Below are 70,586 nucleotides of genomic sequence, written 5' to 3' on the forward strand. Positions count from 1 at the left end.
GCCGCAGTATGGGAACCCCTGAACCCCTGTGCTATATAGCCTGCCTCCCAGCCTCTCCCAGGGCAGAGGAGCTAGTATGTAGGTCAGGACTGACTGCTTCCTGGGGTCTCGGGGGCACTGGCTATGTCCTTTGTCCCCCACCCACCCCTATGCCTTTTGCAAAGGTGGCCAACTCTGGCTGGGAGGTGGAGATCTGGGTCCAGCCAACTGAGCCACCATCACCCTGGAAGATTCTAGTGTGTGCCTCAGTTTTCTCTCTGGAAACTACAGTGCTGGCATTAGTCTGGCAGTGTTGCTGGCCCATCGTGGGCATTTGGTAGTGGTGGACAGACTCCTGCCCTCCTCTGGCTTCTGGTCCTGCAGTTTCGACCCTGGGCTCTTCTGTAGTTAGCCAGCCCCCGACTAGCGGCCTGTCTCTAGGACTTCCCAATGGTCTTGGGGGGTCGGAGGGAAGGGGGAGCCGGCCTCCTGCCTTCTAATTTAGATTCCTGGGTTTATGGCAGGAAGCATGGAGGCTGACGCTGTAATTAAGGCGATTCCTGAGGCGGCAGGGAGGAGGCAGGGAGAGGAGCCCGCTAGGAGACCGAGTCCCCCACTTCTCCCTCCCCTCTGCCAAAAGTCCAAACCTCCTCAGGCTCTGACACTCCATTTTGCAAGCCAGGAATCCAGAGACAGACAGCTGCCCACCAAAGGTCACACAGCACAAGGGAGCACATGCCTGTGATGCCATGGTGTCTCTCCCCTCTGCCAATTATGGACCAGCCTAGGGGTACAGGGGATGTCCAGCCAGACACGTAGCTCTTAGACCCCAGGCCCCATGTTCATTGAGTGCCTCTCTCCCTGCATTCCTGAGGCATCCGGGAGCGTGGCCAGGGTGCAGAAGGAGGGGCAGATCCCTTCAAGGGTAAAGAACAGAGCAGTGGCCTGGGGCTGAGCATCTCTTGCCAGCTGAGGCCTAGGGCCATGCTGGGCCTGGACTGGAGACCTGACAACTCAACATCCCTCATGGCCACTGCCATCTATGGCCCAGAGCTGGAGATTAGATTCTCCACTGGTTACCGGGCTCTGGGATCTCTCTTGTTCTTCCGTGTTAAGATTCATGCACGGGGACAGTGGTCACCAGGAAAGCTATTCCCCTCCAGCAGAGATCCCACCAGAACACATGGGCAGCCTGCACCTACCCCACATTCCTTTTTTGTCCTACTAGGAATTTGCAGCCTTCAACAGCCCTTCCCTTTTCTGGGGCTCTACATTCTTCAAGATAAAAACAGTGGATCTGGGCCTGGCCAGTGGCTTAGGCCTGCAATCCCAGTCACCTGGAAGGCTGAGGCAGGAAGATTAAAAAGTTCAAGGCTGGGGCTGGAGAGATACCTCATCAGTTAAGGCACTTGCCTGCCAAGTCTAATGAGCCAAGTTCGATTCCCCAGTACTATGTAGAACTAGATGATGCACAAAGTGGCACATGCATCTGTAGTTTGTTTGCAGGGCCGGGAGGTCCTGGTGCACCCATTCTCTCTCTCGCGCTCGCTCGCTTGCTTTCCCCCAGGCATGGTGGCACACACCTTTAATCCCAGCATTCCGGAAGCAGAGGTAGTAGGATCGCCGAGAGTCGGAGGCCAGCCTGAGACTATATAGTGAATTCCAGGTCAGCCAGGGCTAGAGTGAGACCCTACCTCAAAGAAAAAAAAAAAAGAGAGAGAGAGAAAGTTGGGGTTGTAGCCTAGCCTAGAGCCCTTGTTTAGTATGTGTGTATGAGGCCCTGGGTTCAATCCTCAGAACTGAAAAAAACAAGAATGGGGAGTCTTGGACAGAGTCAGGGTCTCCAACCTTGGAATTTCACAAGCTGATACCATTTCCAAAACACAGGGTGAGCTGTAACATTTTGCTTTGCCAATTTGGGACATTTTAAAAAACACTGTCAAGCACACAGTCACGGGAACAGGAGGCAGGGTGCTATGCACGTGGCTTGGTGGCCCTGCTCCATTCCCAGCTATATCCTAGGCTGCTTCTCCCTGATTCTGGATAGGGCTTAGGGCTCTGGTGTGAGGGAATGGGCTGCTGGGTGGGCGGTGTCCAAGCGGGCTTTGGAGGAACATGAGGAGCCAGGCCACCTCACAGGCTGAACCCCATGGAGTGAAAGCTGGGGTGTGGGTCCCAGTGGCAGATAGGGATGGAGGCAGGGGCAGGAAGGGGTGCTGGGCATTCCAGGATCTGGGGAGAAAAGGGGCTTTGTTGCCTGAAACTGAGCTGCCCCTGGCCTCCATGAATGCCAGGGCACTTTGCCAAGGACAGAGAAGCCCACACAGCAGCAGGGGATGCTGAGGCCTCTGCCAGAGCCACAGCCTCCCCAACCTGGTGTCTTCTTCCCAGCTAAGGCCTAGACAGGTGCCAACTAGGACTGGGGGCAGGGTTGGCGGGAGGCACTCCCCCTGTATGTGGAGAGATGGAGGTTGGTGTCATGGTACCTGGGACTATACAAATGTCCTCTGCAAACTAGGAGTGGAATAAGGGGTGACCAGCATTGGGGTGTTCCTCCTACCTCCTCCAGTCCCATACCAACCCTAGGAGTGTCCCACTTTACAGACAATAAACCAAGGCTCAAAGAAGTTGCAAAGAACAGACTACAAAGACCTCGGAGGCTGTCCTCTGACCTCCAAGCTTGAACCTCTGGGGCTCAGTTCTCTAGTCCCAATGGCAATAGGGAGACTCAGAGATGTCTGGAGAAGACAGGACAACTTAGTCCTCTTTCACCTGCCTGTCAGAGTGACCAGGTCTATGGTTAGTGCCTGCTAGCACCTTCCAGGCCTTTGAGGATAGCTCACTAGGTGTTTAATAAATGTCCATTGACATGCAAGGTAACAAGTCCCTGTCCTGCCTCCCTCAGGCCTACAAGGGACTTTGCCTTCTCTGACTTCCACTGGCTCTTCCCTTTCCCTGACCCAGGGACCTGGAGTCCCCAGGGCTCCCCTCTCCATCCCACAGGCAGAATGTTGAGAATCACGAGAATCAGGTGCCTGAGGACTCTCCTTAGTAAACTATAGCTTTGTGAGTGACTTGGATGGGAGGCTTGCTTGGGGCCTTGTCTCTGTTGTCCCTTTCTCTGGGGACATAAGACAGCCCCGTGGTGATGGCAGCTGGGCCACATTCTGACCTGCAGACCCAGCTGGAGGGGGCAGGCTCTGGAATGCACAACCTCTGCCCACCCCTTCCTCAGACACAGTTAAAACACAAAGCGCTGTCCTTTGTCCAAAGCCCAGCTGAATAGGATTGGGGGCGGGGTTGAGAGCAGGGCCTCTGGTGGGGGGCACTCCCCTCGCACAGTCACAATGTGGGCCCTGTGACATCATGCTGTCCCCCGCTGTGATGTCAGGGGCTGCCACAATAGCCCTACCCAGACACCCAGCCTAGGGGCGGGACAGATGGCTCGGGACAAGGTTGTGGGGTTGTGGGGGTGGAGCAGGACACCTGCACCTTGCAGTTAGACCCAGGAGGGGCTCGGGAAGGCCTGCTCAAGGGCCAGGCCAGTGGGTGGCAGCCTTGCAGAAGACCAGGGAATAAACCCAGTTTTATTTACATCGTCCGGTGGGGGGGGGGGGGGGAGGTGGCTGACATCTCCCTGTCATTTCTCAACAGGAACGGGGAATCTGTCCTTTGGAGGACAGCACATTTGAGCGGGGCTTGGATGGGGGGGGACAGTTTCCACAGGCAGTCATATGGGGATGGTAAGGGGGCCTGGAGAAGGAGGCAAGGGCGGGCCCGGGGTGTGGGGATGATTGAGGGGACTGTAACTGTGCCCAGATGCTAGGATTGGCCTGCGGCCCCTGGACCTGGTCCTTGAGGGAAAGGTCTGTCTGCCCAGCAGGAGACCGGGTTCTGGATTGCCAGGCTCTGCCTGACCGGTGTGGAAACTGCATTGGTTGGCCTGGACTGCTAAAGCGTGGGGAATGCGATGAGGCTGCTGAAACTGGGCCTGGGCCCAGCGGGAGATCAGGGGCCCCATCCTCGGTGTGTGTGAGGGGAATGTGGCTTGCAGTTTCCCAGAAGCTGGGCCGGGTTCCCTGGCCAACAGGGTTGGGTTGGAACGCCAGAACCAGAGAGGGCCCTGTTGCAGGGGCTAGAGCAGTGGGCTATGCATCCTTGAGCTAGGACCCACAGACACCAAAGATGGAGACTGTCCAGGTCCCCTCAGCCAGGGAGGCTCAAGAGGAGATACAGACCTGTCTTCCAGAACAAGCCTGTTCCCACAGCACCCCAAGGGCACCCCCATCCCTGGTCCTCCAAATATCAAACAGGAGGCAACAGGGTTGTGAGCTGGCTTTTCTTTCAGTCACATTCTGATCACTTCATAGCCATGGCATTTAGTCCTGACTCAGTGTTCTCATCTGTAACATGGAATAACCCATGATCCTCCAGTAGAACAGGATGGGTCTGGGGTACAGCCCAGTGACTGGCACATAGTAGGTGCTTAGAAACACATGACTGCACATAGTGGGTGTTCAGGGACATGTGACTGCTTTTCTTCACTGGTTTTGTGATTCCAGCCAACCAATGGGAGCCTAGACCATCCACATAGCACTTGCTATCACACTCCCAAACCCACATCTTGGGATACTGAGTGATGTCAAAAAGCCCTTGGGCCCCTAAAACCCAGTTGCTTTCTCTTTTCTTCTCTCTCTCCCTTTGTTTTTTGTTTGCTTTGGTTTTGGTTTTGTTTTTTTCTAGGCAGAATTTCTAGGTAGGTGACCTGGAATTCGCCATGTTACCTCAGACTGGTCTCAAACTCACAGCGATCCTCCTATCTCTGCCTCCCAAGTACTGGGACTAAATGCATGTGCCACCATACCCAGCTTCATTTTGTTGCTTGTTGACAAAATATATACTGGGGGCCTAGTGGGGGCTGATCAGGGACACTGTTCTGGGAGGTGCATTGTGCATTGCATGGGAGCAGGTCAGAGCTGCAACACCGCTCCCCATCACCCCATTACACATTTAGCTGGCTTCTGGCATCCTCTGTCCAAAGCCCAGGTTGCAGCCAGAGCTGAGTGAGTGTGAGTGGGGGAGGGACAGTTTGTCCATTCCCCTAGGATTTACTAATTAATTAGGAAACCTAAGGTCCGTGCCTGGCAAAAACTGTTTTAACTTGCTACCTAGGAGGAGGCGGCTCCCCACCCAGCACGCTCTAATTGCAGCCTTTGCTTCCTCTGGGCGTTGTTGCGTTCATCAGAGCGCTGTCATGGCCCCTGCAGCTCAGAACCCACGGCAGATAGCCATCTCTGTGCCCATTGCCCAGCTGATAAGACTGAGGCTGGACATGGGCTTCTGCTCAGGGTTGGTGGTGAGCAGGGCTGGTTCACAGCAGGACTCCCAAGTTCTGGGATGTGGACAGTGTAGCCTTGGGAGATCTTGAGCTGGTCCTGGGGCCCCAGTTTCCCTAGAATTGGTCTCTCTATTACAGGCTCATGCCATCACACCCAGCTGCTCTCAGACCTTCCCTAGGGAGGTAGTTATGATGACAGCGGGGGCAATGTCCCGTCTTGGTGGTTGCACAAAGCTGGGCTTGGCTCTGCTACTGCCTCCAGGACCTGGGTGGCTCTGGCAGGTTCTGTAACGCCTCTGGCCTCGGTGTTCAAATCTGTGAGATGGGTAGTCAATAGCGCCCACCTGGAAAGGCTGCTGGAAGGATTCAACAGCACCAACCAGGCACTTGGGGAGTGGTGGCCAACAGCTTGTTGGGTTTGTTGCTGCTCTGCTCTTCACCCACAGCACCCTGCTCCGGCCTGTTGGTTTGCTTTTCACTCCTGGTGTTAACTTTGATCGCTTGGTCACGGTGAAGCCTGCCAGGTTTCTCCACTGGAAAGTTACTTTTTCTTTCCTCCCTGTTTTATTTTAACCCTTTCTATACTTCCGCACCTCCTTTCTTTGGAAGAGAATCCAGTCCCACACTCCCAGGGGTAAAAAAGAGAGTCCTACCTTCTGGCACAAGGGAAGAGGGAGGATCTACATAAGTTATTTGGAATTCTGTGAGAAATATTTATCTTCCTGATTACTTATTTGGTCAGTTCATGTTCTTTTATTTACTTTTTATTTTTTGGCTTATGCATGGGTCGTATGTCTGGTGTGGTATTATAGTGTGTGTGTGTGCGTGTGTGTGTGTGTGGTATGGTGGCCCATGCCTATAATCTCAGCACTTTGGAAGTAGAGATGAGAGGATCAAGAGTTCAAGGTCATCCTGGGCTACATGTTGAGTTTAAGGCCAACTTGGGTTACATGAGACTTTGTCTTTAAAAAAAAAAAAAAAGAGAGAAAAATAAATTTATAAATAAAATTGTTTTCTGAAAAAATGAAATTTCTGAGCTGGAGAGATGGCTTAGCAGTTAAGGCACTGCAAAGCCAAAGGATACAGGTTCAATTCCCTAATACCCACATAAGCCAGATACACAAGATAGTGCGTACATCTGGAGTTCATTTGCAGCTGCTGAAGGCCCTGGCGTGCTCCTTCTTTCTCTCTGCCTCTTCCCCCCACCCCTTTCTCATAAATAAATAAATAATGGGATTTCCAAGCTGGGCATGGTGGCACATGTCATTAACCTCAGTACCTGGGAGGCTACCTCATGAGTTCCAGGTTAGTCTGGGCTATGGTGAGACCTTACCTTGAAAAAATAATGATAAATTTCTAGCTAGGCATAGTGGTGTATACTTTTAACCCCAGCACTTAGGAGACTGAAACAGGAGGGAGGCAGCAAGTCCCAGGCCAGCCTGGGCTACATAGTGAGTGCCTACTTCAACATAAATGCATTAATTCTCTTAATTAAAATGAGGAGGCTGAGGAGATGGCTCAGCAGTTAAAGGCACTTTCCTGCAAAGCCTGCTGCCTGGGCTCAATCCCCCACTGCCCAAGAAAAGCCATCTACAAAAACCGCATATGAGCCAGATGTGGTGGAGCACGCCTTTAATCCCAGCACTCGGGAGGCAGGGGTAGGAGGATTGCCATGAGTTCGAGGCCACCTTGTGACTACATAGTGAATTCCAGGTCAGCCTGAGCTAGAGCAAGACCCTACCTCAGGGAAAAAAAAAATGCACATGCATCAGATATTCATTTGCACACACATACATGCACATAAACAAAATGTTTTAAAACCTAAAAAGGGACTGGAGAGATTGCTCAGTGGTTAAGGCACTTGCCTGAAAAGTCTAAGGACCCAGGTTTGATTCCCCAGTACCATGTAAAGCCAGATGCACAAGATGGCACATGCATCTGGAGTTCATTTGCAGTGGCTAGAGGCCCTGGCACATGCCCATTCTCATTTTCTCTATCTGCCTCTCTTCCAAATAAATAAATGATTTAAAAGAACATCGTGTGCTGGTGCATGCCTTTAACCCCAATAATCTAGAGACTAGAGGAAAAGAATCACTTTTGAAGCTGGGTGTGGTTGTGCATGCCTTTAATCCTAGCACTCAGAAGACAGAGGTAGGAGGATCACCATGAGTTCAAGGCTACCCTGACACAACATAGTGAATTCCAGGTCAGCCTGGGCTAAAGTGAGACCCTACCTTGAAAAACTAAAAAGAGGGCTGGAGAGATGGCTTAAAAAAAAAGCCAGATGCACAAGGTGGCACATGCATCTGAAGTCTGTTTGCAGTGGCTGGAGGCCCTGGCACACCCATTTCCTCCCTCTGAATTTGCTTCCTTTTCTCGCTCTGTCTCAAATTAATTTAAAGGGGGGGGGTGCTGGAGAGATGGCTTAGCGGCTGATCCTCTCCAGGACCCATGTACGCCAGATGCACAAGGGGTCGCATGCATCTGGAGTTCATTTGCAGTGGCTAGAGGCCCTGGCGCGCCCATTCTCTCTCTCTCAAATAAATAAAGAAATGAAAATAAAATGAACCATCTTCCTACACAGAGCCATCCCATGTCCACAGTGGCTCTCCAGATGGGACAGCAGACATCCCCTGCAGGCTGCACTCTCAAGGACCCTGATTGTCAGGGGTGGCCTTGGCGACTACAGTGACTACCTAGGCACAGATGGCCTGACTCAGCCACTGTGCCCAACATACCAGGTGGTCCGGCCCTAACAGAAGGATGCCACCTGCTGAGTGCCTACCACACCTGACACAGGCAGGCAAGTCTCACCAACACTCAGCCAGCTATGACCCAGAGGGACACTAGCTCTCCCACAGGGAGTCGGGGTTAAGCCATCCAGCCCCAATACCCCAGGGCAAGCTGAATGTCTCCCTACAAGTCCAGAATCAGGAGGTCTGAGCTCTGGGCCTGCCAGCCCCAATGACTACACTCATGTCACACCTTGCTTAAAACCTTCAATGGGAGCCGGGTGTGGTGGCGCACACCTTTAATTCCCAGTACTCGGGAGGCAGAGGTAGGAGGATCACTGTGAGTTCGAGGCCACCCTGAGACTACATAGTGAATTCCAGGTCAGCCTGGGTTAGAGTGAGACCCTACCTATTGCCTTACAAGGCCCTAGAGACCTCTCTGGCATTTTGTGTCATTCTTGATGACATCCAGTGCTTGTGGTTCCTTTGTATAATCACGACTTCACATCCTGTACCCTATCTGCTATGCCACCCCCTCCCACGGGTTACGTCCTCCAAGTACCTGAGGCCACAGCTCAGGTCTCCTCTTCCAGGAAGCCTTCCTTCTGGCCTTGGTTATCTGTGTCAAGCCCTATTATGAATACCTCTGACTGGTAAATCTTATAGGGGGAAAACGCTTGGGGCTTGAGATTGGGATCCTGACATTTCTTGAGGTCTTTGCTGTGTGACTTTAGGCAAGTCGCTGTCCATTTCTGAGCTTCAGTCTCTTTAGGAGATTCCCCGGGCCCTGCTTTGAATTCTGGTCGTCTGCTCCAAACTTGGCTGTGCAGCTTTGGGCAACTCCATCTGTCAAATGGGACTGCCCATAAAACTCGCAAATGTTCTGAGACTCCCAACAAGCCAAAACCTGTGAAAAGCTTGTGTAACTCACATGGGCGCTGGAAGAATTGATTTCAGCACCTTCAGGGAGGGAAAGAGCGGGAGGGAGGAGGACAGCTGCCCACAGCTCACTTGCCCCTAGCTCTGCAGAAGCCTCCCAGATCAAAGGTGACGGGGCCTGCTGGTGTGGAGGCTGGGGCATGCTCCCTGGAACCCTGGCCACTCTCACCCACCCTCTCTCCCAGGGCTTCCTTGCGCAAGCAGTTCTGTTTAAACAGTCAAGTGTTGGGGGTGACCTCTGCCCCGCCACAGGAAGCAGCTCAGACCCCACTGAGCACCCAGGACCGGACAGGAGCCAAGATGAGTTTGAACCATCTGCAACTTTATTCCAGAGCAGAAATAAGTCATTTTCTAACAATAAATATAAAAAAAATAATAAATTAAGGTTTGAAAAAAAATACCCAACAAAACAAATCCGTAACACTGACATCATGGTGACAGTCGTCTAAAGGGGCAAGAGGCGTTGCTGCTGGGTGGCGGCAGAGCCTCCTCTGCAAGCCTGAAGCCCCCCCCCCCCCCAGCCAAGGAATGTCTGCCGCAGAAAGTCCTGGGCCCTCAGCCCTGGCAGGGTCCCTGCCGTGCATTCATTCTCTCCACAAGTACAAAATATATATTTTAAAAAAACCTCAACACAACCAAGCGTCCTGAGAGGGCCCCAGGAAAGCAAGAGACTGGCTCGCAAGGGCTGAGGGGAGGGCCCGGGGGTCTGTAGAAGGCACAGAAGTTTGAAGGATGGCTGTGGTTCCCTCCCAGCCAAGTTCATGATCTGTCCTCTCACAGAGTATGGGGCTTGAGGTGCCCTGGTCATGTGGTCCTGGCCTGACTACTCCAAGCTTCCAAAGGTGGCTTCTTGGGGAAGACAAAGGGGAGGTCCATTTGGAAATGTCCCATGTAGATGCCGAAGTTGGCAATACTCCAGCCCCAGGGGATGCTGGGAATGCAATGGCACATGCTAAGTGCTTGGCTGGGTCCTTTGCAAGGGAAGATGCCCAGCATCCCCGAGCATCCCACAGTAGAGACCTCAGGCCGCACCGATGAGGAGGGACTGGAAATAAATAAGATTCCTGGTGGCCCAGTGCAGAGCTGGCAGGGAGCCACCGTGTTTCTTCAAGTATTGTTGGCCGACGGGGGTGGGGGGTCATGAGGCCCTGTCAGGGCTCAGATGGGGATCCCCACTGTGTTCACCTGGTCCTTGAGCCCCAGTAGACTATAGGCGATGCGTTTCTGGTGGCCAGGCAGCCGTACCCCGATCCTCTTGATGTCGCTGTGGGCGGGGAGGGAGAGAGGGAGAGAGGGAGAGTTAAGGGACGGGAGCGGGATGGGGCAGGGCTCAGTGGGCAGCTGAGGGAGGGAGGCAGAGACAGAAAGGAAAGGGGGATGGGGAAGGGGCCTAGAGGACCTGTGGGTGAGAGAGGTCCAGTTAGGGAAGCCCAAGAGGATCCGCAGTCTAAAAGCTTGCTGGGCTGGAGAGATGGCTTAGCAGTTAAGGCACTCGACTGCAAAGCTGAAGGACCCTGGTTCAATTCCCCAGTACCCACATAAGCCAGATAGACGCTTGGGTCAGGAGTTCCTTTGCAGTGTCTAAAGACTCTGGCACACCCAGTTCTCTCTGTCTCCATTTCTCTCTCTAGTAAATAAATAAATAAAAATAAAATATTTAAAAGCTTGCTAAAGCTAGGCGTGGTAGCTCACTCCTGTAATTCTAGCACTTGGGAGGCTGAGGTAGGATTCCCGATGGCTTTGAGATCAGCCCAGGCTTTACAGTTTGACTGACTATGCCTCAAAATACACTTCCTAAAGTGGCTTGCCACAGTCAGAAGGATTTCTTCCAATCAAATCTTTAAAAAGGCATGAGGTAGGTGTGCGCGCGCTCAGGTGTGTGCATGGAAGCCAGAGGACAACTTTGGGTGACAGGAGCTATCCACTCACTGGAGCCCACCTGCCTCTACCTCCCCAGTGCAAATTAGGGCTGTCACACTTGGCTGTTTTTTACATGGGTTTTGGAGATTGAACTCAGACCCTCATGCTTGCATGAACTCTCTCCCAGCCCTAGGCGTTCGTTTTTTAATCCGTCTTGAAGATTAATACCCCCCACCCCCAAGCAGCAGAAGGCATCTTTAGGTAGCTGTTCTTTTTTTGTTTTTTAGAGATAGGGTTTCACTCTAGCCCAAGCTGACCTGAAATTCACTATGGAGTCTCAGGATGGCCTCGAACTCACAGTGATCCTCCCACCTCTCTGCCTCCTGAGTGCTGGGATTAAAGATGTGTGTCACCACACATCTTTAGCTAGGTGTCTGTTTTCTAAGGATATTCGGGGGGGGGGGGTCATGTAAAGCCCCTCTACTCCAGGGATCTTCCCACCTGCCACCTCAACTACCCCTCTCTTTCTCGGTCCCTCTAGTGGGTCACCAGATCCAATGACCAGGTTACCTGAGGCAGATGGCCTGCAAACAAGTGAGACCCCACAATCTGACAGACAGCAGTAAGGAAAGTTTCAGTGCTGTGCAGACAGTGGGATTTAGGGGGTCCCACCAGGGTCAAGCTACCCTGGCCTTTCCTCACTAACCCCATCTACCCAGGAGCTCATCAGCGGGAGGTTTGTTGCTAACTTCGGGAGTGTTCTCCACCGTCCTCACCCAGCAGCCCAAGCCCATGAAAACACCCAGGTTTTTACAGGCCGTCTCTTGGCTGTAAACAGAGCTAATTATATGGTTCAATGCTGGAGACATGACTTTCCCACAGGCTTGGGAAAAGCTGAGTGCTGAGCAGTGACGGGCGGGCCCAGGTGAGGGGGATGGCTGCTCCGGCGGCAGTAGGAAACACAAAAGTTAGATTTTGGGGAGAACTTCTAAACCTACCACAAAAGTGACACTTCTCACCTACACTGCTGGGGGTAATTTTCCCACACCTGGCTAAGCATTTGGGGGTCTTCCAGGGAAAAGCAGGGTCCTGGGCAACTGCAGACCCACTGCACAGGAGGCTAGAAGTAAGAGAGGGAATCTGCATGAGACGGAGCCCAGTAGATTCACTGATTTTTCTTTTGAGGCACTTAACTCTAGCCAAGGCTAGATCCTCCTACCTCAGCCTCCCTGAATCAGAGGCATGAGCCACCATGCCTAGCCTGCCTCTAGGTTGAGTGTGGTCCAGGAGAGGGCTAGAACATGTCCCCAAGAAGCACCATCAACTGAATGGCTGAGCACATGAATGTCATCATGGGGCTGAGTCACGGCCCAGGCACCTCACCCCCTACCCCTGTCTGTCCTGTGGAATTCATCTCCTAGGCTGGGACCTGAATCTGCTCCTGACACTGTTTGGGAGGCAAGAGTCCTGAGATGGGCTGTTTTTTTTTTTTTTTTCTTTCTGGGGTGCATTTACCCTTTTATCAGCTCCTCCAAAACTATTTAGATCCCATCTAGCTAGAAACCCACCCAAACCAAATTAGCACAGGGAACATTCCAACTGAGACGAGACTGTCACTGGACCACAGGAGACGCAGCGGGTCCTTTGCGAGGGTCAAGGAAGGAGGGAGACAGGCAGGGGAGTGAGTGGTATGTGAAACCCCAGATCCTGACCCTCTAGGGAAGAGCAGAACCCTCCTGCCACTGTCTCCCTCCCTTTGGAATTCCTGGCCAACATACTCTAAAGGTTTAGAAAGTGTTCTGAGGGCTGGAGAGATGGATGGCTTAGTGGTTAAGGCTAAAGCTTAAGAACTGAGGTTTGATTCCCCAGTACCCACATAAAGCCAGATGCACAAAGTGGTGCATGCATCTGGAATTTGTTTGCAGTGGCCAGAGGCCCTGGAGTGCCCACTCTCTCTCTCTGCTTGTAAATAATAAAAAATAAAGCGTTTTGAAGCTAAGAGTGGTAGCATACACCTTTAACCCCAGCACTCAGAAGGAAGTATCATCTTGAGTTTGAGGCCACTCTGAGGATACATAGTGAATTCCAGGTTGGCCTGGGCAAGAGACTCTACCTTGAAAAACCAAGTGTTTTGAGACCACACATCTTTGAAAAGGGGCAAAAGCGGGGGGGGGGGGGGGGGGGGGGGGGCAGTGGCTGTGAGTCATCCAGCCCTGAATACCAGTGGGTGGGCAGGGGGAGGGGAGGAAGGAGCACTGAATGACTTCCTGGCTTTATCCAGGCCCTCTCCAAACAACCTGCGCGTGCACACAGCCTGTCTGTCCGTCTATCCAGGAGCCTGTCCAGGCTCGTGGGAAAGGACTTGGCGAGGGGCGCCCCAGGCTATTTTGGGATACTTCTAAGAACACGTGTTTCCTGTAAGCTCTTCTCCTTGTCCTCAGCTCTGGTCACCAGAAGAGAAGCTGTGCTGTCCTAGAGGAGGGGCCTAGAGAAACCAAGGGGGCTGGCCCAGGACACCAAGGAAACAGAGGAATCTAGGATTAAGACCCCGAGAGTGCTTGGTAGGTAAAGTGCTATGCAGGTGTGAGGACCTGAATTTGATCCCCAGCACCCACATAAAAACTGGGAATGGTGGCGCACGCCTTTAATCCCAGCACTTGGGAGGCAGTGGTAGGAGGATCACTGTGACTTCGAGGCCAACCTGAGACTCCATAGTGAATTCCAGGTCAGCCTGGACTAGAGTGAGACCCTACCTCAAAAAACCAAGAAACAAAACAAAACCGGGGAATGGTGGTATACACCTATAATCCCAGCAATGGGGATGAGAATTCCTGGAGCTTGTGGATAACTTGTCTAGCTGAATGGGTTGGCTCCAGGTTGAGTGAGACCCCATCTCAATCACATGGAAGGAGATTGAGGATGACATGGCATTGGCCACTGGCCTTCACACCAACACACATGTGCACCCACACACATACATGCAAAAGAGAAAAAACGTTGGACCTAATTTGATCAAGGCCACCGGAAAGGAAGCAGCAGATGTGAACATGAACCCAGGTGTGTCTGCAGAGCCCAAGCGGGTTCTCTGCTGTGCTGGAGCTGGGGCCCATCTCCTCTCGGTGTCTCTGCATCTCCTCTGGCTGGCTCTCTCTCCAATCCCCACGGCCCACAATGCCCTGAGGATGACTACAGCCATGGCCAGCAGGTCAAGATCCCAGCTGAGAGGTCTCCAGAGGCCCTACAGCATGTTCACATGTAGGCCCAAGTCCAGAAACTTCTGTGACCCAGAACTGTGAAAGGCCCAGGTCAACCCCTCCACACAGTTCCCAAAATCTCCCAAGCCCCAGGCCTGTTTCTGCCCCAGCCTCCGACCTTGCACAAACTGGGATGTTGGGACCCACCACTATTTTTAGAAGCACAAAAGGCCAAGAGGATAATGTCATGTCCCTCCAGGGACGGGAAGAGGTGTCCCTGCCAAGGCTATGCCGGGAAGGGTCACTAGGCTGGAGCTAGGGTGGGGGAAGAGCACTGGAGAGCGACAGCATGGTCAGAGCTCCTCTCCCCGGCACCAAGCAGGCCATCCCAGCCGGGGAGGAACACTGCTCCCAACTGGCTATGCGAACTCAGGCGATGGCTCTGCAGGTTCTTTACTCTGGGTCCTGGCTAGCCAGGACTGGAAAGCCCCTAGGAGCTGTGAAGTGCTGGGCCCTGCTCATGTGATGATGACATCCACTAACGTCTTCCACTCTGGAGGATGACACAGGAAGGGGAGAAGAGCGCCAGGCAAGGAGAGAGAACAAGCACAGGCAGAGGCGGAGGGTCAAGATGGGCTGCGCAAGCGGGCAGTGCGCCTAGCGGCTGCTACTCACTCGTTGGTCATCTGCACCACTTTCTCGATGGCCGTGTAGCCAGCCGCCATGAAGTGCTCCGTGTACTGCTGCATCTTGATGCTCTCCAGCCACTCGGACACCGTGCGGAAGGGCACCCCCTCCGAGCCACTGGTGCTGGGCAACCGGATGGACACCCTGGAGTGGGAACCCCCGACCCACTTGTGAGAGGCTGCCACACCCGCCTCAACTAAGGTACAAGTACATGGGGGCTGCCCGTGCCTCAGTTTCTTCCCAAGGCAAATGAGGAAGCCCAGCCCAAGGCGAGTGTTGATAACATCTAGCCCTTCTACAGATCCTCTATTCTACAAGCAAGACCGATACCAGGAAGTCACGATCCCAGCCCAGTTTCAGGCCAGCTAGGAGAGATTATTCAATCACCCGTGCCTACAGTAAGAGGGAATTATGGAGCCTGTGTCGGAGTATCTTCAGTAAGTCAGAACATGTTAAGGACTGAGTGTGATGTCAGCGCACACCCTGCGTAAGACCGTCTCTTACGCTGATGTTACCACAGCACCCTCGGCTGTTGTGGTGCCTCGTGCACGACAGGCAAGCCAGTTCCCTAACCCTGAGCCCCTGGCCCCCAGCATCACTTCTGGGACCCTCAGCACTCCAGGTTCCCTCAGTTGCCCACGCTACCCAAGTGGGCTTAGCTACTACTGTCAAGGTCACAGAATGTGGACTCACCGGGGGTCAAAGTCAGCCAGGGTCTTGAGGGAGTCGGGGGCCCGGATAAGCTTGTCGAGGATGCTGACAATGTCGGCAAACTTGGGGCGCCGGGCGCGGTCTTGCTGCCAGCACTGCATCATGAGCTGGTAGATGGCAGACGGGCAGTCCATGGGTGTGGGCAGCCGGAAGCCATCGTTAATGGCCTTCATCACCTGGGGGGCGGAGGAGAAGGAGAGCAGCCTGAGCAGACAGCCACATAAAACAAGAGGTCCCAGACAGAGATAGAGGGGAACCCCACAAACAGGCTGGATGGGCCTCCCTTCTTTTTTGTGTTTAATTCTCATCCAAATCTTTTAAATATTTTATTGATTAATATCCATACACACACAAATGTACCCTGGTGACAGTCGGTTTTTTTTTTTTGGCTTTTGTTCAAGCTAGGGTCCGGTCTCACACTAGTACAAGATGACATGTAACTCATTCTGTAGTCCAAGGCTGGCCTTGAACTTATGAAGTTCCTTATGCCTCAGCCTCTGGGACTAATGGTGTGTGCCATCATGCCTGGGTCCTTCTATTTCAATGTTGTTATTATTATTACTATTATTCTCCCAGGACTTCTTTCTTAATTCAACATACAATGTCCTCACTTAGCTGCCTTGTTGTGCCCTGGATCTCAGCAGGGATGTGACCCTCTAAACTGAGCCTCTTGGGCCTCCAAGCTGGGTGAGTCACCAGGCCTATCTGTGTGCACACATGTACACACAACACACAAGCACATGCACGCACACTGCACACACGTGCCCCATCTCCCTGCTTGCTGTTTAGGGCTCCTCCACATGGCAGGCCCCTGTGTGGTCTCCATCCAGATACAGATTAGTCCCAGGACTCTTGTTTGGAGCCCCAAGGTTGAGGGAATGAGTTGAGGCTCAAGAAGGTCGGTCTTGAGGGACCTACCTCGTGGTTTGACAGCTCCCAGTAGGGCCGCTCTCCATATGTCATCACCTCCCACATGACAATACCGTAGCTCCACACATCACTGGCTGAGGTAAACTTGCGGTAGGAAATAGCCTCTGGGGCTGTCCAGCGGATGGGTATCTTGCCACCCTGCAAGGGACCCAGCTTCAGTTACCACCACCCCCTCCATCACGGTCACAGGTCTCAAGGCCCTGCCTCCATGGTTCTAGAATCATCCTTGCTTTCTTGCGGTCCCTGCTCCACAGTAAGAGAGATGAGAGCTGCTTCTCTCTTCCTAGAGCCCGTCCCTCAACTCACGCTGGTGGTGTAGGTGGCCTCGGGGTCGTCCTCCAGCACGCGGGACAGGCCGAAATCAGACACCTTGCACACCAGGTTGCTATTGACAAGGATGTTGCGGGCAGCCAGGTCACGATGCACATAATTCATGTTGGCCAGGTACTTCATGCCGGACGCGATGCCCCGTAGCATGCCCACCAGCTGCAGCACACTGAACTCACCGTCCTTCTCCTGCAAAGCACAGACCCTCAGCTCCATGTGGCTCTGGGCACCCCAGCCCTTACCCTTCCCACCACAGCCGACAACATCCATACCCGCAGGAACTTGTCCAGAGCCCCATTCTCCATGTATTCCGTGATGATCATCATGGGTTTGTCTGCAGGGCATGGGCACAAGTATGAGAGGGAGGACGGCTTGGCACAGGGTCAGAGGACCCTAGGGAACAAGCAAGCAGTCCCTCTCCCCTCCTCACTCCACAGTGGGCCAAGTGTCTCCCAGGCCTCACATTTAGAGACGACACCCTCCAGACGGATAATATTGTGGTGGCTGAACTGTCCCATGATGCTGGCCTCACTCAGGAAGTCTACGCGCTGCTTCTCCGTATAACCAGCTTTCAGTGTCTTGATGGCCACAGGCACCTCCTTCTTCCCTGAGGATGTCTTCAGTGTCCCCTTGTACACCTCCCCAAATTCTCCTGTGGGTGGACAAGAGGAAGGAACAGCTCAGTGAGCCACACTGCCCCTCCCCTGTCTCCAAAGGGCTCGAGGCAGGTGCATCAGCTAGCCTCACCTGCTCCGATCACCTTCTGCCGTGTGACACAGGACGGGTGGATCTCGGTGGTGAATTTGAGCACAGCCTGGTTGGGGTCCTCATAGGTGTGGGGATCCACATATGTCTTCAGGGGCTTCAGTTGTTCTGCAAAGAGAAAGAAGAGGTGGAGTTACACACAGTTTGGGGAGGGGGGTCCCTGGGAGATGAAGCCCTCCCTACAAGAAGGGAAGTCACAATCACTTGGGACCTTGAGAGGTTTAGCTCAGAACCAAAGTGCCCCATCTAAGCAGTGGAACTGCCCCTACCTCCACCACTAGCTGGGGAGACTTCCAGGGGAGGGGGCTACAGCTCACCTGACTTGGAGAAATAAACATCTTCAGAGGACTGGCGGGCCCGCAGGTTCTTCCTTCTAGAAGGTCAAACAACACAGGGTCAGCACGTCCAGCACTGGCCAGGAAGCCCTCCCAACCCTGCCCTGGATCCTCGGGGCCTCACTGCACCCAGTGTCCTGCTGGCCTTCATCTGGGCAGGGAGCACGGGGAAAGTGGAGGAAATGAGTAACCCTGGATCCATAGCTCGAAATCCTGTCTTGCAGTGGCACCGTGAGCAGCTATAATGAAGGCTTTCCTCATTTTAGCTGCCCGGCGCTTCCTGCCTGTGTTCCCAGGAAGCGTAGACACACTGTTGACAATTTCCCCTTTGGTGTTTGCCGCGAAGAGCTTGGGGGTGGAGCTGACAAACCTTCTGTGGACAAAAAAGCCAACTCCTGCCAGCATCAGAAGCAAGACGGCACCGACAGCCACGCCTCCAATCACCGCCATGTTGGCAGAACTTTCCGTGGCTGTGGACAAAGACCAGTTGATGATACGGAACCCCGCACCAGATCTTAGCCATACTCCCTGCTGCATCCAAGACTCACTTTGGGGACCTAAGATAGATGCCTGGGGCCCTATACATGTGGGTGGCTTTCTTTTTTTTTTTTTCTTCTTCGAGACAGGTTCTCACTCTAGCCCAAGCTGAGCTGAAATGCACTCTGTAGTCTCAGGCTGGCCTCAAACTCATGGTGATCCTCCTACCTCTGCCTCCCAAGTGCTGGGATTAAAGGCGTGCACCACCATGCCCAGCTTTATGTGGGTGCTTTGATTTTCAGTTTTCTGGGGGCGTTAATTCCCGTCCCACAGCTGGTGAGAGAGAAGCCTTCCCAGGTGTGAGGACTTTTTAAGATTAGACTTTCTTTTTGACAGGGTCTTATGTAGCCCAGGCAGGTCTTGAACTCACTATTTAGCTGAGGATAACCTTCAACTCCTAACTCTCCTGATTATACCTTCCAAGAGCCAGAACTAAACACCACCACACTCTGTTTATGTGGTGCTAGGGAATCAACCCAGGACCTTGAGCAAGCTAGGCAAGCACTCTAAATTGAGTTTGTCCACAAAACTGCCCAGAACATATACCCTGGTCCTCTGCCTTAGGCCTCAATCCTGTCTTTCCCCACCTGAGGCTGCCCTGGCAGACAGGAGGGGGCGTTTCTAAATTCCTGGATCTGCTTTCTCCTCCCCCATGATGTCTAGTTCATGATCAGGGCCTGGCCCACATCGTGGTCCCCTGACTCACACAGTGTCTGGAACTCATGCACCTTGCTGCCTGCGCCCTGGCCCTCCTGCGTCAGAGCCTGCACCTGGACCAGGTAGGTGGTGTCGGGAGCCAGGTCATCCAGGGTCACTGAGAAGCCCTCAGTGCGACGTACATTGTAGCTGTTGGCATCCCCCTGTGGGTGAAGGTAGGCAGAGGATCAGCAATGAGGGCAGGACAGAGCCTTGACTACACGCTGAGAACCCAGTCAGCAAGGCAGCTTCCCTCCTCCGTCAACCAACTGGAAGCCTTGTGTGAGTGCATTCATGTTCACGTGTGAGAACAGGCATGCCTGATGCTGACTTCAGTGGTCTTTCTCAGTCACTCTGTGCCTTACTTATTGATTTTGTTTTTCAAGGCAGGATCTCACACTAGCTCAGGCTGACCTGGAACTCACAGTGATCATACCTCAGCCTCCCACGTGCTAGTATGAAAGGCAAATGCAACTGAGCCTGGCTGTGCCTTTTTTTTTTTTTTTCCTGTTTTATTTATTTGAGAGTGTCAGACAGAGAGAGGATGAGGCCAATAGAGAGAAAGAATGGGCACACCAGGACCTCCAGCCACTGCAAATGAACTCCAGACGCGTATGCCCCCTTGTACATCTGGCTAACGTGGGTCCTGGGGAGTCAAGCCTCGAACCAGGGTCCACAGGCTTCACAGGCAAGCACTTAACTGCTAAGCCATCTCTCCAGCCTGTGGCTTGGTTTTTGAGTCAGGGTCTCTCAGTGAACCTAGAACTCACTGACTTGGCTAGACTAGTTCATCAGAAAGTTCCAGGGAAAGCCAGGCGTGGTGGCGCTCACGAATAATCCCAGCACTGAGGCTGAGGTAGGAGGATTGCTGTGAGTTGGAGGCCAGCCTGAGACTACATAGTGAGACCCTAGCCTGAAAAACAAACAAAAAGAGAGAGAGAGAGAGAAAGCGAGCGAGCTCCAGGGACCCTCCTGCCTGTGTGTCCCCAATGCTGGATCTTAGGTGTACACCATCACATACGGCTTTCACATGGGTCTAAACTCAAGACCTCATACTTCACTGACTGAGCCATCTCCCTAGCACTCTCCCCACCCCACTGCTTTTTTTTTTTTTTTTTTTAAGATAGGGTCTCACATACCCAAGCTGGTCTTAAATTCATTATGTAGCAAATGATGACCTTGAACTTCTGACATGCCTGTCCTCACCTAAGTGCTGGGATTATAGGCATGTCTGACTTAATAGACTTATGGACTTACAGAAGAGGAAATCGAGGCTGAGGAGAAAACTGATATTCAACCTAGAGCCACCCAACCCCAAAGAGCCCACCCTGAGAATGCAAAGCTCTGCTGTACTGCCTCGGGAGACCCCAGGCCTCAGTTTCCCCAGGTGCAGAGAGATTCAGGTGGCTGGCCAAGGCGGACTGCCATCAGCGTTACCTTCTTACGGTAGGTGACTTCGTACTTCCACACGCGGCTCTGCTGGGGCACAGGGATGCTCCAGGCGACACTGAGTGAGGTGGTGCTCCGGCCTTCCAGCCTCACCTTGGGGGGCTCTGGACAGGACAGAAAGTTGAGGAAGTGTGTGTTAGAAACCCCTGGGCACGGAGGACTAGGACTATGAACCACCTCCCATCCCGGGGTCTTGAATTTCTGGCTCCAGAGCACAGAGCTCAGATACAGCCTGCCTTACTACAAAGGCTGGGCCATCAGAGGCGCACTACAACCAACCACGAACATCTAACTAAAAACTAAAACCGTTGGGTCTTTCTAGAGACCAAACACTACTCCAAGAGCCTTACATACTTTTTTTTTTGGAGGTAGGGTCTCATTCAAGATCAGGCTGACCTGGAATTCACTATGGAGTCTCAGGGTGGCCTCGAACTCACAGAGATCCTCCTACCTCTGCCTCCTGAGTGCTCAGATCAAAGGCGTGCGCCACCACACCCAGCGTCTTTTGTTTTTAAATGTTTGTGTGTGTCCACAAGTGAGCACATGCGTGTGAGGTCAGAGGACAATCCTGAGTGTCAGACCTCGCCGTTCCACCTCGTTTGAGGCACAGTCTCTTGTTCACCACTGCATACGCCATGCTAGCTGCACTGCAAGTTCCCTGAGATTCTCCTGGGTCTGCCTCCCATCTCCCTGCAGGAGTGCTGGTCCACTACCATGTCTGCCTTTGCTTAGGTTCTGTGAATCCGAACTCAGATCCCTATGCTTGAGTGGCACCGAGTCACCACCCCGGCCCAATATATGATATACTTGACCAAATCTGCAACAGCACTATTACAACAGTCTGTACTTTGCAGATGAATTTTGAATCCCAGAGAGGCTAGGTGACTTGCCCAGGGTCACACAGCTGGAAGGCAGCCTCAGAGGGTGTGCTGTTTTTCCCCCTTTAAGACAGTGTTTATCATTATCTTTCTTTCTTTTTTCTTTTTTCTTTTTTTTTTTTTTTTTTTTGGTTTTCCCAGGTGGGGTCCGACCTGGAATTCACTATGTAGTCTCAGGGTGGCCTTGAACTCACAGCAATCCTCCTACGTCTGCCTCCCAAGTGCTGGGATTAAAGGCGTGTGCCACCATGCCTGGCTGCATTTCAGTTTTTTATGTTTTGTCCAGTTTTTCAAGGTAAGGCCTTACTCTAGCCAAGGCTGACCTGGAATTCACTATGTAGTCTTGTAGTCTCAGGGTGGCCTCGAACTCAGTGATCCTCTACCTCAACCTCTGGAGTGCTGGGATTAAAGGCATGTGCCGCCACGCCCAGTTTTAAATATTTTATTTATTTTATATGTTTGTTTATTAGAGAGATTGGACACACCTGGGCCTCTAACTGCTGTAAGTGAACTGCAGATGCTTGTACCACCATGTGTATCTGGCTTACATGGGCTCTGAAGACTCAAACCTGGGTCCTTAGGCTTTGCAGACAAGTGCCTTAACCAATAAGCCATCTCTCCAGTCCTAGACAGAGTTTTGTCTAGCACAAGCTGCCTTCAAACTGGCTATGTAGCTGAGGATGACCTTGGAATTCCTGACCCTCTTGCCTTACCTCCAGGTTCCAAGATTATGGGTACATGCCACTATTCCCAGCAAATGCAGCACTTTTAATCATTTGTTCTCACTGAACGGTTGAGACATGGCTGCCTGTCTTAAAGTCTCACCTGGGCAGGCTCCACCAAAACCCAGGGCACAAGTCCCCAACCCCCCTGGGCTCACCTGTCTGGTTGATGCTGACGCTCGCAGTGCGGAAGCTGCGGCTGGTCACCAGGCCTGAGACGCCGTTGCGGGCCTCGACAGTGAAGGTGTAGTTCATGTGCGGCTCCAGGTCACTAACAGTCACACTGGTACGGGTCAGGGAATGTGGGGGATCCGAGTAGTGTACGCTGGCCTCACACGGCCCGCACTGGCCGGACTCTGGCCAGCACTGTTCGCAGGTGACACTGTAGACGATGTCCTCACGGCCCCCACGGTCTTGGGGGGGCGTCCAACGCAGCTCCACTTTGGCACCCATGCCCACAGCCGTGAGGTAGTGCGGGGCAGAAGGTGGACCTGTATGGAGGATCGAGGTCAGTGGGACCCCTGTGCCACCCAGACAGACCAGCCACCCCCCTCCCCAGCCTCTACAATACTCACGTGTGCAGGGCATGGAAAGCGGGTCTTCGGGTGCCCGGAAGTAGCCTTCCTCACACTCACAGAAGGTGGCACCCTCGGACGATGGCAGTGTGTGCTCCGGGCACTCCAGACAGGGGCTCTCGGATGCCTCAGACTTGAAGAAGCCAGGTGAACAGGCTGAGAGGCAGGCACAGGAAGACAGGGCAGTTCAGATGGTCCCTTCCCCAATGGTCACAACCTTCCTTCCCAGGCAAATCATTCATCTCTTTACTTCTAGTTCTTCTCTCCCCACTCCTCCTCCTCCTTCTTTCCCCTCCTTGTGTAGCCCGGGCCTCAAACTCAAAATGTAGTTGATCTTGAACCTTTTTGCTCATCCTCCTGCTTCTACCTCCCAAGTGCTGGAATTATAAGCATGTACCACCAGGCTCAGTTTTATGTAATGCTGGGGATTGAACCCAGAGTTTCATGCACTCACCACCTGAGCTACATCCCCAGGCTAAGGCGCTACAGCCCTGTGGACCTGTGTTCTCACTGACAGAACACTGTGTGAGAAGCACACACATGGCCAGTGCCCACTGGGCACCAGGAAAAGCCTGTCCTGAGTGCTCCAAACCCTGGCATCCACCGCCTCTTGCAGGAAGCGTCACACCCCCAAGTCTGGCACTATAAGCCAGGCTCCCTAAGAATTCTTCCACAGGTTGGCCCAGTGCCTGGCAGAGCGTGAGCACACTGCCCGCATGCCTGGTAGCGCAGACCAGCCTGTCAGGTCCTCCACCCTGCCTAGGGCAGCTTGGAGCTGGCTAGGAATGGCGATTTTATCTGCTTAGCCATCAGTGTGTGTTGACTGACTATGAACACCCCTTCCCCAGCTGACTATCTGGCCTTCTGTTCAGGATGTCCCCTTGTCAAAGGGCTACCTACCCCACCCCATCCCTGTGGCTACCTTAGGACCTCAGCCCCTTCCTGTTCCGGGCCTGGCCCCCAGGAAGCAGGAAAGGCCAGGCTCCTAGATCATTCACTGGACTTCGTTCCAGAGCGAGTCATTTCCACTGCTCGCAGGGCTGCCAGGAAGCAGCTCTTCCTCTTGCCTCAGCTGGCTAGGGGGCTCAGACACCTGACTGAGGGTGCTTCCTCCCACCCCTCTATCCTGCCCCCTGCCCAGAGCCCCTTCCTGGCCTAAAGACAGGAAGCTGATCAGACACAGGGCCCACTTCATAGGGTTACCCAGGGTTTGGGCGGCTACGGAAGTGGCCAGAGTGGGGAACCTCCTGTCACATCAGGGAGAGTCCTGAGACACCTCCAACCTGCTTTACCAAACTCATGGGTCCTCTGCTCTGCCTGACCCTGGGTGGTGAAAACAAAGCCCTTGAGCCTGGGGAGTAGGAGTATATAACTGTCTAGAATAAACTGGTGGGCAAAGGACTAAGGGGGGGGACCAGGCGTGTGAGGAGTCACAGAAGGGATGCTTCAGCTAGGGTTTTAAGACTGTGTAGGAGTTCAAAGGGTGGAGATGCTGGAAGAGGGAATAAGGATGACAGGGCTGGAGAGATGACTTGGGCTGGATTCTCCAGTACCCACCTAAAAGCCAGATGGATTAAGTGGCACATGCGTCTGGGCAAGTTCTATGTTCCATCTATCCTCTCAAACAAGTATAGAAATAAAACAAGAATGACAAGCAGAAGACAGGGCCAGCTTCCTGGGTACAAACAGATGGAGCAGCAGGAAAAAGGACAGTACAGAAAGGCCTTGAATGCCAGGCAAAGACAGTCAGTCTTTATCTCGAGGTCGGCAGGGCTCCGTGGATGGACTGATGGCAGTGAGATCTCTCGGTCAGAACAACTCCTTAAACAAGGCTATCTGAGATTCGGGACAGCCTGTCTCCCAACGGCCTGTGGACAACCACTCCAAGGAAACCAATTTCAGGTACCCTTGACCCCAGTTCCCCCTCAGACCAAGGCAGGCCTGCTCCCCCTTGGGCTGCAGGGCAGAGCCAAGCCCTCTTAGTGTCATTCCTGTGAGAGCAGAGAGAGGTGGGAGGAAAAGGGGGCTGCGGGAAGGGAAGGGAGCAGGGACCCCATCACATGCTGGACATCTGCACTTGACCTTTAAGTTTGCAGGGAGTCAACCAGGCAGCATGGCCCCTTGAGGTAGCCCAGCCCCCAGGGTCACACCCACAACCTCTGGCCCATTCTGTCCACTCTACCTAGCCCTGCTGTGAGCTTAGCCACTCATGGCTGGGAAGGCCTTGTCCTGGATCATGCAGCAATGAGGAGGCTACACAAAGGTCTGGATGTGAGCACCTACTGTGTGCAGGGGCTGGACTTTGCACTTGTTTGGGCCTCACAATGAACTTGTCACATGTGGGCACGGCTGGCATTCACTCCATTCTATAGGGGACGAAAATGAGGCTCCAACAGGCCAAACAATTCACCCAAGGTCTCTAAGGAGAAAAGTAAACTGCAGGTGCCTGCCTGCACCTTCATCCTTTGCGGCACCCAGGATCACCTCAATCTGGAGCAAGGAGAAATCAACACTGTGCAAGAAGCCTGTTTCTGTGGCCAGGAAATCCTGACTCAGTTTGGGGGGAAGGAACCCAGATCTTCTCCGCACCATCCTGATGGGCCATGGGATTAGCTAAAGTTGTCTTCTCTGAGCCCCAATATCTTTCTAGCCTCCTGATGAGTTTTGGAACACCATGTGCCTCTGGTCTTACTCCTATTACATACATATAAAAATAGCACTCTTCTTACCCCAATCTTCACCCAAAAATCAGTTTCCAGAATTCCAGGCCTGGCTGATCCCAGATTTTGATCACCCAAAATGCCTGAACTTGTTCCCAGAGGCATCTGCCTGTGGGTAAATGCCAGCTGTCTGGGGCCCAGAGGAACTGGGGGACTCCAGCCCTTAAACCACCATCACCTCTTTGCAGCACGGGCACTCAGACTGCAGAGGGGGGCTGCGAAGGCCTGAGGTACCTGCCAGCCCACACTCACCCCTTCTTCCCACACCACCCTGTGCCTGGAGAGGAAGTGGGGGAAGAGATGGGTTCCATTCTCTGGCCCAAGCGCCTGGGGGTGGCCTCTCTGCTTGCAGGCAGGAAAGAGGGAATTTGGAGAGATTTCCGCTGCGGATATGCCAGATAACACAGAGAGGCGGCGCCCACTGGGCATGCACTTGCCTGCCGGGAGACCGTGCTACCCCTCCTCCAACCACAGAGCACCAGCGCGCCCCAGGGATCCCAGGATTACAAGGAGGACCACCAGGACCCTCCAACCTGCTTGGATTTCTTGTTATCCTCAGCAAACAAGTGGGAACGGGTCTCACCCACACAAACACACCCGCAATACCATATGCCTCACTGTCCCCTAGTCAACCAGCAAACTCCTATGTGTCTTTCAATATCCAGCTTAAACTTCTCCATAGTTCAATTCCTGGACCCCTGTTGCCCTATTAGGGTATCTATTACCCAAGTTCATGTTTACCAAACAGAAATGAGCACGTCCTACGTGTCTGGCAGAACACTGGGAACTGGGATGTGATGGTGTGGCAGATTAACATCTTTTCAGCTCCAGGGAAATTCACAGCCTAGCTTTTAAGCCTCATTTGAAATGATTTGTGCACATACGAGGATCCTCTCTCTGACTGACAGCTGCAGGGGAGCAGGAATGGAGCCTGGTCTATCTTGTGCCTGTGGGACCCCCCCCCCACAACCTCCCCTCCCCGCGCACAGGAAGTAGGGCTTGGCCAACTGTTCTTGAATGGATGGAGAAAATGAATGGAAGAACATTCAGACATGCTGAGGGTCACAATGAGCGCTGTTCAGGGACACTATCCACTTGGACACCCACCTGGCTGGCACAAGAACCCAGCTTTGGCATACCTGGGGCACACCTGTGGAACACATCTCTAGTCCCAATTTTCTTGGCAGGCCCGGGCCACTCCAACTGGGGCACGGTTAGGACTCTACCCCGGTTTTTCCAGTTCCCAATGCCTGCCCCTCAGGTGGCAGCACAGGGTGACTCAGGGACAGACGCCCTCTGGATGGTGCAAGTCCAGCCCCTGGCAAAGTCCCTCCCCCAGGGCCCAGCCACCTCCCCAGCTGCTGGCAGCCAGGTCGTGAGGTCAAGAGGTTGGGTCAATTGTGATAGCAATTCACTTAGAGCCAATCACCTCCCCAAGTCATGGCCACCACTTCAGCTGAGCACGTGGGACCTGGACTTTGTGTGTGCGCCCTGATGGAGAGGTTAGGGCGACCTAACTATTGAGGGGAGCACCCCAGCAGGCCCTGTGGTACCTGCAGAAAGGGGGGACCCTTTTCCCAGAGCCTTGTTCCTTTCACACGCGCCCCAGGAGCTATCTGAAGGAGGTTCCAGCACCTAGCAGATAAGCTAAGCTCTCCCATCCGCCCACCGGGCTCTCCTACCTCCAGCCTTTATCTTCTATTTGCTTTCCCCGTCTCCTTCCTTCCTTCCTTCCGTTCTGGGGACCTGCTTACCTCCGGTGACGAGGGAGGGGCACAGCCACAACCTGCCTGATGGAGCTGCCAGGGCCTAGGCCAGCCCCAGTAAGCTGAGGAGCAGAGGTAGGGCCACTCCAGGAAGGGGTTTGGGGGATGCCACTATGAGCCCCTGCTACTGCAGGCCACAGAAATAAGACCCACTATCATATGGGGGGGGCCTAAGAACCCATAGAGCCCCATCCCTGACACTGCCCAAGGCCACCTGCCTAAGAAACCACAGTCCAGAGTCACCTTATATCTAGGGGAACCTCTCTATTACTGCAAGACCCTGAGTGAGGCCTGGGCCACTGGGGTTACAGGGCAGGGACCCTCTAGCCACTGGGTCTGATCACAGGATGACAGGGACCCTGGGAGCCACTCACGTTACAGATAGGGAGGCCCACAGAAGACTTTGCTATGGTTAGGCTGTGCCAGGGGAAACGGTGGGCAGTGTAGGGCCCTCCTGGATCTGGGTCCCTACTCTTTTGGTCAGCGTTTCCTCTCTAGGCCTCAGTTTCCTCATCTGTAAAATGGGACAGCTTTGTCCTCTCTGAATGCTTTACAGATCACCGGGAAATGTTTAACATTCTGAAATGTTTAACAAGGTGCTTGGAATGGGGTGTCCCTGCAAAAGAGGTAATCATGAAACTGGAGCAAAGAAGAGACACTCTCCAGGGGCTGGTCTCCCAGCTGCTGGGTTGAGCCTCTAGCCAAGGCCGCTGGCCACCTGCTCACCTGGCCTCGGTCTCCCTGGGCCGAGGCGCCAGCCGGGGCCCCGCCAGCTCAGCTGCCGATGTCTGATGCCAGCACAGGAAACTGAGACAAAAGCAGCCCCTAGGGGACAGCGGTCAGCCTGAGTGACTCCACTGTCCCCTGGGCAGGGCTGGGGGGTGGGTTGGAGCGAAGCTGGCTCATTCCTGACATAGTTCATAGGAGCGCAGCTGGGCAGTATGCCCACCTGTCCACACACGGCACCTGGGAGGTGCCTTCCTTCCGCTGCCCACTTAACTATTTCCTGACTTGCTCTGGCCTTCCTAGGAAGAGAATCCTCAAGGGAAAGGGTTGTTGACTCTGGGAATGACCCTGACAAGGTGTTAAGTGGTCTCAAGGGACCACACCACCCACTCTGTGAAGCAGAAGCTTCCAGTGACAGAAACCTGGGGCTGTGGCCCAGAGAGGGACAAGCAGGAAGGGAAGACCCCTCCACATCCAACCAGCTTAACAGTGGCCTTCCAGTCACCCCTCCCTCTAACCACCCAGCCCCACCGTGCCAGGACCTGCCATCCCGGCGCTGTCCAGAGACCTCATCTAGATGCCAAGAGCTGAGTCAGGGATTCCACAGGACCTGGTCATTTCCCGCCCCACTTCCTGACCCATCTCAGCCTGGGAGCTGCTGAGCGCCGGGATTCAAACCCTGACACAGCTGTGCACACCTCTTCGCCCCTCTGAGCCTCAGTTTTCTTGGTGTTCAATGGAATAATACTAGTCCCGGCCCTACAGAAAGGACGTGCTCCCTGCGCAAGAGCATCCGGTAAGGGCCCGCTCGCCTGCTGCAGTCACTGTTATCAGGGCTGTGGTCAAAGGCTGCTGAGTGGCATGTGGAGCGAGGAATTTTGGAGGGGGCATCCCAAGAAGAAAAGCCAGGGCAGTAGGCGTCTGGGTGGGAACAGATCACCTTGCTAGGCTGAGCCCCAAGAGGGGCTGGCCTGGCTCTTCTACAAAGCCTGCACTAACTCTGACCCCCATGCCAGAGGAGAGAGCTGTCCCAAGCCTGGAGACTCCCCTTGCAGCCCCCACTTATCTCTGCTCCGCCTAAATCACTGCGGTGGAAAGTTTTCAGCTGCCCCTCCTCCCCCACCCCCCACATTCTTGTGTGAGGATGTCATGTGGGAGGGACTTCTGGACCACTGGTCCATCCCACAACCCTCTCCCCCCCCACCCCGCCCCCCCGCCCCCACCCGCTTCATTGTCTGAAACCAGGAGTGTGCATTTAAAATCATCTAGGCAGGGACAGCGTGGGGAAGGGGGTTCACTCATCAGAGGGGAGCTTCAGATAGGGCGCTGATGGGGAGGGCTGGCAAAAAGACACTGTTCCAGTCACATGGTCAGAAGCGCTCACCTGGCCCAGGAGTTTACAGATGGTATTAAGCTCGGTTCTGAGCTTGGGAGGCACAAGGTGACCATCCACCTGGAAGGGCTGGAGAGGGCAGGGGTCTCCTAGCGCTTCAACCCCCTTCCCGGAGTATGGTCCCATGGCTAGAAACCGCATGGGGACTCCAGGTGGGGGTGGCTTTAACCACTCCACTCACAGAGAGCCTGATGAGAAGAACAGAGATGAGCAGAGGCTCACCCAGGGTCACCCAGCAGGTACTGCCCCTGCAGGGCCTTAGCCCCTAATTTCTCAACACCAAGCTTATCTCAGCAAAGCGGCTCCAGAGAGAGGGGATAGGTGGCCTTCCAAAGGTCAGCTGCATTCCACACAGGCCCTGCCCTGCAGCGTTTCAAGAGCCATCCACTGAAAATTTGTAGCACTGTGCATTTCCTCAGGCCCTGGCCAACCATGATGCAGCCTCCTCTATGTGAGCTCGCTGATACCCAGGCCCATTCCCAGAGAGTCTTACAGAAAGCGCCCCTTTACTGTCTCAGGCTGTCATCAATAAAATCCAATGGGAACTGGATTTGATGACTTAGCGGTTAAGGCACTTGCCTGCAAAGCCAAAGGACCTAGGTTTGATTCCCTGGTACCCATGTAAAGCCAAGTGCATAAGGTAGCATCTGTATCTGGAGTTCCTTTGCAGTGGCTAGAGGTCCTGGTGTGCCCATTCTGTGTATCTGCCCCTTTCTCTTTCAAATAAATCTAATGGTGGGGCTAGAGATATGGCTCAGCAGTTAAGTTGCTTGCCTCCAGAGCCTAACCACGTGGTTTCCCCAGTACCTACACAAGCCAAGTGCACAAAAGGGTGCGTGCATCTGGAGTTCATTTACAGTGGCAGGAGGCCCTGGAGTGCCCATTCTGTTTCTCTTTCTATCTCGGCTTAAAAAAAAAAAATCAAATATTTAAAAAATGAAGAGCCAGGCATGGTGACACACGCCTTTAATCCCAGCACTCAGCAGAGGTAGAAGGATCACTGTGCATTCAAGGCCACCCTGACACTACATAGTGAATTCCAGGCCAGCCTGGGTTAGAGCGAGACCCTACCCTGAAAAAAGAAGTCCAGTGGTGGATCTAGGTCTGTGGCCCCAGGAAGGGGCCTCCATTCACCACACCTTCAATACAGTGTTTGCTCAGTTCCACTGCAGAAACCCTGGGTCAGAATCAATGGCCTCTTAAAATTAACTAGGAGTGAGGCCAAAGCCCAGAGAGGTTAGGAGAGTTGCCTAAGGTCACACAGTGAGTTAACAGAACCAGAAGTAACCCCTGGTACTAGACTTCACAGCTGGGGCAGAGCAGGAAGTAGTCATAACGTGAATAAAATGTAACAGGTCCACTGATTTACAGGCATTCATGTGTCAGCCACTGACCTAAGCCCTTTATGAGAGTGAGGTCATGTGATTATCACAACCACCCTCCAAGACAGATACTATGACCCTCTACATGTTACAGGTGATGCAACCCAGAAACAGCGAGGTGAGGGAAATTGTCGAAAGTCACACGGGTTAAATGTACACTTGGCAACGGAACCCAGGTATTGTTTTCCTAGAGTACTGGTTCATAATCCCCACAATGTCCTATTTCTCAATTCATTCGTTCCCCATGACATGGGGAAGGAACCCAGGCATGAATAAGGGAACTGAACCTTCCACCAAACTGGATCAGTGCCTACCCACCCCTCCCCCAAGCAGGGACCAGCCAACCCAGATGCCACAGTCCCCAGAGGCAAAATCAGACCCAAGATAGCGACCTCCCACCCCAGCACCCTTTTCTCTGCCACCCCAGGAACCGACACTCACCCTGACAGGCATCTTCTACCTTCTCATATCCCTCCTGGCACACACACTGCCCGATGGGTACCAGCCACTCTCCATCCACGGCACAATGCATGCGAGGCTCTTCTCCCCCTGATGGTACCACAGCATGGTCCACGCAGGTGCCAGCCACAGTGGCCAGGGAGGGTGCGTCGGAGCCTGCAATGGTCTCGGGAAAGCGGGCCAGGCCCTTCAGCAGCTCTGGGCACTTCTTGTAGTACACACGGACGGACAGCAGCGCCACGCAGGCGCCAATGTCCTGGAAGGCCAGGTAGAAACCCTTGCGGGTGAGCGGCCCCACCGAGCGCTCCTCCACGTTCAGCTTCACGTTGCGGGCCTCGAAGTCGCTGCTGACTGTGATCTCGTCGGGGGCGATGGTGTCGATTTTAATAAACTGACGCTTCTGGAAGTTGGTGCCATAGTCCAAGTCCGACTCGGCATAGTAGAGGTTGAAGGTTTCTTTGCACGAGCTGGCCCCTCCGGGGAAGCTGTTACAGTCGCGCACGGTGAACTTGAGCTCGATGAAGATGCGCTCCGCCTCCTCGCGGTACACCCAGTTGGTGCGGAGCCAGTTGTCCTGGTCGCCCGACACCACGTTGCACACGGAGTACATGTATATGGGCACATCGTTCATGATATTTTGCATCAGGTCCCACTGTGAGGGGTGACAGGCGAGGGTTAGTTGCCGGAGAAACTGAGGCCCAGGTGACAGTGAAAGACCTGGGAGACACCTCAAGGGGGGGGAGGTGTTGCTGTTGTGTTTTGGCTTTATTTATTTATTTATTTATTTACTTACTTAGGGTTTGAAAGATAACTCAGCAGTTAAAAGCACTTGCTTGTGCCTCCCAGTACCCACGTAAAAGTCAGATGTACAAGGTGGCGCATGCATCTGGAGTTTGTTTGCAGCAGCTAGAGGCCCTGGGGCACCCATTCTCTCAAATAAATAAACAATAAAAATGTTTCAATTTTTGTTGTTGTTTTTTGAGGTAGGGTCTCACTCTATTTCAGGCTGACCTGGAATTCACTCTGTAGTCTCAGGCTGGCCTTGAACTCACGGCCATCCACCTACCTCTGCCTCCCGAGTGCTGGGATTAAAGGCATGCGCCACCACACCTGGCTCAAATTTTCTTATTAAAAACATTTATTTTCACACACATGTATGCCTGTGTGTGCGCACACATGTCAGAGTCTCTTGCCACTGCAAACAAATGCTTTATGTGGGTACTGACTGAGGAATTAAACCCAGGCCAGTAGGCTTTACAAGCAAGTGCCTTTAACTACTGAGCTGTCTCCCCAGCCCCATGGTGGTTTTTGTTTGTTTGTTTGTCTGGTTTTGCTTTTTCAAGGTAGGGTCTCGCTCCAGCCCAAGCTGACCTGGAATTCACTATACAGTCTCAGGGTGGCCTTGAACTCATGACAATCTTCCTACCTCTGCCTCCCAAGTGTTGGGATTAAAGGTGTGCACCACTATGCCTGGCTTTTTAAAAATATTTTTTAAAATTTATTTGCAATGGGGTGGAGGAATGGCTTAGCACTTAAGACATTTGCCTGCAAAGCTAAAGGGACCAGGTTCGATTCCCCAGGACTCACACTTGCCAGATGCACAAGGGGACAAGGGGGGCGCATGCATCTGTAGTTCGTTTGCAGTGGCTGGAGGTCCTGGTGCTCCCATTCTCTCTCTCTCTCTCTCTCTCTCTCTCTCTCTCTCTCTCCCTCTCTCTCTCTCTCTCTCTCTCTCTCTCTCTTCCCCTCCCTCCCTCTTTCTCTGTCAAATAAATAAGTAAAATATTTTAAACAAATTTATTTGCAAGCAGAGACATAGAAAACAGACAGACAGAAAGAATGGGAATGCCAGGGCCTCCAGTCTCTGCAACAGACTCCAGGTGCGTGTGCCACCCTGAGCAACCGGCTTTACATGGGTACTGTGGAATAGAACTTGGATCGTTCGGCTCTGAAGGCAAATGCCTTAACAGGTGAGCCATCTCTCCAGCCGCCATGTTTTTTTCTGAAGCAGGGTTTCACAGAGCTCTGGTGGCTCAATGGGTTAGTGTGTGGTACTTATGTTAGCCCAAGCTGACCTCAGCCTCTGCAGTGCTGAGATTAAAATAAGCCACCATGCTCAACTGGCTGGAGTACTCTCCCTTCCTCTCTCCTTCCTCCCTTCCATCTCTTTTCTTTTGTTTTTACTAAGCTGGCCTCAAGTTCCCTACGTTGCTGAGGATGACTATGAATTCCTGCCTCCATCTTCTGAGTGCTGGGATTAAAGTATGCACCGCCACGCCTAGCTCTTGGAAGTTCTTATCTTCCCATGCCTCGGAGAGGAAACGGGCCTGAAAGGGCAACTAGAAAGAAATAGCTAAGACAAGGTCAGACCCTTGGTCTTTCTGGCCCTAATGTCTGGGTGCCTCTGGATCACTCTGAACTGAAGGTATAAAGAAATCTGGGTTGCTGTGTGACCTCAGGCAGGTCTCTTGATCTCCCTGAGCCTCAGTGTCCCCATTTGTACAACAGGAGATTCTCTACCTCACAGGAATGCCGTGAGGATAAATGACAGAATGTCTACAAAATGTTAAGCACAGTTCCTGGCACCGGGTAACAGCCATATAAGGTAGCTGGCATTGAGTCATGGGATAGTGTCATTACTAATGAGCCACGCATGTTGATGGTCATGGTGGTGGGGGAGGGTGATGTCACAGCCACGTGGGAGTCTCCAGCACTGATATGTCAACTCCTGCTTTCCTCAAAATTCAGCTAGCCACCCTGGGGAAGACTTTCCAGGCTGGGCCCACAATCTCCAAGTTCCCTTAATCAATCACCACAGCACGTGGCACATGGTGACGCCTGCCCCAGCCCCCAGCTCTACTCTGAGCCTGGTGGGGGGTGCTGCATGGAATTCAGCTCTGAATTCTCAAGGCTTCCCTGGTGCAGAATATGTGCTCAAAGTGAATGAATGCACATGCAGAGGGAGAAGGAAGAGGCCTGACCTGCACTATGTGACATTGGCTGAGACTCACATAACCCTTGGGCTCAGTTTCCCATTCTGTATAATAACGGGGTTAGGGGCTGGAGGGACGGCTTCGCAGTTAAGTGCTTGCCTGTGAAGCCTAAGGACCCCAGTTTGAGGCTCCATTCCCTAGGACCCACATTAGCCATGCATCTGGAGTTCATTTGCAGGGGCTGGAGGCCCTGGCATGCCCATTCTCTCTCTTTATCTGCCTTTCTATCTGTCACTCTCAAATAAATAAAAACGAACAAAAACATTTAAAAAATAGTAATAATAACGAGGTTAGATCAGACCATCTGCCTCCCAGCCAGACATTCCAGGATCCTAGAGATCTGCTCAGTGCTACACTCCAGGCCTCTTTGGAGCTATGACCACAGACAGGTACTTCAGTCACCCAGATCTGGCCAGTAATGGGAGCTGTCCCCTGTAGATCCCTCTCTTCCCAGCTCAGGGCCCCCAAGACAAACTGTAGAGGCAGGGAGCAGCACCATCTCCCCTGAGGTCACAGGGCAGTGGCAGTCACACATACCCAAAGGAAAGGACCTGGCCCAGCAGCCAGGGTTCCATCAAGATCACAGCAAGAACAGCTGGAGAGAAGCTCCCACTGGAGAAAAGCAGGGCGGACAGCCGGGACGGAGAGACAGACACAGCTGGGGGAGAGGAGGAACAGGGAAGGAGGCCCAGCAGGAAGGATGTCTCTCTCTCTATCCCTTGTCTATTCTTCACTCTTCACCTGGGCTTAGACCTTCAAGACAGGTGAGCCCTTAACCCCTTCCCTCCCAAAAGGCAGGCGGGGGGTGGGGGGGGGGCCACGAGCCTTTCTGGGTCAGGCTCCTTGCTCTGCTGGGAGTTTGGCTGCCTCCCCAAGCTAGATCACCTCAAGGCCCCTTCCCTCCTGCCCAGGCTTAGACCACTGCCTCAGCCAGGTAAGAGAAGCAGAATTTGAAGCCTGGCTTAGCTGCTGGGTCTGAGCCGGGCCCCAGACTCCAACTCTCTGGGGCTCCGCAGCCAGTCCCACCCTTGCCAGCCCCAGAGGTCTACTTACCCCTTTGCCATAGGGATGCGTGAGCCAGCCAAGTTCCCCTTTCGCAGCTGCAAAGTCCAACAAGACGACTGCAGGAAAGATGGGAGAGGGGTGGGTGAGCTGGGGCACCACCAGGAGAAAAGACCATAGCAGAGAAGATGGTGTCCACCCAGGAGCCCTAGAGCAGAGCTTGACCTGGGAAGAGGCGAGACTTAGTGGAAACCACACAGCAGGATAGGATGCAGACCGGCCGCCTGTCCCCAAGCTCCAGCCACACAGCCCCCTCAGTCAGACCCCAGCTGGGCAGAGTGGGGGGCAGGACTCAGCCCAGCGGGAGGACAGCAGCTGAGCTGATAGCTTGGGCGAGGAGAAGTATTAAGTGACACTCCACAGCCCCCCTCTGCTTCCTCAAACAAGGCCCCTCAGCAACACTTCACACACGTGGTCCTTGAGGTATCTGCTTCTGACCCTACCGGGCGGCCAGCACACACATGGGCAGATTCGTACGCTCACATCTCACGGCGCTCTGTAAGAAAGCGCTGTGAACAGGTGGTAGCAGCTTCGAGGGGAAGGGAATCCTAGAAACCAGACCTCCCCACCACAAAGCCACAGAGTAAGCAGCATAAAGCTCTGAACCCACAGGGGCCTCTAGGAGGGGTCCAAAGGTACACACAGCTGGCACAGTCCCCTTCCTGGGAAAGTCACTCCCACTGCCCCTGGCCCAACGGATAGAGGTAGGGGACTTTTCAGGCCCAGAGGGACCAGATGCCAGGACCACACTATCTCTTCAAGAAGGACCAGGAGCTGAGCAGAGGGATACCCTGCCAGGGGCTTCCCTTGAACTGGCTGTGCCCTCGGGTACAATCCATGGGCTGCCCCTGCTTCTCTGCCAAGCTCCACAGCTGCAGCCAACACCTAAGGCCCTATCTCTCTTCCATTTCCAGGAAAAGGGTAGGTAGTGCTCAGTAAAAGCCACTCTCTCTAGATGGCAAAGGAGACTGGGGAAATTGAGGTTTTGAGGAGTACGGGACCCCAACAAGCATCACTCCTCCAAGCCAGGGCCTAGAAGAATGGCTCCAAGGGGAAATTAAGGCATCCTGGAGTTCCAGGAATAGAAGAGGGGTCACAATCAGGATGGCAGTCTAGGATCAGGGTATATAATTCAATAGGAAAGTGTATACTTAGCCTGTACAAGATTCTGGGTTCAATTCCTAGTATTAGTGGGGGGAAAAAAATGAACAATGAAACTCTTTCCTGAGATTAGATAGCCTTGGTGAAGGCTCAGAGGCCTGGTGTGCGGCACTGCCTCCCAGTCCAGGGCCACATTTCTCTAGGAAGGGTCTGGTAGCCCAGAGAAGGAAGAGGAAATCCGATGTGGCACGGGTCCCATGGCGGGTGGCAGAGGCTGTGGGTCAGGGAAGATGACAAGGGGGAGGGGGAGGGACAAGGATTTGTTCAGACATGCCCAAAGCCCCAGCTTGGAAAACTCACTGCTAACCCCACTATCAAGTGGAATGTTCCAGCTACAAAGGAAGGAATCTGAGGGTTCCTAACTCCAGCTGAGTGGCGAGGAGGAAGGTGAATGCTCCTCTCTCTCTCTCTCTCTCTCTCTCTCTCTCTCTCTCACACACACACACACACACACACACAGACACACACACACACACACACAGAGGCAGTTTGCCTGGAAGCTTTGGGCTGTGCCTCTCAGGGAGGGTTTCTGAAGGGTTAACCTGACAGGAGCTCTTTCCCCCTCCAGCCTAGGCCTGACTCTAGAACTATCACCAGGCTCAATCTGAGAAGAAAAGAAGGCTTCACGCAGGAAGGCGCCTCCCCAGGGGCTGCCAGCCACAGCCCCCTCCCATGGAAATTCCCTAAAACCAACCACCAGGAACGGGGGAGCCCAGCTGTCCCTCTGCCCTGCTGTGCTCTGGGCTCCTCCAATCAAAAGGTTTCAGTTTGTTGGAAGGGGAGAACTTGGAACCCCTCAGCATGTCTCCCTCTCTGGCTTCACCAAAAGGTTGTCCTAAATGAGGCACCCTCCTTTAAGACCTCAGCCCCTCCACCTTCCACACCTTGAGGAGGGGAATATTTTTTGCCACTATGTCACTATTGTGGTCTGATTTTCCCACAATATGGCATCTCCCCCTTCTCCCCCACTGCCCTGCCCTGCCACCTCCCCCTTCTTTACTCAAGATCAGCTTACATCCAAGAACGGGGTTAGACCTTAAACTCCCATGCAAACTTGGAAGGGGCAGGAGGACAGATAGAGCCGAGAAGCCCAGTGCTCTCCAGGGGCACCCAGCCCCTCATTCATGGCCAGCAGCCCTGGCAGCTGACTCAGGTCAGAGTCAGGACTCCCTCCCTCAGCCTCCTCATTTGTAATTTGCAGATCTAGTGTGGCTGTTGAGGACCTAAGAGACTCCCTTGGGTCGGAGCAAGAAAGGAAGAGGCAATAGAGGAGCTGGGTCAAGGTGGGAGAGGATATGTATATGCATCCTCCTAGCTGCCCCAGGACACCCGTGTGTGTGTGTGTGTGTGTGTGTGTGTGTGTGTGTGTGTGTGTGTGTGAAGGGTGGGGAGGGGGCTCCCACCACCATGTTGTCTGAATCCCAGGGCCCCCCCACAGGCCCAGTGGCTAGGGAGGCACTCCTGGGGGGTCTCTAGGGAAGAATTTTCCACCATCCCAGGACAAGTTGCAGCCCTTCCCTCTTCCATCCCATGGCTAATCACAGAGGCCAAGGAGAGGGAGACAGATGCGCCAGGCTTCTCTGGCACCTAGGGTCCAGAGGCGCCACAAGGCGGAAGCTTAGCCTAAGCCCCAACCCCAACCAGCGGTAGCCCAGGGAGAGGGTCCCAGGGAGAGGGTCATAGCCATCCCAGCTGTCCTGCCCTTCTTTCCAGCCACAGTTCCCAGGAGGGGGGGGGACCAAGAAGGTGGAACAGGGAGGACACTTAGGGTCGCAGAAATCTCTGCCTGGCATATACTTTGGCAACCAGTGCTCCCAGGTGGGACCTAGAGAATGGTCTGTCCCAGGGATAGGGTACCCGCCCTCTCCAAGAACTCCATTCTGGCATTATATTCTCCCAACATGGAAGGGCTGAATTTCCAAGTCCGGTGAAGACACCTGGGGGTGGGGGGCTAAGAGCGGGGAGGGAAAGTTTAAACCAACTTCTGACCCACCAGGGTCTCCTCGGCGCTTCCCCCTGGTGGAGCCCGCGGGAGTCACGTTCTGCGCAGGCAGGCAAAGGAAAAAGTTGCTCTCTCGCTGTGGGAAACGGAAGCCGCTTGGGCTGGTGGACAGGAAAGTCCTCGGCCAAGGGCAGGAGCCGCCCCCCCACCCCATCCTCTCTGCGACCCTAGCCGAGGGACCAACGTCACCATCCACACACTGCCCTATCCTGGTCAAAGTCTGCGGGGCCCCTCACCCAACGTGTCTCCTGGAAGGCTTGGGCGGGGGCCGATGATTCAGGCCCCCACCCCCAGGTGCCCCGGCTCCCGGTGGCCAGGAGGTGACGGCTCCACACCTCGGGAGGCCGCACCCCCACCTGCTGCATTTCCTCGTTCTGAGTCACCCCTTGCTCAGTACACTTGACTTTGGGACTTCCTGTCCTGCTCCTGGCCCCTAACCTGTCCCTCGATCCTTGGAGTACGGCCTGGGAAGGAGGGAAGGGCGTGTGTGTGGCAAGGACGGACCCTAACCGCCCCCCCCCAAACTCAGCCCCGGGCAAAGAGGGGCGCAAAGAAAACCTCTAGCAGGAGCTTCGGCGGGGGTCTCCTCTCCCACCACTGAGAGGCCTCTTCCCCCCCAAAAGTGAGACCTCCACCAAAAAGTCTTCTCTGCAAAACTGGGACGAGTGAATTAAGTGAACTTAGGCCTGAAGAAGCCGATCGCTCGGCAAGCCCGCCCGGACAACCCTCCTTTCTCCAAGGGACCCTGCGCCCCGCGCCGACTCGCGTTCCCAAAGCCGCCGCCTGGATGCCACCTCGTGGCGCGTCTCCTTTCCCGGGGCCTCGGAGCTCCGTGTGCCCCAGCCAAAAACCCCTTGGTGGTCCCCATCATCCGGGAGGAGAGAGTCCCAGGCTCGTCCCAGCCGCCGCCCCCGCGCCCTGCAGACCCCAGGGCCCGAGACTGAGCGGCCACAGAATGAGTTTCCAAAGTTGCGCCCTTGGAGACGCGCGAGGCTGCCGGAGACGCGAGATCCCGCGACCGGGGCGCCGGGCTCGGGTGCAGCCACCGCGCGGACACTCACCTTCCTTCCCCTGCGCGGCCGCGGCCACGGCCAGCGCGCAGCCCCACAGCAGCGCGAGCCAGGCGCGGGCTGCACCGCGCTCCATGCCGCGCTCCTCGCCGACCGCCCGACCCCGGTGCCCGGCTCCGGCCCGCACGCACGCCCGCCCGCACGCACGCACGCCGGTCTCGGGGTCCCGCTCCGGCCCGCCGCCGAGCACAACCAGCACTCCTCCTGCCCGGAGTCCTTAATGGAAGTTGGGTGAGAACCCGCTCCTGTTCATTCATGTCCCGCGCTGACGTCACCGAAACCACGCCCTCAGGAATGTCTTTTAAAGGGGCCGGGCTGGCACCTCGACCTGAGGGAAGGGGAAGTCCTGGGGGGTTTGGAGAGGACTTTGGGGACTTCGGCACCCCCTGACACCCCTCGCCCCAGGCCCCGCGGTGTTTGCGCTCCTCAAAGCGCCAGCGCCTCCACGCGTTAGCCCCTGGGGATCACTGAGTTGGGGATCCGCAATCCAAATGTAGGGACGAATCTACACTGAGCCATCCTCACTCTCGACCTTTGCCCCTAGGACGTTGGACTCAAAGCAGGGAGAAAATGAGTTGGAGGTCCTAGTAATAAGTAAATGGCTCCCTAGAAACAGACCAGGGAGAGGAGTCCTGAAATCAATCTCTCTTTCTCTTTATCTCTCTCTCTCTCTCTCTCTCTCTCTCTCTCTCTCTCTCTCTCTCTCATGCACACATACACATTCCAGGGACCTCCAAAAGGTATGCCAAGGTGAGATCAGGGATGGAGAGATTGCATTTGCCTGGAGTTCATTTGCACTGGCTGGAGACCCTACTGAGCCAATTCTATCTTTCCCTCTCTCTCTCTCTCCCTCCAATAAATAAATAAATAAATACAATTTTTTTTAAAAAAGAAAATAAGACTTTAAAAAAGGTGTGACAAGATGAGGTCAAAGAGAGCTGTTCTCTGTTCAAGAATCTCTATGCCAGCTATTTGCTGAGAGCAGCTGCTCTGGAAACACCTCAGACATTCATTCATTGTCTCATTTAATTCTTACCTGGGAGGCAGGTGTCATCATGGCTACTTTACAGAGGGGGAAACTGAGGCTCCAAGTATTTATAGGATATGCTCAAAACCTGCAAACTTGCAGGTAGTAAAAGGAGGATTTGACTCTATCTGGGCGCACTCTTTTGTGTATATGTGTGTGTGTGTGGTTTTTTGAGGTAGGATCTCACTATAGCCCAGGCTGACCTGGAATTCACTATGTAGTCTCAGGGTTGTCTTGAACTCAAAGCAATCCTCCTACCTCTGCCTCCCTAGTACTGGGATTAAAGACGTGTGCCACCACGCCCAGCATCTTTGTACTTTTTACTTTTAGGGTCTCACTCTAACCAGACCTTGAACTCAAGTTGATCTTCCAACCTCAGCCATCTCAGTGCTGGGATTCAAGCCATGTGCCACCACACCCAGCTATGGGTGAGCTCGGCTTCAACCACTGTTCCATGTGGAAACCCCAGCAAACACCCACACGGGTCCCTCTCCCCTGCCTCTGAAAACCCTGCTCTCTGACTCCAGCCTCGCAGAATGAGCTGGTATGTTTTGACACTCTGGAGGGTGCCTGCCTCCCACCAATCCCTTCAAGGGACCTCTCACTCCACGTTCCTCAGACCTGAGTTATCAGGCTAGGGTTAGTAAAACAAACAAACGGAAAATGAACTCTCAGGAGTAGCCCAGCCACCCACGGCTGCCTGTTGCCCAATTACCATTTGGCCAGCACAGTGCTGAAGGAACAGCTATAACAAGCCTGGGTTCTGCCCACTTCCTTCTCTCTGACTCTCCCCAAGTCCCCCAGCTACACCACACTACTCAGGTCTTCTCCTCCAGATGCGGACATCTTGGCCTTGGCGCCTGCCCTTGAGAAGCGGGTCCAGACATCTCCCATGGAGGGGGGAGAGGAAGGGTTAATTACAGGTGTTGGGGTTAATTAAAGTCTTTGATCAGGATGATGGGAGAGGAGCCTTGGTCTTCTGAGAATTTCTGAGTGTGTAAGTGCCCAAGAGACCTTATAGGTGCCCTTATGTGAGATTAAAGGTACGCACAAGCATTGAGTGTGCTAGTGTGTGAGTATGTGTGTGTGGTGAGAATTTATGAGTATAACACACATAAAATTGAGTGTGGCTCTGTGTGTGTCAGTGCAAGTGCTAATGTGTATACAAGTGTGTGGGGCCACGAGAGGATTTGTGGGCGCCCATGGGCATGGCTAGGCCATACTTCGCAGTGGTTGAGAACAGAGGCTGCAGAGTCAGCTGTTGATGCAGTTTTGGACAAGTCATTTCGCTGCTCTGAGCCTCCATTTGGGAAGACTGGAAACTTGAGAGGGCTACTGTGAAGATCAAATAAGGCCATGCATGTAAACCACATAGTCTGGGATTCAGAAAGCACTAGTCAAGTCTCAACTGTTATTACTGCTACAGGCAGTTCGGCAAGAGGAAGTTACATGGGGGGGGGGGGAAAGCAGGACATGTGGTGCGTTGGGGTACTGTGATGGTCGTGTGTGTGTGTGTGTGTGTGTGTGTGCGCACGTGTGCATGCATGTACTATAAATATGGGCAAATACATGGTGTGTTGGACATACTAAGGTAAGGTTTGTATAAGATTTCCTGTGATCCACCTGCCTCTACCTCCCAAGTATATGGGCCAATATGCCCAGCCCTGTGAATTGTATGTAAGATTATTTGTATACACATGTGGCATACCATTAATAGGCTCTGTAATATTGGTTATGGCACTTGAAAATATACTCTGAGGGCTGGGGAAATGGCTCAGCAGTTAAGGCTCTTGCCTGCAAGGCCTAAGGACCTGGGTTTGATTCCTCAGTGCCCACTTAAAGCCAGACACACAAAGAAGCACATGCATCAGGAGTTCCTGTGCAGTGTCTGGAGGCCCTGGGGCACCCATTCTCTGTGTCTACCTCTCTTCTCTCTCTCTACTTATAAATAAATAAAATTATAAATAAATAAAATGTATATATATATATATATGTATGCATATATATATATGTATGTATATATATATATATATATATACACATATATATACATGCTGGGCATGGTGGTACATACCTTTAATTCCAGCACTTGGGAGGCAGAGGTAGGGGATCACCACGAGTTCGAGGCCATCCTGAGACTACATAGTGAATCCCAGGTCAGCCTGGGCTAGAGTAAAACCCTACCTCAAAACAAACAAACAAACAAACAAACAAACAAACAAACATATATATATATATACATACATATATATGCATACATACATATGTATGTACACACACACACACACACACACAGGAGGGCAAGGCTATTTGTAGAAAAAAGACAGTACCTCACGGATATTCAGCAGGAAACCTTTGCTGAGGGAATGAACTCAGGAGTGAATTAGGGCTTGCCCAGTTCTGCACTGTGCTGAGTCTCTGCATGTCACAAGGGTTGAACCTCTGTGTGGCATGTATGGGTTTCAGGCATAACCCTGAGGACTCTCCCCACTCTGTGTGCGAGGTCCAGGCAGGCCCCAATGTCGGGGGAGGGGGGTCCTGCACTCTGCAGTATGTTCTAGAGTTGGTGTTGTTGTTGAGTGAGCACAGACCTAGGTCCTTCCTGGATAGCATGTGGTAAGAGCAGGGGACGTAGTGGGAAAGGGTGGCATGTAAGATGGCAGGATGGTAGATGAGGGAGCAGCTCTCTGGCCTTTAGTCACCCACCTGTTGGCACACCCTTCTCTCTCCTACCCAGCTCTAGGTGACTGGATGCTAAGTGGGAAAGTTCTCCAGCGACTCTCATAAAGCGGTCCTGGAACGTGGTATTTACTGTGGCATTATCGGCTCTAATGAAGATGGAATTACCCCATAAAGGCACCAAGGAGCCCTCGGGGCCTAAGTGCCACTGCAGCAGGCAAGGCTTTTAGGACAAGCAGGTGAAACCTGAGTGTGTGTGATGTATGTGTCTGCCTCCCCAGCCTGCTCAGGTGCCTGCCATTGCTAGAATTAAAGAAGGGACTGGACACCAGCCAACCACCCAGTTGGTGCCTTGGTTTCATACCCCAGCTTTTTTTTTTTTTTTTTTTTTTTGAGGCAAGCCCAATAGACTCCCCCCACCTTTTTTTTAATGCAAGAGAGCAAGAGCGAGAGAGAGAGAATTGGCGCAGCAGAGCCTCTAGCCACTGCAAATGAACTCCAAATACATGCACTACCTTGTGTGCATGTGCAATCTTGTACGCTTATGCCACATTGTGTGTCTGGGTTATGTGGGATCTGGAGAATCGAACATGGGTCCTTAAGCTTTGTAGGCCAGTGCCTTAACCACTGAGCCATCTTTCCAGCCCTCACATCCCAGCTTTGACCTTCACCTGCCTTTGATCAACAGTCAGATATGACCACACAGGACAACTATAGTTAACCACTTAGAAAGGGCTGACTCTATGCTAGGCCCAGTTCTAGGCACTTTGCCTATACTGTGACCCTTTATTTTCACTACCCACCATAAGGTGAACACTGTTATTGTCTCCATGGTACAGGACAGAAAATAAAAGATGAAGTAAGCCAGGCATGGTGACTCACACCTATAATCCCAGCATTTGGCAGGATAAGGTAGGAGGATATCTATGAGTTCAAGGCCAGCCTGGCTGTCGAATAAATTTCAGGTCAGCCTGGACTAGTGTGAGACCCTGTCTCAAAAGAAAGAAAGAAAGAAAGAAAGAAAGAAAGAAAGAAAGAAAGAAAGAAAGAAAGGAAGGAAGGAAGGAAGGAAGGAAGGAAGGAAGGAAGGAAGGAAGGAAGGAAGGAAGGAGGCAGGCAGGCAGGCAGGCAAGCAAGCAAGCAAGCAGGCAAAAAGAAAAGAAAAGAAAGTTAGACCTGGCATCTTAGACAGTCTGGACCCAGCACACAGCCTCACAGGGACCTCTCTGACACTGTCTGAATTCCACAGAACCCACGGTCCCCCGCAGGAATGATGTGCCTGTTCTGTACAGCTAAGACTTCCAGCCCAGTCTGACTCTACAGTGGACCCTCAGGGATCAGCCCTCTCCTGAGCCCCTGAGCCCCCACAGGACCCAGGACCCTGGGCTCAGCCAACAGAAGTCTTTCTCAGATTCCTGGGCCTTGGCTTGTTCTGTATGGCTAGCACCAACAGAACGAGCAGTGAGCGTGCTGTGTACAGGAGTCACTCCCTAGACGCTCACCTGTGATGGTAACATTCTGATCAGTTTCCTTCCTTCTGTGTGTGTGTGTCCACACTTTTTATTTTCAAGATGATGCCTCCCTAAGTTTCCCAAACAGGCTTTGAACTCTTGATTTTCCTGCCTCAGCCTCCCTAGTGCTGGGATTATAGGCACAAGCCATTACATCTGGGTACACATGGACATTCGTGCCTGCATACTGCCGTCCAAGCTGTGCCCTCTCTCTAAGTGCCTTCTGGATCTGGGTAGCAGTCTACACATTCCTTTAGACTTACTTTGATGGAGCCCAGTAGAACGGAGCTCTAGAGCGCAAAGGTCACTCAAGACAGAGTTGGTGAGAAAATGCTGGCTGAATGGATGCAGGAGGGAGGGATAGAAAGACGTAGGGAAGGGAGAGATGGATGGATGGATTCGAGGAGGGAGAGATGGGTGGAAGAAGGATGGATCCAGGGAGGGAGGAGGGATGAAAAATGGATAGAAGGATGGTGGGCCCAGCCAATCTTGATCCTGGCCATAGCATCTATGTGACCTTAGCTGTGTAGTCTGTAAAATGGGTTTAATAACAGCTTCCATCCTCCAAGGCAGCTGCTAGGATTACATGAGATCAAACAGCTAATGCCCTTGTCATCAAGTAGTCCCACAGTAAATGCACCTTAAGTCTCAGCTATTCCTACCTCTACAATCAAGTCACTTCTAAAAAGCTGACTGGGCTCCCCCAGGGCAAATAAACGGTTCCACAGTGGAATGGACCCCGCCCTCATGATGTACTTAGGCAGGGAGCTGCTGGAGGGACCGGAGCTCAGCTGACTCCGTCTTTCCCGCCTCAGTGGCGCCTGGCATCCAGTAGATGCTCAGCAAATGTGGTCCTAGAGCCAGTCTTCCTCAAAACAGCATATTTCCCCAAGTGCAAGCCACAAAGGGAAACTAGTTGTTCAGCCTGGCAGGTGAGGCCTGGGGTGAACTTGCAGGGGATAAAAGGTTTACTGAGCATAGCACTCCCCAGTCCCCCTCGATGCAAAGGCTTGAGGTGGTGAGGGTGGGGGACTCAGGTGGTAGCTCTTGGATTTTGAAGGGGGGCTGTGCAGGAGGAAACCCCTTGGTAATTGCGGGGCTTCCCCCACCCCCAGAGCTGGATTAGAGGCTGCGCCGCTTCCTCTGGGTTTTGCTAAGCGCTTCCTGGGACTCTTTGAAGTGGGTTCTTCACAAATCCTGCCCGCAGGGCCTGGGGGCGGGGCCTTCTCTGAGCGAGGGGCGGGGCTTCCGCCGTCGAGCCCCGCCCCCAGGGTCGCGGGGTGCCTTCCGCCCCCTTCCCGCTGCCCGGATTCGCAGCCTCCTCCTGCTGCAGGGGCTCCAGGCGGTGCCCTTCATTCCGCTCGACCTTCCCTTCCTCCCGCATCCGGCCACCTCCTCCTCCCCTTCCCACTGGGCTTAGATCTCAGGGCCTTCCCTTCCTACCCTGTCCACCCACAGCACCGGCCTTTCTCCTCCGGGTGAGAGCCGGTGTGCAGCCAGGTATTTGAAAAAGCAGCGCCAGTCAGGCGTGGTGGCTCCCGCCTGTGACCCCCAGCATTAGGGAGGTGGAGGCCAAAGGATTGCCCCCAGCTTGGGCAACCCATTGGGACCCTATCTTAAAAAGCAGCAGCCAGGCGTGGTGGGACTTAACTGTAATCCCAGCATTTAGGAGGTGTCTTCAAATGGATCGGGAATTGAAGATCATCTTCAATACATAGTGAGTTTGAGACCAGCTACATGAGACTCTGTCTCAAAAAAATCAAATGATATAAAAAAGCTGGGCATGGTGGTGGTGCAGGCCTTTAGTCCTAGCACCTGGGAGGCAGAGATAGGAGGATGGCTGAATTCAAGGACGGCCTTAGACTATATAGTGAATTCCAGGTCAGCCTGGGCTAGAGAGAGACGCTACCTCAGAAAACCAAAAAAGACAAGAATAAGGAGGTGATATCTCAGTGCGTAAGAATGCTTGTTGACAGGGATAAGCAGTTCAGTCGCCACCACCCACACATACCTGTAACCCCAGCGAGGAGGGCAGGCGGAGATAGGATGATCTTTGAGGAGGATGATCTTTGGGGCTCACTGGGCAGCCAGTATAATTGAAAAATGGTATGAGCTCCAAGTTTGTTCTGTTTTGTTTTGTTTTTGTTTTTCGAGGTAGTCCAGGCTGAACTGGAATTCACTACATAGTCTCAGAGTGGCCTTGAACTCACGGCGATCCTCCTACCTCTGCCTCCCAAGTGCTGGGATTAAACGGCTGTGCCACCATGCCCCGGTGAGCTCCAAGTTTGTTGAGAAACTATCTCAAGGAAATAAGGCAAAAGAGCTCACAGGGCACACAAGTGTGCACATGCAAACATGTATGCATCACACACACATGCCACACATACTATATACACTTGAGCCTATGTGCCCAGCTCTGCCAAACACACTGTAGCCTCTGTCTGAGAAGAGGGAATTCTGTCCCCATTCTACAGGTGAACATACTGAGGACTGGACTCACTTGCTCAAGACTAGGAGCCTGAAAGGTCAGAAGTCTCTCTGAAACCCACCCTCCACAGCCCACTCCCCTCCACCTTGTGTGGCTAGCAGGCAGTGAGTCTACGTTGGTCTTTTACATAGCAGAACTGTCCACAGAAGCGGGGGATCTGCTGAAGGCCATTTGGCCAATGTAGAGACTAGAACCCTGATCTCCTGACCCTAGGTTCTTTGTGTTCTGACCTCCTCAGTTAATTATCTCTCTGTCCCTGCTGTCAGCTCCAAGGAAGGGGCTTAGTCACAGGTTTTAAAACAAGCAAATTTGCAATCCAAAAATCCTGAGATCCTGGCTCAGCGCTTTTGCCATTCCTTCCCCCGCCCCCGCCCCCCCTCACCTCCGCCCCTCAATTTTCATGACCAACTCACCCTGACCTCCTTTAGAGCCATTTGGTTTCAGCTAACCTAGGACACTTTTTTCTGACCAGCCTATTTAACGTAACCACACTCCACTCTGTACTCCCTGCCCCCTTCCTTGTGACATGTGACCAGGCTAGTTACCTCTTTCTTCTCACTTTCCCCTTTGCTAAGATGGTAGCTCACTCGCTCAGAGGTGTGAGGACAGTGCAGGATGCCAAGGGCAGAGCCTGGTCCCAGGCTGCCAGGCGTCAGAGGTTAACATGTACTGGGGGAGTCCCCACTGCTGCAGCGCAGAGTTAAGGCAAAGGGGTCTCCAGGAAGGGTCCTTACCCAAGACCCAGAATCCTTTGCTCTTGCCTGGAGGCCTTCCATGACAGTTGATTTTCCTATGTTCTCTATTTCATCCTCATCACAGCCCTGTGAGTGGCATGCATTCCACTTTATGTACAAGGAAACTGAGGCTCACACAGGTGAAGGAATCTGTTCAGAATACATCAGTGGGAATACCAAGATCAAAGTAAATTTATTCCATCCTACCACCCTGTTGCAACTCGGCAACCCCAAGGCCTCCCAATCTTCTATGACTGCTCTCTAGCCTCGTGCTTCTCCTGACATCCAGTGTTCCCTGGAAAACGGGAGGAGGCTGGACCATGGCTGGCCAGGGTGACACTCAACCCTGGTTTCCAAAGCCACCACTCATGCACTCATTATGAGGTGAGATGCTTCACAGCTCTGAGCTTGTTTCCCTCACTTACATGGGGACAAAAATAATACAATAGCCACCTTGCGGGGCGGGGGGGGGGAGATACAAATGTGTGAAAAGGTTGGCACAATGCCTGGCACATGGCAGGTACTCTGTAAACGACAGCTGTGATTATTTTTATCACTGACACCATATTTGGGAGCCCTTGGCTGGCATAGGACCTGGCAGGTGTCATCTTCTCCCTAAGTCTTGACAGCTTTTCTGCTGTCAGGAGGGGGATGGGATGAAGGGGTAGAAGATGCTGTACTATGGGGGTGCTACCTCTTGAAAACCCCCAAATCTGCCTCTAGCTCCTCCCCCTCCTTAGCAAATAGGGCTCCCATCACCAGGCAACTTGCCCCAAACTTCCTGCCAACCTCCAGATAATCACACTCAGCCTACGCCCGGCCCTGAGAGAAATGGGACCCCACAGTCGGTCCTTATTCCCCCACTCACCCCCAGGCCAGTAAGTACCTGTACAAGTCTACTTACATGTTGGAAGTGCCGTGTCCCTAACCACACGTGTGCCCTCGCATGCCTGTGTAACACACGCTCACACACCCCTGTCCACGTACACTCGTGTGTGTGCCCAACAAAACAATCCTGAAACAGCACACTTCCCTAGTCCCTGGGGCTTCTGGGGAACCACTTTGAGTCAGAACCCAGGCTCATTCTCCACCCCATCTTTGTCCTTCATCCTTGTTCCATTTCCCCTCATCCGTCCATCCATCTCCACCAGCTAGTCCCTGGACGATCCTACTCACTCCTTTCCTGTCCCTTCCACCCATCCGGTCTGCGCTCATCTGTCTGTCTACAGATCTTCCTCATCAGGCCCAGTCCTGCACTTGTGCATCCCCTCAACCACCCCCTCCCCCGGCCGCCAAGCAAGAACAACGGGATCCCTTCCTCAGCAGGCTCTCTCATCACTCCTTCAGAGCCCCATCAATCTGCACCCCATCTTCTCATCAGTCTCCCTCATCTGTCAGTCTGTCTGTCCATCCATCCATCCTTCTTATCTCCCCCATGGGGCCCCATTCCTCTCAACGCCCTCTGTGTCCCATCCATCACTTCCAGACAGCCCTGCCCTGCCAGGTAGTCACCTCCTGGTTGCTCATCTGTTTGTCTGCCCCCCAGCCCATCCATCCATCTGTCCACCAACCCATCCATCATGTTATAAGCCACTTGTCAACTCTTGGCACCATTCACATGGTACCTGGCAAGGACATCTGAAGTTTCCCTCAGCAGGCATTGTGCAGGGGTATATATGTCTTTTGGTGTCTGTGACCGGCAATACCAGCTGTGCTGAATCCCATCTTGAGTACAGGAGCCAGAGGTCGCCTTCCTGTGTGAGGACCACGTGTGAAAGCCTTCTAGGGTGGGAGGAATGTCCCGTTTACTGTGTGCTGGTTACACTTCTCACCCTATCCATTAATGGCCTCTTCAAAAATATATACATAATAAGAGACAGGAAGGGAGGAGGGTATTTAATAGGTTGGTATTGTATATCTGTAGGTACAATGATTGACATGGGGAGGTAATATGATGGAGAATGGAATTTCAAAGGGGAAAGTGTGGGGGGAGGGAGGGAATTACCATGGGATTTTTTTTATAATCATGGAAAATGCTAATAAAAATTAAAAAGAAAAAAAAGCATTCTCCCCAGCAAAATATATATATATATATACACACACACACAAATATACATATACATACACACATACATACATACATACATACATACATACATAAGCCAGGGAGACTGCAGCAATAGAATTGTCATGAATTTGAAGCCAGGCTGGGCTGTATAGGAATGTCCAGCTCAGCCTAGGCTACAGAATGAAACTGCCCCCCCCAAAAAAAAACAATTAAAAATTAAAAAAATCTAAACAAAACCATGGGCTTGCTGACGCAGGCCTGTAATCTCAGCACTAGGGTGATGAAGGCAGGAGGATGAGACCCAGGTCGGTCTGGATAAATGAAGAAAATGTCCCGTCCCCCAAGAAAAAGCAACAACACCCCCTTCTTATTTCCAGATTCCTTAAACCATCCTGGAAGTCCATGCCTCCGCACCCTTCTTCCCTCGCGAGCACGCTCTCCTCTGCCCTGGGGCTGCGGAGGATCCCGAGCCAGGCGGCCGCAAACGCGCAGCGAGAAGGAAAATGCTGGAGCCAACCGCCTCCGCCGAGCGACGCAGGGCCACGTGGCGGAGAGGAGGCCGGGGCCGGGAAAGCGCTCCTCGGCCGCCGAGAGAGGCGGGGGGCTCAGCCGGGGGTGCCCCATTCTCGGGTGAGCTGAGGGTCCCCCGGGCGGGAGGCGCTGGGGGAGGGGGACGGGGACCGCGAGCGGGCGTCCTCCCGGCAGCCGCCCCGCCCCCGTCTCGCACCCGGCCGCCCGGCTTCCGACCCCGCAGGTGTCGCCTTTGAGGGTCGCCGCGTGCGGTTTATGGAGGGGCCTCGAGTCTCCTCCCCGCGGGGGAGAAGCCGGCTCTGCGCCTCGTAAAGAGGATGGGGCCTTGCGGAGGGGCGGCCTCCGTCGCCATGGAAACAGGGAGGGACTCGGCATCCCGGCTGTGGGCGAGGCGGGTGGGACAGAGGCTTGGGGTCGCCGGACGCTCCCGCCGAGCACTTTGCATATCTCCGCCTTCTCCTGCCGGTGGTCTCGCCACCTTTCTCCACTTCCCCTCCCTCCCTAAATCCATCACCCAGCCTTGACGAGTCATCTCCTCCAGGAAGTCTTCAGCCGCTGCCACCTGCGGGGCGGCCCCTTGGCGCTTCCTAAAGAATGCTGCTAACAAGTCATCGTCAAAGCCGTCCTGGAAACTTCATCTTCCTGCAGGACCCTGAGATGTGGCCTCGCAGCCATCAGTCATTTTTTGTCCTCCTACCAACCCCTTGTGGACAGGCTACAAAAAAAAGAAAAGAAAAAGAAAGAAAGCTTCCATCTGACCTTAGTTTCCCCATCCGTACCCTGAAGGGGAGGGTCCAGCACCAGTTTTGCTAAGGAGTGCTGGGATTAAACGTATGTGCCACTATACCCCTTGTGCCACGTTTTGTGTCTGGCTTTACATGCACTGATGGACCTGAACCCTGACCCCGAACGCTGAGCAGCCAGGCTTTGCAAACAAGCTCCTTTAACCACTAGGCCCTAGAACAGGCATTTTGAATGCATGATGATTACTTCTTACAGGTTCCACAGTTCCACACAGGGCCAACCTCCCTGAGGCCAGGCAGCCAGGGTATGTTGAACAACTGTCTTGTCCCCAGCACGTGAGACACACTGGAATCTACCCATAGCCCCACCTATTACCTCCCAACGACTGCTCAGGTCTGCTACAGGCGCTGATCTGAGTTCAGAGGGCACCTGCTGAAGTCCCCAGGTTCCTGAGTCCGGGAATTCGACTAGGGGCGCATAGTAATGTAATTAAAATAGTTTATTTAGAAAGAGAAAGACACAGCTGGGGCGTGGTGGCCCACGCCTTTAATCCCAGCACTTGGGAGGCAGGGGTAGGAGAATCTCTGTGAGTTCAAGGCCACCCTATGACTACATAGTGAATACAGGTCAGCCTGGGCTACAGAGAAATCCTACCTCGAAAAACAAAAAAGAGAGAGAGAAAGAACACTCCCAAGAATCAAGTGAGCTAGTGAGTTTCTGGGGAAAGGCGAATGCACAAACGCACTAGAGATCATGAGTTTCATGATTCTTTGTAGGACATTTACATAGCACTCGCCTCTCCCAAATTTGTAGATTGGGGGTTTTCTCTTTTAAATATATATATAATATCAATAATACATAATATAACATTTTATATATATATATGTATATATATATATATATATATATATATATATATATATATATATATGTATGTATGTATATAATAAAGACCTGGATGCTAGAGAGATGGTGTAGCAGTTAAGCACTTGTCTGTGAAACCTAAGGATCCTGGTTTGAGGCTTGATTCCTCAGGACCCATGCACAAGATGCACAAGATGGTGCATGCATCTGGAGTTCCTTTGCAGTGGCTGGAGGCCCTGATGCTCCCATTCTTTCTCTCTCTCTTTCTCTGTTTGAACTCTCAAATAAATAAATACAAACAAACAAAAAAACTTTTTTAAAAAAAAGGGCTGGCACATGCCTTTAATCCCAGCATGTGCAGAGGTAGGAGGATCACAGTGAGTTCAAGGCCATCCTGAGACTACATAGTGAATTCCAGGTCAGCGTGAGCTAGAGTGAGACCCTACCCTGAAAAACCAAAGGAGAAAAAAAAAAAGAGCTGGGCATGATAACACACCCCTTTAATCCCCTTTAATCAGGAGGCGGAGGTAGGAGAATCATGAGTTGGAGGCCAGTCTGAAACTACAGTGTGACTCTACCTTGAAAAACTAAAAACCAATATATATAATAAAAATTTTAAAAGAGAGAGAGCTGGACATTGTAGCTCATGACTGTAATCCCAACACTTGGTAGGATGAGTCAGGAGGATTGCCATGTGTTTAAGGCCAGCCAGGGATACATGGTGAGAACCTGTCTAAAACAAAACAGGTGTAGCTGGATGACCTGGAGCTCTGAGGAGTATTCCCATCCAGAAGTTTGAGGCCACCTTGAGATACATGAGCTCCCGTCTCAAAGCACACAAACAAGCCATGCAACTAGTGTGGCTGCCAGTGGACATGTGTGCAAGGAGCTTGTCTGTGCTAAGAGCCGGGAAGGAGGGTGAAGCAGGGAGAGAAGCTCCCCACTAAGGGCCTGTCCCTGACCCTCTGTGTCTTGCCTGCTGGGAGGCCTGGAGCAGCCATGAGGACTGTTTTGGGCAGTGCATCCACTGGCTATGTTAGAACCTGAGCAGGTGCCTCAGCACCCACCCCCCAAGGGCCTCTCCAGCCTCAGTCTTTTTTTTTTTTTTAATATCTTTTTAAATATTTATTTATTTATTTATTTGAGGGAGAGAGAGAGAGCACACACCAGGGCCTCCAACATTGCAAACAAACTCCAGATGCATGTGCCCCCTTGCACATTTGGCTTATGTGGGTCCTGGAGAATTGAACCGGGATCCTTTGGCTTTGCAGGCAAATGCCTTAACCACTAAGCCATCTCTCCAGCCCCAGCCTCAGTCTTTTTTTTTGGGGGGGGGTTCTGAGGTAGGGTGTCACTCTGGCCCATCAGCTTCTATGTTAATCCAGGCTTGAAGCCAGGGTCCTGGTGTCCCACCCTGCCTTCCTCATCTCCTAACTGGAACTGGCCTGGCCAGGACCAGCAAAATAGGTTTGGCCTAGAACAGTCCACATGCCTCTGCCTGGGGCTGCACACTCTGCAAGGGGAGGGGAGCTTCCAGGGGTGAAGTGTGTGTGGGGCCCCTACATTGGAGCCTCTTCTATCAGACTGGGATGTCCCCTTGCTGTCAGCATCTCAGGGGAGGGACATCAGTGTATCAGGCACTGCAGCCCTGACCCCAAATCAATGTCTGTTCTAAGAGGGCAGCCAACAGCAGGGCCTCGGATCCGAGCTGGGCAGTGGGGCAAGAAGCACCCTGGCACCTTAAAGTCAGACCCACTGCCCCGCCTTCCTGTGTCCCACGGACTCTGTCACCCCTTGGTTCTCTTATCAAAAAAAAAGCAAAGCACCAAAACCAGTCATCGAAACTCCTGGCTTCTTGATCCCCACACTTCTCTTACCTGCCCTGCTGCCCCACCCTGGCACCCAGTGCCCACACCCTGCCAATTCTGTTCCCAGCAGGCTCCAAAGGAAGACGCGGCTGAAGAAACCAGCACCTCAGACCTCAGAAGTCCCTGGCCACGGTAGCTCCAGCCTTCTGCCCCACTGTTGTCCGTTTCTCAAGAATGCACCTGGGCTTTGGCCTCTGGATGCCAGCCTAGGGTGGGGAGGTGGCAGGCAGAGGGCACGGCCCATAAAGATAAGAGGAATCTGAGGCTGCCGGCACCGGCACTGCACCGCTGGCTGATCAAAGGCGGCCCACAGGGAGAGGCTGGCAAGGGATGCCACCTGTCCCTAGGGCTCACTATTCCCTTCCTTCTAGGGCTTGGAGGGACCCTCTGTGAACCCCAGCCAGCGTGGGAAACAGAGGTCCAGAGGGGAAGGGGCTAATCTAGGCTCACATTGCCATTTCTGGAATGCACCTCAGTTTCCCCATGTGCAAAATCCAGGATAAGGAGTCAATGAGTCAGTTTTATTATAGGAGATAAGGGAGGAGGGCCAGACGGAACAGCCAGCAAGGCGCCACACATACACCAGTGCTCCGCAAAGCTGTCCCCTTCCTTCGGGCCCAAAATCCTCAATCTGACCCCTCAACTGCTTGTCTCCCCCACCTAGAGCTCTGGACCTGGCTTTCCTCACCTCTCCCACCCTGGGTCCCACATTTGACCCCAAGGTGCCCATCCTTCTTCCAGGGGAAGTGAAGCTTCCTCCCCTCCCGCCATCACCTTCCTGATGTCAAGCACTGGGCTTGCTGACTCAGCGGCCCCGGAGCTAACATTTGCTTAGCAACCAGGCCAGGCCTTGGGCATACAGAGCCTTGGGCAGCCACACCCCTGCCACAGGAATGCAGCAACATTCCTGGGGGTGCTGAGGCACGGTGTCTGGGGCTGGGGTGGAGGCAGGTAGGAACCTTTCTCCCGCCACTTTGGCACCCTGGGAAAGAGAGAGCCTCACACCAGAGCCCAGAATTCCGCTGGGTTCCAGCCCAAAGCTAGGACGTGGGAGTCTGCGGGAAGGGAGCCCGAGGGAAGGTTACAGTTCTCTGAGAGCCTTACAGGTTGTGTGACCTCAGACAAGGCCTCAGTGAGAGCTCAGCTCCTCGAGGACCTGTAGAGCAGAAGCCGTCTGCAGGCAGGCCAGAACTTAGACCACCAGCCTTTCCCAATGAGCAATTCAATGAGGGGACCCACCATTAAGGAGTCCACATTCCCATAACAGAATGAAGGGAGCCCAGGGAGGGATTTACACCTCCTGAGGCCACACAGCAAAGCCAGATTGGCAGGGCAGGGCTGCCCACGGTGGTGGTGGTGTCCCTCTGTCCCCCACAGCCACTCAGCACAGCAGCAAGAGGAAGGGAGCACCATTCTCTCCTAGGCAGAGAGGACCCCCCACGCCCCTCCTCACATGGGCTGTGGGGGCCTCTGGGTGGGGAAACCTAAGCTTCCATCTCCCCCTTATGGAAGCTCCATCTTGGTGGGTACCCTACTTTTGCACAGCTCCCACACCAGACTAGGCACTAGCTGAAAGTAAGGCCTATACACCCCCAGCCCCGTTCCTCAACAAGCCCGCAACGAGCTGGGCAGGGACCTTTCCCCAGGAAGCACCCCCATCTCTCTCCTTCCGGTCCAGTAGTGTTTCTCCTGTCTTATCCTCCAGCCTGTCTTTGTCCCTTTCTGTCTTTCTCAGGACCAGGGAGTCTGAATGACAGAGGGAGCTTTTTCATGAACAGAGGGCTTGGCTTAGAGCTGGACCCCCTGGACTGATTTGCTCTCTGACTTGCTGTGTGACCTTAGCTTCTCTGATCTTCTGTTTCCCTTCACCAGTTGAATACTCCTTGTCTAAAACTCTTGGAACCAGAAACATTTCAGATGTTGGATTCTTTAATTAGGGGTGCCCAAACCGTACCACCTAAACTGCACCAAGTCCATAATGTACCCAGCACACAGTAGGTCTTTGAAAACTGAGAGTCTAGGCGGAGGCCCCAGCCTCATACCCACACCCCCTTGCTCCTCGTGGCTTCCTTGAATCCTCCGCGGGTCTGCCTGCTCTTCACTGCCCTGCGCTTGCTGGGCCGGGTTGTACGTGGCGAGCTGAGGGCTCACTGGCCCTGGGGAAGCTGGCAGGCCCGGCAAGAGGGAGGGGGTTGCGGACAGACATTCACCATTCACTGCTAAGCTTGGATCCGGGCGCCTTTGTGCCAGGAACAAAACCCGGGGATCAGCTGTTATCTGACTGGGCCCCCTCCCGGAAGTCAGAGCCTCAGGGGTGTACTGGGCCCTGGGATAGGGGGCCACACCCTGGGAACTCCCCAGTCCCTGGGGTGTGGGGCTGCGGTGGGTGAGCAAAATGAATTTGCAATCCCTCATGTATCATCAGGAGACTAGGAAAGGACTTGAACCCTTTGACACCCAGTCTAACCATCCTCCTTAAGGAGACATGGTAATGGGTCTCACCTGGGGATGGGGAGGGCGTTGAGGTGTCACTAGGTCTGAGGCTAGGGACTCCCAGGTACCAGTTCAAAGGTACAGGCTGTTAAGTGGTTTGAATCCCTGGGTCCCCAGGGTTTAAGCCACAGCAAATGTTGGATCTGAGTATGAAGTAAATATGTGTGTGTGTGCGCACGCGTGCGTGTATGATGGGGCTTTGGGCTAGGTGTGCTTAAGAAGTAGGTTGTGGGCTGGAGAGATGGCTTAGCGGTTAAGTGCTTGCCTGTGAAGCCTAAGGACCCTGGTTCAAGGCTCGGTTCCCCAGGACCCACGTTAGCCAGATGCACAAGGGGGCGCATGTGTCTGGAGTTCGTTTGCAGTGGCTGGAAGCCCTGGCGCGCCCATTCTCTCTATCTGTCTTTCTCTCCCTCTCTCTCTGTCACTTTCAAATAAATAAATAAAAATGAACAAAAAATATTAAAAAAAAAAAAAAAGTAGGTTGCTTGTCACCTTTCTTCCTCCTGTAGAATTTCCATGACCCCCAGTGCATGTTTCCAGATCTCAGCAGAGTCCTGGGCTACAGGGCCTGGGGCTGTGGGCCTAAAGAGAAACAGAGGCCTCAGCTGATGGGGACGCCTGATCAGACCCCAAGTCAAAGCCAAACCCCAGACTGTCCCCTCCAGGCTCTTCTCCCCGCTGCAGCCCCTGCCGGCCCTTTACCCCAATCCTTCCACACTTGATACTAGCCAAAAGGCCAAGAAGTGATGCCCCAGGCCTTCTGATGGCTGACTGCTCCCAGCCAGCCCACCCTGGGGGCATCTGGGAGGCACCTCAGGGCCCTGGTGGTTCTGGGCTCTGTCTAGGAACTCTCAGACCTGAGCCAGCATGGGGGAACATGGTGCCAGGCAGAGGGGCCTGAGAGAGTGATGACTTGACTTTCCAGGCAGGCGGCCAGGAGACCCGCGGTCACACTGGGCCTGGGCTACCGCCAACCATCGGCCATGGAGATGGTGGGATCGGCTGTATTTAAACCAAAAAAGCTGTGAGTGGAAACTTGTGTCTCTCCCTCTGCCTCCCTATCTTTCTTTATCTCTATCTTATCATTCTCCCTCTATCTCTTCTTTCTTTCTCCCTATCTCAATCTGTCTCTTGTCCATCTTTCTTCCTGGCTTCCAGAAGGCAGAAGTCCCAGCCTCTCTGACTTGATGTGGCCCAGGGTCCTTTGGGACACCTCCAGCCCCAGAATGAGGTCCTGCCCCTGCTGGAGAGGTGTGTGGAACCAACGCAAGCATGAAGGAGACTCTTCATAGACCCTCAACACCATGGTCTGGTCTGCCCTTCCGTGTCTCTTCTCAGCATTAAACATCTAGAAAGTAGTTATTTGGGGTTTTTTTTTTTTAGTTCTTCTTTTTTCATTGTTTTGTTTTTGAGGTAGGGTCTCACTCTGGTCCAAGCTGACCTGGAATTAACTATGTAGTGTCAGGCTGGCCTCAAACTCACGGCAATCCTCCTACCTCTGCCTCTGCCTCCCGAGTGCTGGGATTAAAGGCGTGCGCCACCATGCCCGGCTGTTAATTGTTCTTTATTTATTTATGAGATGAAGAGAGATTGAGAGACAGAGAGAGAGCACACTAGGGCTTCTAGCCATTGCAAATGAACTCCAAATGCATGTGCCACCATGTGCATCTGGCTTAGCCTGAGTTCTGGGGAGTTGGTCCTTAGGCTTTACAGGTAAGTGCCTTAAGCTCTAAACCATCTCTCCAGCAGCCCCTCTAGAAAGTAGTTTTGAAGCTGAAAATAAGTCTTAAACCAATGTCAGGTTAGGGGTTCAGCTCAGGAGTAAACGACTTGCCTAATGTGGCTAAGTGAGGTCCTGAGTATCTTCCCTAGCACCACAAAAAAACAAAAGAACAGTAGTCTGCTCCACACTTGTTATTCTGCACACAGAGCTGGGGGACCCATGGCTGCCCAAGGCCACATGGGAGCTAGGGGCAAAGCTGGGCAGATCTGGTCATTCTACTCACGAAGTGGAATCCTTCCCTACCCAGACTTGTTCTCCATACTTCCTGGGTTCCCGGGCCTCCCATCATGGAGCTCTGCTTCCTAAAGGGGTAATGGCCCCTCCCTGAGGTGGTCACTTAGCACAAAGGACCCTAATGCCAGGCCTTGGCTAGTTACCTGGTAACCCCTTCCCCGGGGCAGCCATGTTGCTGTGTGCCCCTCTCTCCCATCCATGTCACTGGTCCCCTTCCCTCTGCATTCACCCTCACAACAGCCATGCCAGCAGGAACCTGCAGCATGTACTATGAAAGTGAGGAAGATGAGGCTGAGGAGGTGCTCTGATCCCCCTCCCCACACTGGAGAGAAAGCTTCAGGTGCATGCAAGCCGGATGTCACCACACCTTGGGAGGGGAACAGACCAGTGTCAGCAAGAGTACAAACCAGGACTCACTCCTCCCTCTCTCCCTCCCTCCCTCTCTCTCTTCCTTCCTTCCTCCCTCCCTCCCTCCCTTCCCTTTCTCCCTTCCTTCTTTCCTTCACTTTCTTCCTCCCTCCACCTTTTCCTGTCCTTCCTTCTTCCCTCCCTTTCTCTTCCATCCCTCCCTTTCTTCCGGAGAGCAGTGTGTTAAACATTTACCAGCTGCCCTGGCTGGAGGCCGCCACTTTCACAATGTCCCAGAGGGGTCCCTTGCTTAGCTTAGAAAGTCTGAGCTTAGCCCCACTAATCCCTTGTTTGAGGCCAGGTGACAGAGCCGGGCTCATGGGCTCCAATGCTAAGCAAACGCTCTTTTTCCCTTGATGTCTAGGGCCAGGCTCTTGTTACTACACTGTGACAACTTTCTGTTCAGGGCAAGGACTGGGACTAAAGGCCTACAGGGTCAGAGACCTGCCCTGAGGCACAGTCATCAATTCCCTAAATGTTTACCAAGCACCTCACTTGACCTCACCACTCTATTTCTCCATCTGCTAGATGGGCTCATCTATCTGAGTAGTCACTTGTACGCTAATCCACTCATTCATTCACTTATCTAGTCATTCATTCACTCACCCATTCATTCATTTATTCAGTCACTCATTCATCCGTTCACTCCTCCACTCAATCATTCATTCATCCATCTACTCATTCATTCATTTATGCCCTCATCTACCCCCCCCCCATGCATATCCTCCCTGGGTGGCTCGCCAGTGCCAGGTGGAATCTGGAAAGGTAGTGACATCCGGACCTCTGCTGAGTCTTACTAGGCCTCAGCCTTCCTGTCTATACAATGTCATTGTGTAAGAAGTCCCGTTCTCTCCCCATCAGAGCCCAGAGAGAGGCTGCTGGTCATCAGGTGACAAGCCTGGCTGCAATCCAAAGGCTCAGCAGTAGTTCACACCCTGGAAACAAAACACAGCCATGTGATTCCTGCCCATGGTGGTCTTCTGCCAGGGCCAAGGGGGCACTCTGGTGAGGGCAGAGATAAGAGGACAGGGAGCCAGGGAGCAGGGGCTTGGAGGGAGGACTTCCTGCTGGGGCATTAGCGAAGGGCCTGTGCCAAGTGAGCTCTGCCTCCCGCCTCCTCTTGCAGCCTCACCAGGTGGGAAGTAGCCTACTTCTGGTTTTGAAGCCCAGGAAGCTGGATCTCAGGAAGGAAGGAAGTAGCTTGTCTGAGGTTATTTCATTTATTCAAAACTACTGATTGATGGAGACCTGTTCAGGGTTTTTTATTGTTTGGTGCATTTTTGTTGTTGTTGTTGTTCTTTGTTTTGTTTGCTTGAGACAAGGTCTCACTAGCCGAGGCTGCTGGCTTCAAACTGGAGATATGTGTGTGTGTGTGTGTGCAGCTCAGGATGACCTTGAACTCCTGATCCTCCTGTCTCCACTTCTGCAACGCTGGGATTACAGGCCTCTGCCACCATGCCCACTTTATGAGGTGCTAAGGGGGGAACCCAGTACTGTGTGCATGGGAGGCAAAGCAATCCACCCGCTGAGCCACATCCCAGCCTCCTTTGTTGCTGAGACAGGGTTTCACACTGTCCTCCAGGCTGCTATGGAGTTCAGTCCAAAGTCACACTTGTGGCAATCCTCCTGCCTCAGCTTCCTGAGTGCTGGGATTAAAGAGCATGCCATCATGCCCAGCAAAGGGGAGCTGTTTAATGGTGGCTGAGCTCCAGCTGAGGAAGATGGGTGGATGGACTACCAGCTGAGTGCAGCAAACACCGAAGCATATGACTGCAACAGCCAGATGTGGAGGTACACACCTGAAACCCCAGTCCTTTGCAGGCTGAGGCTATTCAAGGCTGGTCTGGGCTACATAAAGAACCTATCTTACAAAAAAAAAAAAAACAAGCCAGGTATGGTGGCTCATGCCTTTACTCCCAGCACTTGAGATCCTGAGGTAGGAGGATGGCTGTGAGTTTGTGAGTTCATGGCCACCCTGAGACTACATAGTGAATTCCAGTTAGGCTTGGACTAGACTGAGACACTACCTCAAAAAAAAAATAAAAATAAAAATAAAAAAATAAACTCAGCCAGGCATGGTGTGCACGCCTTTAATCCCAGTGCTCAGGAGGCTGAGATAGGAGTATTGCTATGAGTTTGAGGCCAGCCTGAGACTTCCAGGTCAGCCTGGGCTAACTTAAAACAAACAAAAAAAACCCAAAAACCAAAGTTTAAAATGGGAAATTTTGGGTTGAAGTGATGGCTTAGCAGTTAAGGTGCTTTCCTGCAAAGTCTGAGGACCCATGTTCAATTCTCCAGGTCCCACATAAGCCAAATGCACAAGGTGATACAAGCATGCAAGATTGTACACACACACAAGGTGGCACAGGCATCTGGAATTCGATTGCAGTGGCTGGAGGCCCTGGTGTGCCAGTTCTCTCTCTCTCTCTTTCTCTCTCTCTCTCTCTCTCTCTCTCTCTGTCTCTAGATTTAAAAAAAAAAAAAAGGCCAGTCTGCTGGGCTTGCCTCAAAAAAAAAAAAAAGTAAATTTTGCCAGGCATGGTGGCACATGCCTTTCAGCTCAACACTCAAGAGGCAGAGGTAGGAGGATCACAGTGAGTCTGAGGCCAATCTGAGACTATATAATGAATTCCAGGTTAGCCTAGACTAGAGTGAAACCCTAACTTGAAAAACCAAAACAGGGCTGGAGAGATGGCTTAGCGATTAAGCGCTTGCCTGTGAAGCCTAAGAACCTCTGTTTGAGGCTCAATTCCCCAGGACCCATGTTAGCCAAATGCACAAGGGGTGCACACATCTGGAGTTCGTCTGCAGTGGCTGGAGGCCCTGGTGCGCCCATTGTCTCTCTCTCTCTCTCTCTCTCTCTCTCTCTGCCTCTTTCTTTCTCTATCACTCTCAAATAAATAAAAATAATAAACAAAATAAAAACAAAACAAAACAAAACAAAAAGGATGGGGGGTGGCCAGGCATGGTGGCACACGTCTTTAATCCCAGCACTCAGCAGGCAGAGGTAGGAAGATCACTGAGAGTTCAAGGCCACCCTGAGATGACAGTGAATTCCAGGTCAGCCTGGACTAGTGTGAGACCCTACCTCAAAAAACCAAAAAAAAAAAAAAAAAGGGGGGGATGCTAGAGAGATGACTCAGTGGTTAAGGCATTTGCCAGCAAAGCCAAAGGACCCAGGTTCAATTCCCTAGTACCTACATAATGCACAAGGTGGCGCATGTTTCTGGAGTTTGTTGGTAGGGGCTAGAGGCCCTAGTGTATCCATTCTTTTTCTTCCTTCCTTCCTTTCTTTCTTCCTTTCTTCCTCTCTCTTCTTCTCTCTTCCTTTCATTCTTTTTTTTTTTTTTTTGAGGTAGGGTCTTACTCTAGCCCAGACTGACCTGGAATTCACTATGGAGTCTCAGGATGGCCTCAAACTCACAGTGATCCTTCCACCTCTGTCTCTTGAGTGCAGGTATTAAAGGTATGCACCATGCCTGGCTTACCCATTTTTTTTTCTTCTTCTTCTTTTTTATTTTTTTCTTTTTGTTGTTTTTTCCAGGTAGGATCTTGCTCTAGCCCAGGATTTCACTATGTAGTCTCAGGGTGGCCTCAAACTCATGGCGATCCTCCTACCTCTGCCTCCCAAGGACTGGGATTAAAGGTGTAAGCCACCACACCTGGCACTACCCATTCTTTCTTTATCTACCCTCGTTCTCTCTTAAATAATAAATAAATAAATTTTAAAATTTTTTAAAAAGATAAATTTTATGATATGTTTATTTTGCCACAATAAAAACCCAAACTAAAAAATATTTACTGATGCCAACTTTGTTTAAGGTGCTGGACTGAATGCTGAGCACACAGCAATGAAAAATATCCCTGCCTTTGTGGAGGTAACATTCTAGAACAGTGCTATCCCTAGAACTCTCTGGGGCTGGAATGGCCGGTGGATGGGCGTGGAGGTCTGCTTTGTACAACCAGTGGCTATTAGCTACCAGTGGCCCTTAAGCATTTGGATAATAGCTACTGCAAACAGAGAGCTGCTTTTAATTTTGTTTCATTTTAATTAATTTAAACAAAAGCTGGGTGTGGTGGCACACACCTAGAATCCCAACACACAGAAGAGGAGGCAGGAGGGTTGCCATAAACATGAGGCCAGCCAAGACTACATAGCAAGACCCTGTCTCAAAAAAAAGAAAGAAAGAAAGAAAGAAAGAAAGAAAGAAAGAAAGAAAGAAAGAAAGAAGGAAAGAAAGAAGGAAAGAAAGAAGGAAAGAAAAAATAGAAACGAAGGGACTGCGGATTGTAGCTCCCTTGGTAAGTGCTTGTCCAGCATGCATGAAGCCCTGCATTTGACTCCAGCCCAGCATAAACCAGGCATGGTGGTATATGCCTGTCATTCCAACACTTGGGAGGTGGAGGCAGGAAGACCAGAAGTTCAAGGTCATCTTCTGCTACAAAGGAGTTTGAAGCCAACTGCAGATGTCTGGTACCAGGGGAGACTCAGGCATGCAGAAAAGATAGCACTGGCCTTAGAACCCCAGGCTGCCCCACCTACTTTGCCTTTTTCAAGTTTCTAGACCCTGTCCTTCAGCTGGAGAGGCAGATAAATGCAGATTCCCAGGACCCGCCCACACCATAGGACCCCAGACTCTGTATATTTTAGTATTTTATTTTATTTTGGGTTTTTTTTTTTTTTTTGGTTGTTATTTATTTACTTATTTATTTGAGAGCAACAGACACAGAGACAAAGAGACAGATAGAGAGAGAGAGAATGTGCCAGGGCTTCCAGCTACTGCAAACAAACTCCTGTGCATCCGACTAATGTGGGTCCTGGGGGATCAAGCCTCGAACCACGGTCCTTAGGCTTCACAGGCAAGCACTTAACCGCTAAGCCATCTCTCCAGCCGTATTTTGGTTTTTTGAGGTAGGATCTCATTACAGGCTGACCTGTAATCCACTATGTAGTCTCAGAGCAGCCTCAAACTCAGGGCGATCCTCCTTCCTCTAAGGCGTGTGCCACCATGCCCGCCTTTTTCCTTCTCTCTTTTCTTTTCTGGCAGACTTTGACTTTATCCAACTCCTCCAATGATTCTAACACACAAAGTGTTGTTGAGACCTACCGCCCTGCCGTTTCCATATTCCCAGCTCCCTAGGAAGTTTGCATGAGGCCTGCCCTGTGTTGGGCTTCCTGCCCTAACCAGGCCATCCTTAAGAGGCTTACGTGACCATGTACCCCCTTGAGGCTTCCCCACCCAACTCACCCAAATTTGAAGCTTATTAGTGCTGACCTGCCAGCCTGTGATGCCCCCACCAGCCCCGAGCTGTGGTGTTCCCAGCAGAGCAAATGGGCTGTTTCATGGCCTCAGGAGGGCTCCTTCCCACACTGCCCCAGTGTCAGGGCCCCCAGGTCCTTCAGCTCCAGGCTCTTTGGCCCGATCTGGTAGGCAGTGGGAAGGAGAGATTTGGCCTGGTGCCCCGCCCTACAGACCAGCCTGGTCAAGCAAGGAAAGGAAGGAAGTGAAGGGAGGCCCAGGGCCAAGGGACTCCACTCTGGGTAAGGGTGATGCAGCCTTCAGGAATTTGAAAACAAACACCAGGCCAGGGAAGGAAGAGGCTGCCCCTAGTTGCTGAGCCAGGGCAGGCCAGCCCTCTTCCCCGGGGCAGGGGTGAATCCCAGCCCTGCTGACCATGGCTCAGGGCCGGAGCCAGTGTCTGGGGAGTTTCCCTCCACTGGTCATGGGATGAGGGTGGGGGCAGTAAGGGGTGTCATACCCCCCCACACACATACCAGATTCTAGGGCATCCTGGCTGGAATGAGAGAGGAAAAGGGTCTGAGAGAGTGCCAAGAGGAGGCCCAGCAACAAGGGGATGACCATTAAGAGTCTGGATCACATGGCCATTAATTTTTACTTTTTTTTGGTTTTTCAAGGTAAGGTCTCACTCTAGTCCAGTCTGACCTGGAACTCACTATGTAGTCTCAGGGTGGCCTCGAACTCACAGTGATCCTCCCACCTCTGCCTCCCGAGTGCTGGGATTAAAGGCGTGCGCCACCACGCCCGGCTACATGGCCATTAAGCATCAATGGAGTACTTACTGCGTTCCAAGAACTCCACAAAAGCATCATACCACACCCTTCCACCACCTGTCTGGGGAGAGCTGGGAGAAGGCCTGAGGGACAGTAAGCCAGGCCTGGGCAGTCTCCACAGAAGATGGACAGGGCTTCCAGAGGAGCTGTACCTCAGATAAGCTCTGAAGGGTGAACTCTGGTGGAGCAAGATGGATCTTTTACTTATTTATTTATTGGTTTTTCGAGGTAGGATCTCACTATAGCTCAAACTGACCTGGAATTCACTATGTAGTCTCTGTGTGGCCTCGAACTCATGGCGATCCTCCTACCTCTGCCTCCTGAGTGCTGAGATTAAAGGTGTGCGCCACCATGCCTGGATTCTCAATCTTTTATTTATTTATCATTTTTTAAAGGTTTTTTTTGTTTATTTTTATTTATTTATTTGAAAGTGACAGAGAGAGAAAGAGGCAGATAGAGAGGAGAGAGAGAGTGGGCGCATCTGGGCCTCCAGCCACTGCAAATGAACTCCAGACGCATGCACCCCCTTGTGCATCTGGCTAACATGGATCCTGGGGAATTGAGCCTTGAACCGGGGTCCTTAGACTTCACAAGCAAGCGCTTAACCGCTAAGCCATCTCTCCAGCCCTCAATCTTTTATTTTGAAAGTATTTTTATTTATTTATTTGCAAGCAGGAAGTAAAAGGGGAGAATGGACATACCAGGACAAACTCTAGATGCATGTGCCACTTTGTGCATCTGGCTTTATGTGGGTAATGGAGACTCGAACTTGGGCCAGCAGACTTTGCAAGCAAGCACTTTTTTTTTTTTAGTTGTTTTGGTTTTTTGAAGTAGGGTCTCACTCTAGCCCAGACTGACCTGGAATTCACCATGTAGTCTCAGGCTGGCCTCGAACTCATGTTGATCCTCCTACCTCTGCCTCCCTAGTGCTGGGATTAAAGGCGTGTGCCGCCACCACATCTGGCTCAAGCAAGCACCTTTAACCACTGAGCCATCTCCCCAGCCTCCCAGGATATAATCTTATTAATGTCACCCTCCTCAGTCCTGCAGCCAACACTCAGTGAGTGGATGACCAAGCAAATGCCCAAAGACGTCTGGGTGTATGATTGATTGATGTGGTCTGAAGTCTCTATACCCATCTTCCCAACCTTCCCTTGTGCCCCTCCTGAGGTCCACCTTGGAGATTCAAGAATCTGGGGCTGAAGAGATAGATGGTTTAGTGGCTGAGGTGCTTGTCTGTGAAGCTTAAGGACCCAGGTTTGATTTTTCTAGAAATAAACCAGACATGGTGGTACATGTGACTGGAGTTTGTTTGCAGTGGCTAAAGGTCCTGGTGTGCCCATGCTCTCTCTCTCCTAAATAAATAAATAAAACCATTTGGTTTGTTTGTTTGTTTTTGTTTTTTAAGAGTCATCTTCCCTGGGTTTAAGGGCTCACTCAGTCACTTCCCAGCTGTGTGGCTTTGGACAACTTACTCAACGTCCCTGCCCTCCAGTTTCTTCTCTGTGAAACCCAGGGGTCATGGTGCCTCCGCGGAGCTGAGCGCTCACTGACACAGCTGACGCCGTTGTTCCTGGTGAGGATCCCCGACGGCTGACACTGGTTCAGACTTCAATTGCATTCACTACTTCTCTCACTCTCTCATTTATTCTTTCACTGATTCACTCCCTAATTTCATCCACCACTCCCACACCTCTCCCTCCTTTCCAGTCATTTGTTGGGCAATCCCCTTGTGTGCCAGGCCTGCTCCTGACTCCCCACTCCCCTTTCCCAGCCCAGACTGTGCCACTGAGCTGCTACAGCTAATGACTGTAACAATTGCCTTAATTCCCCCAAACCTCAAACAAACAAGGAACTGTCTGGAACAGGGCAACATGCTAAGACCAAAAGCAGGGTGTGGGCCCTAAGCCCCTGGGATGGCTCCTTGGCCAGGGACCAGCACCGGAGCTTCTGGGGGTGGGCGATTTCCTCCACCTTAAAACCTCGCCTACACCCCTTTTATTTTTACTTATTTATTTAATGTTTGGTAACACCGGGGATCACAGATGCTAGGCATGAAGGTGCTTTGCCATGGAGCCACATTGCCAGCCTTTTTTTCCCCTTAAAAAATTATTTATTTATTTGCAAGGGGAGAAAGAGAAATAGAGAGACGAGAAACACCACACCGGGGCCTTCTGCTGCTGCAAATGAACTCCATAGCCATGTGCCGCGTTGTGTGTCTGGCTTTACACGGGCACTGGAGAATTAAACCCAGGCAGACAGGCTTTGCAAGCAAGTGTCTTTAACTACTGAGCCATCTCGCCAGCCCTCTTTTTTTTTTTTTTTTTTTTTTTGGTTTTTTGAGGCAGGGTCTTACTCTGGCTCAAGCTGATCTGGAATTCACTATGTAGTCTGAGGGTGGCCTCAAACTCACAGCGATCCTCCTACCTCTGCCTCCTGAGTGCTGGGATTAAAGGCGTGCGCCACCACGCCCGGCTACTTTTTTTTTTTTTTAATTGGTTTTTCTAGGTAGGGTCTTGCTCTAGCTCAGGCTGACCTATCACTATGTAGTCTCAGGGTGGCCTCGAACTCACGGCGATCCTCCTACCTCTGCCTCCCGAATACTGTGATTAAAGGTTGTGCCACCATGCTAGGCTCTCCCCAGCCATTTTCAAAAGCATTTTTATTTATTTATTTGCATGTGGGTCATGCCAGGGTCTCTTGCTGCTTCAAAGAAATGCCAGATGTGGAGTTGGAGAGGTGGCTTAGCAGTTAAAGCAGTTGCCTGGAAAGCCAAAGGACCCTGGTTCAATTTCCCAGGACCCACAGGAGCCAGATATACAAGGGGAGGGGGGGAACATGCATCTGAAGTTTGTTTGCAGTGGCTGGAGGCCCTGGGGTGCCCATTTTCTCTGTCTCTCTCTGCCGCTTTCTCTCTCTCTCAAATATATAAACAAATTATGTATATATATCTTTGTCTTTCTTTCTTTCTTTCTTTCTTTCTTTCTTTCTTTCTTTCTTTCTTTCTTTCTTTTTTTTTTTTTTGAGGTTCTCAATCTAGCCCAGGCCAACCTGGAATTTACTATGTAGTCTCAGGTGGGCCTTGAACTCACGGTGATCCTTCTACCTCGGCCTCCCAAGGGCTGGGATTAAAGGCATGCACCACCATGCTAAAGCAGATAGATAGATAGATAGATAGATAGAGATATATAGATATATTTAAATATATGCCAGATGCTTGTGCCACTTTTTACATGTGGCTTTATGTTGGTATTGAGGACTTGAGCCCAGGCCAGTAAGCTTTGCAACCAAGTGCCTTTAACCACTGAGCCATCTTCCCGGTGCCCTTCCCATTTAATTTTTATTTATTTATTTATCTGTAAACAGAGAGAGATAGAGAGAAGCAAGACAGACAGAAAGAATGGGTGCACCAGGGCCTCCAGATGCTGCAAAGACTACAGATGCATGTGCCATTTTGTGCATCTGGCTTTACATAGGTACTAGGGAATTGAACCCAGGTCTTTAGTCTTTGCAGACAATCACTTTAACCATGGAGCCATCTCTCCAGCTCTAAAATATTTAATTTATTTGAAAGAAAAGAGGCAGATAGCGTAGAAAGAGAATGGGCTGCCAGAACCTCTAGCCACAGCAAACTCCAGAGGCATGTGCCACCTTGTGCATCTGGCTTACGTGGGTACTGGGGAATTGAACCTACGTCCTTAGGCTTGCCAGGCAAGTGTCTTAACCACTAAGCCCTCCTCCCTTTTTTTTTTTTTGAGGTAGGGTCTCACTCTAGCTCAGGCTGAACTGGAATTCACTCTGTATTCTCAGGGTGGACTTGAACTCATGGTGATCCTCCTACCTCTGCCTCCTAAATGCTGGGATTAAAGGCGTGTGCCACCACACCCAGCCCTCCTCCCATTTTTTTTTCCATTTGCATCTTTTAACCTCCTCCCATTTTTGAAGCAGAGTGTTGCTCTAGCCCAGACTGCAGACTAACCTGGAACTCACTCTAGTCCAGGCTGGCCTCAAATTCACAGTGATCCTACCTCCACCTCCTGAGTGCTGGGATTAAAGGCATGTGCCACCATGCCCAGCTTTTTCCTCTTTTCACTTTTATTTTGAGGGAGGGGCTCACTAAGTTGCCCAGGCTGGCCCTGAACCTTAGATCTTCCTGCCTCAGCTTTCTGAGTAGCTGGGACCATTCAGGCCTGAGTCACCAGGACTGGCTCCACTCCCCTCTCTAGGTTCTTCCAAGTTCCAGCCCCATCTACCAGATACACCTAAGTCTTCAGAAGGCCAGAGCCCCCGGACCTGGTACTCAGGCCAGCTCTGCCGGAGGAGATCCCCGGGGCTGGAACCGTTTCCCCACCGAGCAACTGGAGCTGTGTGGGGAGCTGAGTGCTTACTAAGGACAGCCAGAAGATCCCACGCTTCCTCCTTCCCCACAGGCCCTGGGAGAACAGGTCACACTGGGGAAGAACCTGACAGGTTTTTCACAAGCTACTTCCTGAACCCCTCCTTATGGCCAGCGCTGTTAATGGGGCCCTTACTATACTATTGACAGCATGTCATGGTGGTGGTGGCGTGGCGGGTGGGGGCTGGGGGTGATGGCATGTATATCATCCCCAAGAAAACTGTGGATCAGAGAAGTCAAGGGATTTACCCAAGGCTGCACAGCATGCTTCTATATTCAAACCCAGGTCCCTGACACCTCAACCTACCCTAGGGATCATAGGGTTGGCATCTGTAGAATCAGAAAGAGGCTGGGTTGGGCATGAGGTGATGGTTGGGCCACAGGGTGTGGAAGGAAAAGAGAGTGAGTGAGAGGCAGGGCCCGGCCTGCAGGAGCTACTGTGCTGGGCGGGTAACGGGAGCCGAGCCAGGCCGGGGTGTGGGGGGGGGCCTGGAAGCATCAGGCTTGTCCTGTGGAACCACTAGGGCGATACCAGCTGTATGTGCTGACTCAGCGATTGCCTAGGTCTCTTCCTGGAAACCGGCAGCCACCAGGGGGGCGTGGAGGAGGGAGGGAGGCACCTATTTGGGGAAAAGAAAGGGGGTGTGGGCATTCCTCCTACCTTGCAGCTCATCTCTCCCTCTGGGGACCTCATAACCTCCCCCCCCCCATATGCTGAGACCCAGAGCTACTGCATGTGAGGGTCAAAGCCCCTGTGGGACTGGACAAGAGAGACGGGAAGCCCAAGGGTCCACCGGAGCCACCGGGCACAGCCTCTAAGACACATATCTCCCAGTTTGTTTTCCGCGCAGTCTCATGTGGCCTCACTCTAAGAGGGCAGGTATGGATGGATCATATCTGGGTGACATCGTCCACTGCCACTCTCCTTGGGGACCTCAGTGCTCCTTTACAGGGGAGACCAGCTTTAAGGAACACAAAAAAGCTTCCTTGGGATTTGAAACGAAGCATCTCTGCTGAGCCCAAGAAAAGGGGCTGGGTTTTCGGGCATTTGTCACGCCCTGGAGGGGATAATGGGATCAGGGACTCAGAGGCCACAATTGCATCAGACCCTCAGCCAGGCAGGACTTGGGGGCCAAGGGGGAAACAGACATGAGGAAGGCCTGGCAGAGGGGCTGAAGCCCGGAGGAGGCCTGGAGTACCTCGAGATCATTGCTTCCCACTCTGAGCTTCAGGAGGCTCCGTGTTCACCAGGGACTGTGTTGATGAGTGACGGATGACTGAAGCACAGGGCGAGGAC

General features: G+C 52.6%; 1 protein-coding gene across 1 annotated transcript; it reads right to left on the reverse strand.

Moving 5' to 3' along the window:
- Nucleotides 1-9,289: 9,289 nt before the first annotated feature.
- Nucleotides 9,290-39,464, reverse strand: Epha2 (EPH receptor A2). Its single transcript, XM_012948540.2, has 17 exons — nt 39,380-39,464; nt 35,147-35,214; nt 31,083-31,752; nt 22,655-22,810; nt 22,238-22,570; nt 20,468-20,583; nt 19,041-19,194; nt 18,168-18,267; nt 17,780-17,835; nt 17,445-17,570; nt 17,161-17,349; nt 16,970-17,031; nt 16,677-16,886; nt 16,359-16,508; nt 15,423-15,616; nt 14,718-14,873; nt 9,290-10,252 (listed from the first exon to the last, which is right to left on the reverse strand). The coding sequence occupies exons 1-17, from the start codon at nt 39,462-39,464 to the stop codon at nt 10,147-10,149; spliced, it is 2,931 nt and encodes a 976-aa protein (XP_012803994.1). The 3' UTR covers nt 9,290-10,146.
- Nucleotides 39,465-70,586: the final 31,122 nt, after the last annotated feature.

This window comes from Jaculus jaculus, chromosome 5 (genome assembly GCF_020740685.1).
Source record: "Jaculus jaculus isolate mJacJac1 chromosome 5, mJacJac1.mat.Y.cur, whole genome shotgun sequence".
In the NCBI taxonomy this organism is placed as follows: Eukaryota; Metazoa; Chordata; class Mammalia; order Rodentia; family Dipodidae; genus Jaculus; species Jaculus jaculus.

What these genes read in the sequence shown, in the direction of transcription:
- Epha2 (XM_012948540.2), bottom strand. Translation starts at nt 39,464, where the DNA reads ATGGAGCGCGGTGCAGCCCGCGCCTGGCTCGCGCTGCTGTGGGGCTGC. An exon ending in GGGAGCTGTCAAACCACGAG is followed by an intron (nt 15,617 to 16,358) that starts GTAGGTCCCTCA and finishes TCCGCCCCCCAG; the next exon opens with GTGATGAAGGCCATTAACGA. An exon ending in GTGGTGCAGATGACCAACGA is followed by an intron (nt 10,253 to 14,717) that starts GTGAGTAGCAGC and finishes CCCCGCCCACAG; the next exon opens with CGACATCAAGAGGATCGGGG.